Source organism: Lampetra fluviatilis, chromosome 3, assembly GCF_964198595.1.
Source record: "Lampetra fluviatilis chromosome 3, kcLamFluv1.1, whole genome shotgun sequence".
Taxonomy (NCBI): Eukaryota; Metazoa; Chordata; class Hyperoartia; order Petromyzontiformes; family Petromyzontidae; genus Lampetra; species Lampetra fluviatilis.
This window is the reverse complement of record NC_136277.1, coordinates 2,197,320-2,262,976: the sequence shown is the minus strand read 5'-3', so window position 1 is coordinate 2,262,976 and position 65,657 is coordinate 2,197,320. Positions and strand designations below refer to the sequence as shown.

Below are 65,657 nucleotides of genomic sequence, written 5' to 3'. Positions count from 1 at the left end.
GCACACAGAGCTGGCTCACTCAAAGCAGCCGCGTGCAGCAGCGTGATCTAGAAAGCTCAGCAAAAAACTCAATTGGGATGCCACTCACAAGAGCCACCATTGCCCCGTACTGCGAAAGCGTGGCAGGTTCCTCTTGAAAATCAGTCATGGGACTCAGTGAGGCTTTCCTGGGTTAAGCAGCGTGATGACGATCGTGCTGAACACGAGACAGCGGGCCTCGCCACAAGAGGGCTACACTTTCCGTGGCCAATTAATTATATTATTTAACACGAATATGAATTGATAATAATAGTTTTTTGAAAATATATAATCACCTAATACAAGTCACTGATTGATGTTACTGGAGTATAAGACGCACTGGAAAATAAGACGCACTCCGAACTTGTGCCCGGTTTAATTAAAGCACTACAGATTTGGTCACTCACACACACAGCTACCGGTTTATAAGACGCATCCTAAACTTCGTCTTAAAATACAGGGAGAAGGTGCGCGTCATATTATCCGGAGAATCCGCGTCCGTAGCCAGGGGATGGCAGGACAGCAAGCGGGTGGATATATTGACGTGTGCCGATGTTTACACACTGCTACCGGTACCCATTTCAGGTTGAGACGACTTAAGGGAGGTCCAGGGCCGGTTAAGAACATTCGTGACCTTTGTTGGTGGTGAGATGGAATCGAACTCGGGTCGCCGGGTTCTGGAGAGCAACACAGCGCTAACCACTGCGCCACCACTCTACCACACAACACAACAGCCGAAGTCCACCACTAAGTGGCGGTGAAGTCACCACGACGCTTGTGCCATGCTAGGTGCACTTTGAGGCCACGTGAAGTGTTGCTGGCTTGGCTGCTAGCAGGTCACGGAGTAGACCCGGGTGTCATGGGTTGACCGAGATGACTGGCACATGCACCAGGTGTGCTCCCCGCTGTGCCGACTTAACGCATTTTATCCGTCTGGTGTTTTGCTCGTTGTGAGCGCCGCTCATATGCCCTCTGTTGCTGCTGCAGGGCGACTGCCTCAAACTCCCACGTTGCGTCCTTCACGAACCTCTTTCACCGAGGTCGATTCTGACACTGCTGGTACCAGCCAATCAGCTCCATATCCTTCTGTACCACACCAATCCATCTCCTCTCCATCCCTTGCCGCGTCCATTTAGTCCCCTCAATCAGGCCAAACAGAAGCTGCTTGGGCATGCGGTGGCTGGACATGCGGGCTACATGGCCCAGCCAACCCAGCCTTGTTTGCCTGAGGAGCTCACCGATGGAACTGTGTCCAGATCTTTCAAAGATCTCTGAGCTCCTCACACAACCCAGCCTGGTAAACCCAGGATGGATCGTAGGCAGGCCAGGCTGAATGTTTTAAAACTGCGCAGATGTTCCTTGAGAGGTTATCCACGTTTCGCAAGCATAGATAAGGGAAGGCATGAATGTGGCCGAGAAGACGTGGAGCTTCGGATGGAGTGACAGGCAAGGTAGCTTCCACATAGCAGCGTTACGCAGGTGATGAAAAGATAATGCCGCTGGACGGATTCGGAGACCTCTGCTGCCAAACCGGAACTCGGTGCATAAGCACATTGCCCAGGTATGGGAACTCCTCCAACCTCCACAACTGCTTCATCATTCGTGATGAGTTGAGGGGGTGGAGTGTTCGATTACATAAAACACCCAGGCAGGTGCTTTATTTTTGTGGGGCTGATGGCGAGGCCCCACCTCGTAGTGGCACGTTCCAGGTTCAGCAGCAATCTCCAACGCCTCAGAGTGATCAGCAATTTACCAGATCATTTGCATGCATAACATGGCTGATCAACAGGAAGTCATACCCGAACATCAATCAGCCTTTCACTGCATCTGTACCAGATGTAAGTTCCACCGGTACAGCCATGGGAAGCCTCTCCAACTACGCAGTCAAAAGATGTGAATGTAGGATCCAGAGGACATCCCTGTCGCATCCCAAGTTGAACAAGGAATGCCGCTGATTCACACAGCTTTACCCGGGCCTGTTCACCATCATGAAGGTCTTTAATGGTTGTGAGCAGAGGGTCAGGAACCCCAAAAGCATGAAGAATAACCCAACGTTTGGTCTAATGATGGTATCATAGACCTTGACCAGGTCAATAAAGCAAAGATGTGGGTTCTGTGGAATAATTCTCAACACCTCTCTGTAGCAGACTTACAAGAGGATATGGCGTCTCTCCATGACCGACCCGGTCACAACACCCACACACACAACACCCACACACACAACACCCACACTCACAATACTTACAACACACACTCACAACACACACTCACTCACGACTCCCCCACACACACAACACTCACAACACACACTCACAACACACACGCACAACACCCACACTCACAACACACACTCACGACACCTACACACACACTCACGACACCCACACACTCACAACACACACTCACAACACCCACACACACACTCACAACACCCACACTCACGACACCCACACACAACACTCACACACAACACACACTCACAACACACACTCACTCACAACACACACTCACGACACCCACACACAACACTCACACACAACACACACTCACAACACACACTCACAACACACACTCACAACACACACTCACGACACTCACACACAACACACACTCACACAACACCCACACACAACACCCACACACACAACACCCACACACAACACCCACACACACACTCACAACACACACACTCACAATACCCACACACTCACAACACACACTCACCACACACACACTCACAACACACACTCACGACACCCACACACAACACACACAACACACACACACAACACACACACTCACGACACCCACTCACAACACTCACACACAACACCCACACACAACACTCACACACAACACACACTCACAACACACACTCACAACACACACACAACACACTCATACACACAACACTCACACACACACTCTTACACACAACACTCACAACACACACACACAACACCCACACACACAGCACACACACAACACCCACACACAACACACACTCACAATACTCACACACAACACACACTCACAACACCCACACACACACTCGGGACACACGCGACCCGCGCTAGTCGGGCGGTAATGCCAAGTGTCGTTGGACACCCAACGTAGCCACGCAACCGCGGAGACCACCCACAGCCCCCCAAGCCCCGCCCCTCACCCCCCTCACCCCTCCCCCGGTCATCTTCCCTCTCCTCGCAAGGCCCTCTCCCTATCCCCCCTCCCCTCCCCCCTATCTCCCCTCCCCTCGACTCCACCCCCCTCCCCTCGACATCCCTCTCCTCCTCAGCCCCTCCCCTCCCCCATCAACCCCTAACCCCCCCCATGTCCTCCTCCACGTGGGGAGGCCTTCACCCAGCAGTGGATCGAGCACGTCTGATGACGATGATGATGATGATGGTTCTCCTCTCAATCTCTCTCCGTTCACTTTCTCATTCCAGCGCTTCAACTCCATCCGCGCTCCGCACTCGAACATCCTCACAACGGTGTCCCGCAACGCGCGTGTCCGTGTGTGTGTGTCCGTATGTGTGTGTCCGTGTGTGTGTGGGTCCGTGTGTGTGTGGATCCGTGTGTGTGGGTCCGAGTGATGTGGTACAGGAGGACGTGGAGCTGAGTGGACTTGCCGATGACTGGTACCAGCGGTGTCAAGATCGGCCTCAGTGGAGGAGGCTCGTGAAGGACGCTACTGGGCAGTTGGAGGCAGTCGCCCTCCAACAACAACGGAGGGCGGAGGAGCGACGCTCACAACAACGAGCGGAGCGCTGGGTGGCTAAAGCACAGCAAGTTGGCACAGTAGGGGGCACAGGTGGTGCATCAGCCACTCGTCTCGGTCATCTCGGTCAGTCGACCCGTGGCACCTGGGTCTGCCCCGTGACCTCCTGCCAGCGGGCGTTCGACACTTCACGTGGCCTCAGGGTGCACATGGCCTGGCACAAGCGTCGTGGTGACGTCACCGCCACTTAGTGGCGAATGGCGGTTGTTGTGTGGGTCCGTGTGTGTGTGTCCGTGGGTGTGTGTGTCCGTGTGTGTGTGTCCGTGTGTGTGTGTCCGTGTGTGTGTCCGTGTGTGTGTGTCCGTGTGTGTGTGCGCTACGAACCCGGCGAGACGAATTCGATTCCCGCTCACGACCAAAAACTGGCTGATATCTGACCAGTCCTGGCCCTCCCCTAGGTCGACTCAGCCTCAAACGAGTACCCGGTGCGATGTGTAAACAGCTGGGCCTGTTCCGGAGATAAAGGCGGCCGGGCGTGGTCCTGGCCAGCCACCACCCCTCGTGTGCCGTGCCGGCCTGCACAGGTTCTGTTACTCCCATTGGCACGGTTGGCTACGTATGGTGCGAAAGAAGTTCAACATAATATTTCGTCGAACACTTGACCCAATAATCTGTTCAGGATGAATACATACACGGATGCAATTCCGCAGATACATACATGCACACACATTGTTTCATTCGTACACACACAGGCACGGTCACAGACGCACACCAGCAACACTAAGTGGTGGGTGACGGTCACCACGGCGCTTGTGCCAGGCTAGGTGCACCTTGAGGTCAACGTAAAAAGTGTGGAAGGCTCTCTGCTGCTGGCAGGAGGTCACGGGACAGACCCAGGTGCCATGGATTGACTGAGCGAGATGACTGACAGATGCACCACCTGCGCTCCCCGCTGTGCCATCACACACACAATCACACACACACATGCACAACATCCACGCACGAGTGCATGCACACAATCACCGACACACACGCACACACACACACTTCCACAGGCGAATGCGGGCACACGTGGGATGCGGGTATTTGAGGAATACCACTGCACACGTGTTCACACACGCGCACACACACACGTACTCGTGAACACACACACGCACACAAGCTCACTAAGATGGTCACACACGCTCTCACGCACACACTCCACGTGCACACATACACACAAAGACACATATCCCCCGTATGGCCTATAGAAGCTGTTGGGGCAAGTGCTGTTCACGAGAACCTCACACACAATCACACCGTCCCACGCGTGAACACACATACACACTCCCACCCGTGAACACACACACACACACACTGCTCTCACACACACACACTGGTCACACACACACACCACACACACACTGGTCACACACACACACCCGTGAACAGACACACTGGTCTCACACACACACACTCCCACCCGTGAACACACACACACACACTGGTCACACACACGTCACACACACACACTGGTCTCACACACTCCCACCCGTGAACACACACACACACTGGTCACACACACGTCACACACACACACTGGTCTCACACACACACTGGTCTCACACACACACACTGGTCACACACACACACCACACACACACTGGTCACACACACACACACACTGGTCTCACACACACACACACTGGTCACACACACACACACTGGTCACACACACACACACTGGTCACACACACACACACTGGTCTCACACACACACACACTGGTCTCACACACACACACACTGGTCACACACACACACCACACACACACTGGTCTCACACACACACTGGTCTCACACACACACACTGGTCACACACACACACACACTGGTCTCACACACACACACACTGGTCACACACACACACACTGGTCACACACACACACACTGGTCTCACACACACACACTGGTCTCACACACACACACACTGGTCTCACACACACACACACTGGTCACACACACACACCACACACACACTGGTCTCACACACACACTGGTCTCACACACACACACTGGTCACACACACACACCACACACACACTGGTCTCACACACACACACACTGGTCTCACACACACACACACTGGTCACACACACACACACTGGTCACACACACACACACTGGTCTCACACACACACACACTGGTCTCACACACACACACACTGGTCACACACACACACCACACACACACACACACTGGTCTCACACACACACACTGGTCTCACACACACACACACTGGTCTCACACACACACACACTGGTCACACACACACACCACACACACACTGGTCTCACACACACACTGGTCTCACACACACACACTGGTCACACACACACACCACACACACACTGGTCTCACACACACACACACTGGTCTCACACACACACACACTGGTCACACACACACACACTGGTCACACACACACACACTGGTCTCACACACACACACACTGGTCACACACACACACACTGGTCACACACACACACACTGGTCTCACACACACACACACTGGTCTCACACACACACACACTGGTCACACACACACACCACACACACACTGGTCTCACACACTCCCACCCGTGAACACTCAAGCCGGTTTGAATCTGCGCCGAACGCGACTTGGGTGGTCGGGACTGCACGAGGCATCTGCGATTCTGCTGAGTAACGTCTCTAGCATCCAGCAATCCTCTCTCGCAGACTCTCACAGTAACACACAGAGAGACACGCAGTCTCTGTCTCTATGCTAAAGTAACGTCCTCAGCATCCTGTCTCTCGCTCTCTCTCACTCACATACTCACTCAGTACACACACAGACACTCACAGACTCTCACAGTAACACACAGAGAGACACGCAGTCTCTGTCTCTATGCTAAAGTAACGTCCTCAGCATCCTGTCTCTCGCTCTCTCTCACTCACATACTCACTCAGTACACACACAGACACTCACAGACTCTCACAGTAACACACAGAGAGACACGCAGTCTCTGTCTCTATGCTAAAGTAACGTCCTCAGTATTCTGTCTCTCGCTCTCACTCACTCACATACTCACAGTACACACACAGTCACTCACAGTACACACAGACACTCACATACTCACTCACAGTACACACACAGACACTCACATACTCACAGTACACACACAGACACTCACATACTCACTCACAGTACACACAGACACTCACATACTCACAGTACACACACAGACACTCACATACTCACTCACAGTACACACAGACACTCACATACTCACAGTACACACACAGTCACTCACAGTACACACAGACACTCACATACTCACAGTACACACACAGACACTCACGGACTCACTCATACTCACTCACAGTACACACAGACACTCACATACTCACAGTACACACAGACACTCACATACTCACTCACAGTACACACACAGACACTCAGGGACTCACTCATACCCACTCACAGTACACACAGACACTCACATACTCACAGTACACACACAGACACTCACATACTCACTCACAGTACACACACAGACACTCACATACTCACAGTACACACACAGACACACACAGACACTCACATACTCACAGTACACACACATACACTCACATACTCACAGTACACACACAGTCACTCACAGTACACACAGACACTCACATACTCACAGTACACACACAGACACTCACGGACTCACTCATACCCACTCACAGTACACACAGACACTCACAGACTCTCACAGTACACACAGACACTCACAGACTCTCACAGTACACACAGACACTCACATACCCACTCACAGTACACACAGACACTCACAGACTCTCACAGTACACACAGACACTCACATACTCACTCACAGTACACACACAGACACTCACATACTCACAGTACACACACAGACTCTCACATACTCATACTCACTCACAGTACACACAGACACTCACATACTCACTCACAGTACACACACAGACACTCACGGACTCACTCACAGTACACACACAGACACTCACGGACTCACTCACAGTACACACACAGACACTCACGGACTCACTCACAGTACACACACAGACACTCACGGACTCACTCACAGTACACACAGTGACACGTCTGTGTATTCCTCCTCCTCTGTCACACACACACACAATGACGGACATACAGATTCTCAGCACAAAGACATCTACACACACGGCCACACACAAACACTCACAACACCGACTTACACACTCCGACATAAAGGCAAAGATCCCCCGTGTAGCCCACACAGACTGCTTGGGCAAAGAACGCCGGCGCGTCACACGAGGGGTGGGTGGTGACAGCACCACTCCCAGCCGCCTTTGTCTCCACGGTGCTCATGTTTTACGCACCACACGAGGTACACATGTCAAGGCCGAGTAGACCTAGGGGAGGCCAGTGACCGATTCAGACATCATCAATCGCCACTAATGTTGGCCGTGAGCGGGGCAATCAAACTTGGGTCGCCGGGTTCGTAGCGCATCGCGCTAACCACTGCGCCACCGCTCCCCACTGACTCTCTCTGCACCCCCACTTCGTTTCCACCGCCCCCCTCCCATTGAGACCCCGAACCCCCAACCCCTGTCTCAGCCAATGGGAGCAGAGCACGGAGCCCCCCCCCCACCTTCTTTCACCCCCCCCTCCTCCACCAGCGGAACGGGCCGAGAGGAGGGGTCGCACTTTAGCAAAAGGAGTCACCGCTCGACCACTCGATCTCCCGTCCAGCAGCCACCCTCACTCCTCCTCCCTCCCGTCAGTCACCCACCCCCCTCCCTCCCTCCTCACTCTCTCCCATTCATCAAGCTTTCATCCCTCCCTCACTCCCCTTTGTCACCCCCCCCCTCCATCACTCCCCTGCGTCGTCACTCCCTCCATCCCTCTCCGCCCCCATCCCTCCCTCTCTCCCATTCATCATCATCGTCCCTTCTTCCTATCCATCTATCCCTCCCTCCATCCCTTTCCTCCATCATTTCTCCCTAGCTTTTTTCATATATTGCTTGCATTGGTGGTTGGGTGCGTGACTTCGTTGTTGAGTGAGTGGTTAAGTGAGTGAGTTGCGTGGATGGATTTGTAGTTGGGTGCGTGGTTTCGTTATTGAGTGAGTGGTTAAGTGAGTGAGTTGCGTGGATGGGTGAGCGTCAGGATGAGTGGCTGGGTGAGTGGTTAAGTGAGTGAGTTGCGTGGATGGATGAGTGGCAAGGTGAGTGGCTGGGTGAGTGTTTGAGTGAGGTCGTGCGTGGATGGATTTGTGGTTGGGTGAGTGATTTCGTTATTGAGTGAGTGGTTAAGTGAGTGAGTTGCGTGGATGGATGAGCGGCAGGGTGAGTGTTTGAGTGAGGTAGTGCGTGGATGGATGTGGTTGAGTGAGTGATTTTGGTGAGCGCTTGAGCGAGTGAGTACGTGGGATGGAAGTCCATGGGCGTGTTTGTGAGTAACTGAGCGAGTGAGTAGAAGAGTGTGTGTGGTTGTTTGTGGATGTGCGATTGGATTTGCGAATCCGTGGGTGGGTGGGGGGAGAGAGGCGAGTGTGTGTGGTGGGTGGTAGCGAGCGGTGGGCGTGTGTGTAGATTGGAGGATGGATGGGTGGGATGGAGGGTTGGGTAGGTGGGTGGGTGGGTGTGTGAGTGGGGTGGGGGTGTGTGTGGGTATTATTGGTGAAACTTGCGTTGGGGGAAAAAATCTCGCAGGCAAAAAAAAAGAAATCCCCCACACATAACTTCAGCCGAGCGCTCAAGAGCAGACGGTGTGAGGCAGGGAGGAGCGAAGGGGGAGAGACGACACGCACACCACGCACACGTGGAGAGAGAGAGAGGGGATCGAAGGAGAAGTCGAAGGAGCAGAAGGGACTCGGCATTCGAGGATGGAGGAGAAAGGGAGGGCCAGGAGGGGCGATACAATGGGTTTATAGGAGTTGTGAAGCCAACACTTGCAGCCAAAGCGAATATTGACCGGCCGAGATGGTGGCATGGCGGCTGGCGGGGACAGCTAGGAGATCTACAATCTCATCAGCAGCACGGGGAGGTGGAGGAGGACACCGTGATCATCATCAACAGCAACAGCAGCACCATCAGCATCATCATCAGCAGGAGGAGGAGGAGGAGTGTCACCACGAGTGGAGGAAGCATGTCCGTGGAGGCGCGTCTGGGTGCGGGATGTGATGGGATGAGAGTTCGGGGTGGGTCTCGACCAGTGCCGGATCAGGATCGGAATCGGAGGATCAGGAATCCGGACCGGGATCAATGGATCAGGGACCGGGATCAATGGATCAGGGACCGGGATCTTCTGGAACGCCCGAGCTACTGTGATGCCGAGTTCGCGCTGGAACAGATAGCCAAGGTAGTGACGGTGGTGGTGATGGTGGTGGTGACGGTGGTGGTGGTGATGGTGTGACGGTGATGGTGACGGTGGTGGTGGTGACGGTGGTGGTGATGGCGGTGATGGTGGTGTCGGCGGTGATGGTGGTGACGGTGATGGTGGTGACGGTGGTGGTGATGATGGTGGTGACGGTGACGGTGGTGACGGTGGTGACGGTGATGGTGATAGTGGTGATGATGGTGGTGGTGATGGTGGTGGTGATGGTGGTGATGCTGGTGGTGATGCTGGTGGTGATGGTGGTGTTGATGGTGGTGGTGATGATGATGGTGGTGGTGATGGTGGTGATGATGGTGGTGATGGTGGTTAGCTGGGAGATAGACGCACAAACACACAGAGAGACGCACACGGACAGCTTGGACACTCTGCATCAGTAGATGGACGTGTGGATGATGAGTTGGACGTGTGGATGATGAGTCGAACGCGCACAGAGACGCACAGAGACACACGGGGGACGTAGAGAGACAGACGGACACGTGGACACGTGCTGGAGTGTGCACAGAACACCAACAACACACAGAACACCACCACACACACAGAACACCACCACACACACAGAACACCACCACAAACACAGAACACCACCACACACACAGAACACCACCACACACACAGAACACCACCACACACACAGAACACCACCACACACACAGAAAACCACCACACACACAGAACACCACCACACACACAGAACACCACCACACACACAGAACACCACCACACACACAGAACACCACCACACACACAGAACACCACCACACACACAGAACACCACCACACACACAGAACACCACCACAAACACAGAACACCACCACACACACAGAACACCACCACACACACAGAACACCACCACAAACACAGAACACCACCACACACACAGAACACCACCACACACACAGAACACCACCACCACACACAGAACACCACCACCACACACAGAACACCACCACACACAGAACACCACCACACACACAGAACACCACCAACACACACAGAACACCACCACACACACAGAACACCACCACACACACAGAACACCACCACACACACAGAACACCACCACACACACAACACCACCACACACACACAACACCACCACACACAGAATACCACCACACACACAGAACACCACACACACAGAACACCACCACCACACACACACAACACCACCACACACAGAATACCACCACACACACAGAACACCACCACACACACAGAACACCACCACAAACACAGAACACCACCACACACAGAACACCACCCACACACAGAACACCACCACACACACAGAACACCACCACACACACACAACACCACCCACACAGAACACCACCACACACACAGAACACCACCACACACACAGAACACCACCACCACACACACACAGAACACCACCACCACACACACACAGAACACCACCACACACACACAGAACACCACCACACACACACAGGGAAGAGGCGTCAAGGACGCACACACAGACACAACCACGCACGGGTCAACACTAAACTCACACATGGCACGGAGATAGAAACACAACACAGACACGCAGTTAAACCCACACAGGACACACACACGGAGTCACATTGCGTGTTGTTAGTGTGCACTGTACACGCACTGTCCTGTGTGGTCATTTGCACGTGTACAGTATTGTATGTGCTGTGTGTTAAGTGTGTCTGTGTGTTAAGTGTGTCTGTGTGTACAACTTGTACATGTGTGTACAGGATGTGATGTTGTGTGTGTGCATTGTATCTGTTGTTGTTGTGTGTAGAGCATATGTTAGTGTGTGTATCGTGTATGCTGTGTGTGTGTACAGCATGTGTTGTGTGTATCGTGTGTGTGTGTACAGCATGTATTGTGTGTATCGTGTATGCTGTGTGTGTATGTACAGCATGTGTTAGTGTGTGTATCGTGTATGCTGTGTGTGTGTACAGCATGTGTTGTGTGTATCGTGTATGCTGTGTGTGTGTACAGCATGTGTTGTGTGTATCGTGTATGCTGTGTGTGTGTGTACAGCACGTGTTGTGTGTATCGTGTATGCTGTGTGTGTTTGTACATCATGTGTTGTGTGTATCGTGTATGCTGTGTTTGTGTGTACAGCATGTGTTGTGTGTATCGTGTATGCTGTGTGTTGTGTGTACAGCATGTGTTGTGTGTATCGTGTATGCTGTGTGTTGTGTGTACAGCATGTGTTGTGTGTATCGTGTATGCTGTGTGTGTGTGTGTACAGCATGTGTTGTGTGTATCGTGTATGCTGTGTGTGTGTACAGCATGTGTTGTGTGTATCGTGTATGCTGTGTGTGTGTGTACAGCATGTGTTGTGTGTATCGTGTATGCTGTGTGTGTGTGTACAGCATGTGTTGTGTGTATCGTGTATGCTGTGTGTGTGTGTGTACAGCATGTGTTGTGTGTATCGTGTATGCTGTGTGTGTGTATGTACAGCATGTGTTGTGTGTATCGTGTATGCTGTGTGTGTGTGTGTGTACAGCATGTGTTGTGTGTATCGTGTATGCTGTGTGTGTGTGTACAGCATGTGTTGTGTGTATCGTGTATGATGTGTGTGTGTGTACAGCATGTGTTGTGTGTATCGTGTATGATGTGTGTGTGTGTACAGCATGTGTTGTGTGTATCGTGTATGCTGTGTGTGTGTACAGCATGTGTTGTGTGTATCGTGTATGCTGTGTGTGTGTGTACAGCATGTGTTGTGTGTATCGTGTATGCTGTGTGTGTGTGTACAGCATGTGTTGTGTGTATCGTGTATGCTGTGTGTGTGTGTACAGCATGTGTTGTGTGTATCGTGTATGCTGTGTGTGTGTAGAGCATGTGTTAGTGTGTGTCTCGTGTATGCTGTGTGTGTGTGTACAGCATGTGTTGTGTGTATCGTGTATGATGTGTGTGTGTGTACAGCATGTGTTGTGTGTATCGTGTATGATGTGTGTGTGTGTACAGCATGTGTTGTGTGTATCGTGTATGCTGTGTGTGTGTGTACAGCATGTGTTGTGTGTATCGTGTATGCTGTGTGTGTGTGTACAGCATGTGTTGTGTGTATCGTGTATGCTGTGTGTGTGTAGAGCATGTGTTAGTGTGTGTCTCGTGTATGCTGTGTGTGTGTGTACAGCATGTGTTGTGTGTATCGTGTATGCTGTGTGTGTGTAGAGCATGTGTTAGTGTGTGTCTCGTGTATGCTGTGTGTGTGTGTGTACAGCATGTGTTGTGTGTGCTGTTGCTAATGTGTACACTGTACTGTGCTGCTTAAGCGGTGTATGGAATGTAACGTTGTACAGTGCGTGTAATTGTGTGTATGTTTGTCGTCTTAGTGTGTAATGTTGTGTTGGCTGGCGTTGTATGTGTAGGAAGTTGTTGTTGTTGTGTTATGATCTGCCAGTGTGTGTATAGAGAGTCGTGTTGTGTTTATCGCAGTGTTTGTTATGGTGTGAGATGAGTACTGTATGTGTAGCGGTGCCAGTGTGTGTTGTGTGTCAAGTAGAGTGTGTGGTGTGTGTACACAATGGTGCATGTGTTGTCTTAAGTATGTGGACTGTGTTGTGTGTGTGTTGCTAAGAGTACAGGGAATACTGTGTGTGTATACATAGTGTGTTGTGTTTGTACTTATTAGGGATGTATTGTGTTGTGTATTGACAAGTATGCATGTGTTTTGTGTTGTGTATGTGTTGTGTTAAGTATGTTTAGTGTGATGTGTTTGTGCTGTTGTATACGTAAGGGATGTAGTGTGTCCTTGTGTTGCTGTGTGTTAATGTTAAGTATAGAAATACTGTTTTGTGTGTGTTTGGCAGTAGTGGAGATGGAAATTGAAAACACAATCACACATGCATGCACGCACACTTACATGCTTATCAATGCTCACAAACACATGGGCACACACGTGCAGAGATACACTCACATACACGTGCAGAGTTACACTCACACACGTGCAGAGATACACACACACACACGTGCAGAGACACACACACGTGCAGAGACACACACACACACGTGCAGAGTTACACTCACTCACACGTGCAGAGTTACACACACACACGTGCAGAGTTACTCACTCACACGTGCAGAGTTACACACACACACGTGCAGAGATACACTCACACACACGTGCAGAGTTACACTCACTCACACGTGCAGAGTTACACACACACGTGCAGAGTTACTTACTCACACGTGCAGAGTTACACACACACACACACGTGCAGAGATACACTCACACACGTGCAGAGATACACTCACTCACACGTGCAGAGTTACACACACACACGTGCAGAGTTACACACACACACGTGCAGAGTTACACTCACACACGTGCAGAGTTACACACACACACACGTGCAGAGTTACACTCACACACGTGCAGAGACACACTCACACACACGTGCAGAGTTACACTCACACACGTGCAGAGATACACTCACACACGCGTGTAGAGATACACCCACATATCCATTCATACTCCCACAACTCACACACCCATACATACAGACTCACACCCACGTTCATTCATACATTTACACACGTGCATAATACACTCACGTAAACATACTCACATCCATACACTCACACGTAGGGGAGACACTCCCACATATCTTTACCAATATTCACACGAGCACACACACACACGTCCCTTACGCTCACTCACAGTATACCCTGTTGCCTTGTATGGACGAGTGCTGTTAGCGAGCACCTATTAGCCCCGCACTCAGCTGTGACACACGTGCTTCCACGCTCTTGTAACATGGGGTTGGTAATGATGCTGGAGATGCTGCTGATAATGTTGTTGCTGATGCTGTTGATGGTGCAGCTGATGATGGTGATGTTGATCATGATTTTGTTTATTATCATGTGATGTATGTATATGTACGTAGAACTTATTTTGCACCGTACGTAGCCAATCGTGCTGATCGGAGGAGCTGCTGATAATATGAATGCTGCTACTGATGATAATTTGTATGCTAATGTTAGTTATGATGGTAATGATTATGGTCATGGCAGCTTGCAGGTGATGGTCATCCTCCCGTTGTGGTGGTGGTGATGCTAAAGCACAATGTGTATCTCCTGTAGTAGTATTTATTCTGCGTGTATCCCAGGAAAGCCTGAGTCTCAGGACTCTTTCCCAGGTGGGTCCTGCCCGCAGTCGTGGGCATTGATGAGCTGCATGTGCAAATCCCAATTCTAAATCTGGCAAATTTGGGCCGTGACGTCGGCACACCACGGCCGGTTCTTGCGAACGGCGTCACGGGAATCTTTAACGTCCACTGCGAGTGAAGCGGATGGCACTTCGCATTCTCACGGCTAATAGTATTCGTTTTCTCACGGCTAATAGTACCAAGGAATCCGCGAACCTCTTTTCCACAAGTGGCGAGCGCGCTGCCTCTGGTCCGTGGCGTCGCCACCGTGTGCGAGTGAGAGTGTCAGCGAGCAAGTCAGAGTGTGTCGATGTAGAATTAGGCATTCTAACATGTCCAGGCATTTGGGGTTTCTGTGTTAGGGGGTCCCTGTGTGGATTGAGAGAATATTGTGAGGGGGCTTGCAGGGGACTAAGGGGGTGAGTGGGGCCCCTCTCTTTGTCCCCACAGCCCCTGGCCCCCTTTCTCATTTCACACTAAAACCACTGGGCCCATTGTCCCATTTGTTTGGCCCTAAAAACAAGGCTCTATTTTACGGGTGGAAAAAAACCCAACCAGCTCTTTTTCTTCTCCGCTGCAGTTTTTGTTTTCTGTTTATTTATTTAATTCCCTTTTCTGGGGTACATTTTTTTAGTCGTCCCTTTGTCCGGCCCTATTTGTGTTTCTTGTGTGTGCCCGTGGGTCTGTGTCCGTGTGCGTTGTGTTTTTTTTGTGTGCAAAAATACAATTCTTGGGCTCCAGAGTTTCAAATTGTGGCTTCACTATCATTGTGAGGTCTCACGCAGGGCGCCCAAATGACCGAGAGTAACCCCATGCCCGCCCAGCACTTAAGCACCCTGCACAAATAAAGCTACCACAATCCACCCACCACAATCCATCCACCACGATCCACCCACTGTGATCCACTCGGAAGGTCACGGATTCAACTCCTGGTTGTGGGGGTTGACTCGGCCCATCATCCCTCGGAGGGCGATTAAGTAGGTATCGACTTTGTAGGGAAGATCCACAATGATTTATTTTCTGCATAGACTCACCCCCACCATAAGAATGAGGAATTCCCATCACTGGCTCTGCAGGGATATACACGGGAGATGAACACCAATGCCTCAATGCTCATTTGAGCAGAAAATCACTTTGTCACTTTGTCTGCTGAAATTTATTCCACTCGCTTTATTCCGTACGTAGTATCTAGCAACAAGACACCAGGCTGTGACATGATGATGTTTTTTTGATGGGGATGTTGATGACAATTCTGATGGTGGTGTTGATGATTTTGGAGGAGGAGGTGTCCTTGTTGATAATTATGAGAATGCTGCTTATAACAATTGAGATCGTCATCGCAATGATGGTGATCATCATGATTATGAACATGTAATTACACGTGATGTCATCTCTGAATTGCGCCACGTGTTGTGCATTTCTTTCCTCAAGTTTACACCACGCACTAACGAGTGCCCCACATTCATGGCAATAATTAAACATTCAAGGTTTTTTTCTCCAGTAAATAGCAATACAATTTCAATCTTTGGGGTCTCAAAGTGGGAAGCGGGCAGGAGTAGGGGGCGTGGTGGGGATCTGAACCCTATGGAATCCACGGCTGAAGCGAAGTGCGAGGGCACCGGGTGAACGCGTCGCGAGGTCTGGACACGAGCGTGATTTCTGTTTGTGGCGCGGTGGCAGGGCCGGGCGACTGGGCGGCACGCGCCGCTGTGGCTGCGCGCGCGCCTGCAGGCCGTGCTGTTCGAGCTCGGCTGCCGGATCCACGCACACTGCGGCAAGGTCCTCTTCCTGGGCCTCCTCGTCTTCGGGGCCTTCGCCGTGGGCCTCCGCGTGGCCTCCGTCGAGACCGATATCGAGGAGCTCTGGGTGGAAGGTGCGTGCGGTGCGGGCGGTGCTTGCAGTGTGGTGCGTGCGGTTAGCGTGGTGCGTGCGGAGCATGCGGTGCATCTGCCAATCTTCTCACGGCATCTGGGTCTGTTCCGTGACCTAGCAGCCAGCCGGTAATACTTCACGTGGCCTCGCAGTGCACCTAGCCTGGCACAAGCGCCGTGGTGACATCACCGCCACTTAGTGGTGAATGGTGACTGTTGTGTTTGCGTGTTTGTGGGGAGCGGTGGTGCAGTGGTTATCACACCGCGCTGCAAACTCGGCCACCCGAGTTCAAGGATGGCGATGATGATAATTTTGACAACCCAACTGTGCAGACAAACGTGGCCAGGCATGGGCGTAGTATGACGTGAACCCAAATATATCTTCACAAACCATGGTCGATCCACTGCTGGATGAAGGCCTCTCCAAGCTGTTGGTCACCTCTCATGATTATCCTGCTGATGAGACCCTGAATGTCACGAAACCGTTCCTGAGCTTCGCTTGTGGTGAGCCATTTCGGCTGAAATAATCGCTCCCAGAAGGAATGCCGTGTGGCTGATGGGATGTGTGGATTTAAATAAAAAATGTTAGGTGGAAGCCAGATATGGGAAGGAGGTGCATCGTCAGTTTATTGACATTCATCTTCTCCACGAGGCCCAGTGATTTCCTTGCGATGTAACGGTCTACCTCTGTCCTCCGAGTTTGAATTTGGTCAAGTCACCGTCGTTTCTGCAGGATTCCAATTGGGCTCGCAGGGTGTGACCCCCGCGAGGGACGGGGAGCGGGGATGTTTATCGGCCAAGAGAGGGGACGGTGCAGGGGAGAGCAGAGCGGAGTATGGGAGATAGGACAGTAGAGTGGGGGAGAAGGGGTGAGAGGAGGAGGAGGGTACGGGAGGGAGGAAGATAGCAGCGGAGTAGGGGATCGGAGGAGAGTAGCACGAGCTACTTAAGAGGATGGCATGGGGGTACAGGGTAGATCGAGGCATTGAGAGCACTGGGAGTTTCGATGAGGGAGAGTGGAAAGAGGAGTTGGGAGTGAGGAGTGGAGAGGGACGAGAAGGTGGTGAGGGGAGAGGAGTCAGAGGTGAGTGTGTGAATTGAGAGCGAGTGGAGGCCGGAGGGGGAGCAGTGAGAAGTAGTAAGCGAGAGGAGAGGCAGAAGAGAGGAGTGAGGGAGAGAGTGGGGTGAGGAGAGAGAGCTGAGTGGGGTGAGGGGTAAGGGAGAGAGAAGGTAGAGCTGAGTTGGATGAGGGGTGAGGGGGGGTAGAGCTGAGTGGGGTGAGGGGGAGGAGAGAAGACAGCAGCCAAAGCTGCCGCCATTTTGCCCCCTGTGCTCGCTGTGTGGTCTGACCGGTGGTGGCCGAGTTCCATCCCCGCGCCCCCCCCACCACTCTACCCCCCCACCACCACTCTCTCTCTCCCCACCTCCCCCTTCCTCTCTCTCTCCCTGTGCTCTCCCCTCCCCCAGCTGCCCCATTATCCCAGCGCCCATCCCCGGCAGCACGGCTGGGGTGGAAGCCAACACACACACAGAGACACACACACATAGAGACACACACACACACAACAACAACAGCAGTCGCCGTTCACCAATAAGTAGCGGGGGCGTCACCACGGCGCTTGTGCCATGCTAGGTGCACTTTGGAGGCCACGTGAAGTGTCGGAAGGCCCGCTGGCAGGTCACCGGACAGACCCGAGCGCCATGGGTTGACTGACTGTGTTGACAACCGCGCTCCCCACTACCAACTTGCTGCATTTTAGCCGCCAGACGCTCCCCTCGTTTTTGTGAGCGTCGCTCCTCCACCCATCGCTGTTGCTGGAGCGTGACTTCCTCTGACTTCCCAGTAACATCCTTAACAGCCTCCCCCACAGAGGCCGATCTTGACACCGCTGGTAGCAGTCAGCGGCGAGTCAAATCCGCTCCACATCTTTCCACAACACATCGGTCCATCTCTTCTCCAGACCGTGCTTTGCCCTTTTAGCACCCTCAGTCCGGCCAAATAGAAGCTGTTCGGGCATGTGTTGGCTGGGCATGTGGGCTACGTGACACAGCCAACGCAGCCTTGCCTGCCCGAGGAGTTCACCGATGGGAATGAGTTCAGATCTTTCAAGGATTTGTGAGCTCCTCACACAATCCAGCCTGGTTAAACCCAGGATGGATCCGTAGGCAGGCCAGCCTAAATGTTTCTAACCGGCACAGATGTTCCTTCAGAGGGGTCCACGTTTTGCAAGCCGAGAGAAAGGAGTGCATGACTGTGACCGAGAAAGACCCGGAGTTTCGTGTGGAGCCACAGACCAGATTGCTTCCACGTAGCATTATGCAGCTGATGAAAATGTGATGCCAGTCGACTGATTTGTAGTAAGACTTTTCTTGGCAAACCAGAACGAATCATAAGCACACTGCCCAGGTACGGAAACATCTCCATTCCCTCCACATCTGCCCCATCACCAATGGGGAGTTGAGGGGTGGAGTGTTTGATGGCATGAAATACCCAGTTAGGTACCTTTCGTGGGGCTAATGGTAAGGCCCCACCTCCGAGTCACATGAGCAGCAAAGCTCCTGACTCCTTCTCAGAGTGAGTAGCCACCATCAGATCATCAGCATCTGCAATAACGTGGTTGACCAAAAGGGAGCCATCCCTTGACCGCACCCGGGCATTGATCAGACTCCCATTGTATCTGTTCCAGATGGAAATTCCTCCGGTACAGCCATCGAAAGCTTATCGAACTACGTGGTCGAAAAGTATGTTAAGTAATGTCAGAACTAGAGGACATCCCTGTCTCTCCCTAAGGTGAAACGGGAATGGCTCTGGATTTACCCGGGCCTGCCTACCAACATGAAGGTCCTTACTGATTGTGAGCAGAGATTTAGGGACCCCAAAAGCATTAAAAATAACTCAGAGCCCTGGCATATTGATGGTATTATAGGCATGGACTAGGTGAATAAAGCAGAGATGTAGGTCCTGTTGGAATTTTCCTACACCTCTGCTGTAGCAGACGGACAGAAAATGTATAGGACTTCCCCGACCTGAATCTACATGTGGGCTCTGCAAGTTTTTCTTCAGCGTGCCTAGCAAGAGACACACAAAGACAATGGCACATACATACACAGATACATACACAGACACACAGAGAATGACACGAAGACACACATGCAATCAAAACAGTGTTGGAAGAACTTGCTCTGGGTACATTCTCGTGGGTGCAAATTCCACATTCATTTAGCAGGAACAAGTCTGTCGACGTATAAGCCCTCATTGTAATAGCTAAACGTGTACCGTAATGGCTCTATTTGGGCCTGCTTAGGAGACTCGGTGTAGGGTGGGCGTAAAGTTCATACACCCCTGTCTTGAAAGCTGCTGTGGACACAAAATGATGAATGGGTAAAGGAAATTTCCATCCACCCTATACACAACACGTGTATGTGAGCACTTCAGGTATGCGTATGTGTGTAGTAATGTTGAGGGGAGCGGTGGCGCAGTGATTAGTGCATTGTGCTCCGAACCCGGCGAGTTCGATTTGTGCTCGCGGCCAACATCGGTGATGATTAATTATCTGAACTGGTGCTGGGCCTGCCCTAGGTCAACTCCGCCTTAAATGAGTGCCTGATGCATTGAGGATACAATGGTGGCTGGATATAGCTTTGGCCACACCACCCTTTCATGCCAAATGCCAACCTTAATAGGTGCTCGCTAACAGCACTTGCCCAAACCGTCTACGTAGGCTACACAGGGGATCTTTGTCTTTGTGTTCGGTATGTAATAGGGGTCCATGACCCCTTCAGTAACTAAAGGCCGCTTCGTTCACCACATGAATCGAATTAGGACAAACGAATCGGTAAAAAATAAAACCCTCCACCACCCAACATAGGCCAACAAATGAAATTGTCCCACGGCGTACGAGCGGTGAACGCGCCACCATTTGTGATTGTTTCGGCTCGCCCACCGGTGAATGAAAGAACAATTCTCATAACCAAATATCGGGATTAAATTCGCGACCTTTTGCTGGAAATTGCGCCGAGCACCTTCAGGACAAGAGCCAGGAGGTCGGAGATAAATCCTGGAAGTCAGAAATGTGGCGTGCCCCCGCTCACCATTGGCTGGGGGCGGTCACAGGATTCCGAACCAATCGGCATCGGCGCTTACACTTGTGTGGCAGTTACAAAAAAAATCCACATTTCCTGCCCAGTGCGGCTGTCGGGGTGGGGGCGGGGGGAAACTCTTAATTTGCAGGGCAGGTGCAGTTGGGTGGCCCAAGGGGACTTTTAATTTGTAAGTGGCCACTCATTGCCCTTGTGCTTAACGAATGCAGAACACGTGTAGGATTCCGCAGTTAATTGACTTCCCTTGGTTTAACCCAAGTGGCGCTGGTCATATCACGTGCGTTCATCGCAGCGTGGCTGATATTACGATCGGTCCTAAAATGTATTTCTTAATGTTACGTTCACCATTCACTGTTAATCATCGTCATCAACTTGGCAATTAGCGTTTTACGCCAACAATAACTATGCTGTTCTGTCCCATGGAGTCAATTCCCAACCCTTTCTGTGCGGAATTTGTACGTTCTCCCCCTGTTCTGCAGAGTGTGAGCGAGTGCGTGTGTGGAGCTCACTCAGTGAGTGAATCGAACTTCTTGATCTGACTCAAGAGGCACGCTGCCACCACCCTGCCCGTGGACATCATTAAAGAGGCGGGACCAGTTGTTGGAACAAAAAAAACGAATTAGTCGAACAGTTCCCTAAACGTTTACACATACATAAGAATGCAATAATGGGATACAGCCTCAATACAGGCCACCATTCGCTCCAGAGGAGCTCCCTGGAGCTGTCTTTAGTGCAGACCCTTCTACCAGCAGTGGCGAGGGGAAGGCATTGCATGACTGTGCCTCTCCCCTCCCCACCCTTCCCCCCCTGGCTTGTGCCTTCATTCCAGCTGAGGACGTTCATTCCGTCCGTCCCTTTTTTGGGAAACTCTGGGGGTGAAAGGTCGAGTCACCGTGTGACCCTGGGTAAAGACAGCTGTCGCGCGTGTGTGTGTGTGAGTGTGAGACAGTGTGTGTGTGTTTAGGTGGGGGAGTGGTACCATAGTGGTTAGCGCATTGCGCTACGAACGGCTTTGATTCCCGCTCACAACCAACACCTCCAATTTGCACGGTTGGCTACGTACGGTGCGAAAGAAGTTCAACATACTTGTATTCAGTGACGATTATCTGAACCTGTCCTGGGCCTCCTCTAGGTGGACTCAACCTGAAAATGATTGCCTAGTGCGGTGTGTAAACATTTCCACTTGGGAGACAAAGGCGACCGGGCGTAGTGCTGGCCACCCATTTCTTCGTGTGCCGTGCCGGCCTTCATAGGTGCTCGCTAACAGCACTTGCCCCGCCAGTCTGTCAAGGCCACACGGGGGATCTTTGTCACAGAGCGAGGCTGTGTGCCACCGTGCTCGTTTCTTCGCCAACACGCGGCATTCTCGGTTCTCTCGCCGGTGCAACAATCGCCCAAACTCGATTGTCATCTTTCTTCGACTTTACTATGAACAGTGTTCGAGCCAACTTGCGTTACCAGGAATTTAATTTAAGTAACTTCGATTATGTTTCAGCACTGTTTATGATGCATTCTCTAACGCAGTTCTTTTTTCCCCTGTTTCTATTTTGGCTTTTGCTCAGATTTTTTTTTACGTTTGCTACATTGCCATAACATTATTTGTTTTGCTTTTCTCGTGACGGTCGGTGACCCCAGGGCGCTCTGTGCAGACCAGGCTCCTCTGCCGCTCTCTTTCGCGTGCGCTCGCCTGGTCACACAGAAGTGACGCTTGAAGCGAAAACCCGTCTCTCGCTCGTTGTCGCACGACCCACGGAGCCGCGCTCGCGTACCGCGTTTAAAACGATCGTGCGCCGCCACCGCCGTGTGGAAATCATCCATCACTCAATTACCCGCGTTGGGCACGGCTAGCCCGCAATGGTGGGGGGAGCAGCAGAGTGAGCAGGAGAGGGGAAAGGAGGCGGAGGGAAGTGGGCAGGGTGAGCGCTGGGGAAAATCCAGTCCGGATCAATTTTCCCGTGTGTTGTGGAACGCGGATGGAGCCCAATCCAACTCTTTGTTGCCGCGCTACGAATCCGGCGAGCTGGGTTCAGATCCCTGACACGGCTCGCATCGGTGTCGAGTCGTTTTTGAACATGCAGCTCTCCGGCGTGAGTTGGCGGTCTTGCCGCATGATGTTTGGTGCGAAGTCCGACGTTTCGCTGCACGCACTCGGGGGGAGCTTCAGGGATTGAAACGTTGGACGTGGTGCTGAACGATGGACGATGCAACCCGACAGCACGTCGTGACGGTGGTGATGATGGTGTTCCCACATGTTTAAAGTATTTGAAATGTATGTCCATGAGTGTGTGCGTGCGTATGTGCGTGCACATAGCCCAGCACAAGCGCCGTGGTGACGTCACCACCACTTGGTGGCGAATGGCGGTTGTTGTTGTTGTGTATCTTTGTTTTTGCGGGAGAGCGATGGCGCAGCGGTTCGCGCGCTTGTCATCAACCCGGCGACCCGAGTTCGATTCGCACTCGTGGTCAAAACCAGTGATGAAAACCTAAACCGGTGCTGGGCCTCCCCTAGGTCGACTCAGCCATAAACGAGTACCTGGTGCGGTGTATATAAATCAGCACTGAGGAGACTAAAGCGTCCAGGTGTGGTGCTGGCCACCCACCCCCTCGCGTGTGCTGCTCGCTAACAGCACTTGTCCCACCGGTCTGTTAATGGGGGGGGGGATCTTTGTCTGTGCAGTGGACGGACGAGTGAGCCGAGAGCTCGCCTACACACGGCTCAAGATCGGCGAAGACGCCGGAACGAGTCCACAGATGCTCATTCAGACGGGGCGTTCAGGTGGCGGTGGCATCGGAGCTGAGAAGGCCAGGCAGCAGTTGACCCCCGAGGGGTTGAGGCAGCACCTGGTGTCGGCTCAGGCGGCCAGTCGCACGCAGGTCACCCTCTACGGGAAGTGAGTGTCGCCATCGTCTTTGTCATCATCATCATCAATGTCGTGATCATAACCCAAACCGTCACCGTCGTGATTATTGTAATCGCCATCATGGTCGCCATCGTCATCGTCGCCATCATTGTCACCGTCATCGCTGTCTTTGTAATGTCAGTGTTATCGTCATCATCATCATCATCAGCTATTGGCTGTTGTTGTTGATTGTTGTTGTTGATTGTGGTTGGTGGTGGTTGATGTTGGTTGTTGTCGGCAGGAGTTTCCGTTATTGTTGATGGTGGTGGAGTTGTTGTTGAACGTTGTTGTTGGTCGTTGATATTTGTAGTTGGTAGGTGTTGTCGGCTGTTATATATGATTGTTGACTCCTCCCCACGCCACTCCATCTCCCCGTGGTGCGTCCCAGGGAGTGGACTCTAGACAAGCTCTGCTTCAAGAGCGGCATACCCATTTTCGAGATATCCCTCGTGGACCAGGTGAGTCCATGCGTGACGTCCCATTCCCCGTTGCTCCCAGGCTCCTTCTCCACCCTCCCACAATCACGTTTCACCCTTTTCTCCCAGCATCCACAGCCCTTTTAGACTCTGCCCGAGCCGATACCACCGAGGTGTCTGGGTTCAAATCCGAGTCGGGGCTGCCCCCATGTCCCATAGACGCCATTGGTGACCCATAGACTCACGGGGAACTGGGATCTCCAGTCTAGTGGTGGAGTGGGGAGGTGGGTGACGTGGCCGGTGGTGGCACGTTTGCTGCTCCTTACAGATATTCGCGGTTGATTTGAACCCGGGGACCATCCTGGTTAATACCGCGGTGCATTACCCATTAATAGTACCATACATAATCTGCTTTGCTTCACAGTAGGTGTTACGAATCTCATTCGATAGTCACAAAAAAAGTAGGGCATCTCGTGCTGGCTTCAATGTCTGGGTGCTACAGTCCGGATGTGACAGCAGCGGATATAGAGGTACGAGGCCTTGTGGAGTTTGTAATCGTTTCTGTGTTGTCGTCTTTTTCTCCGTGTGTCCACGTGTCCATTGCCCGCTCGTCTGCCCGCCTGCCCATCTGCCCGTTCTGGAGCTGGTGGAACGTCTGTTCCCGTGCGTGGTCATAACGCCACTCGACTGCTTCTGGGACGGAGCTAAACTACAAGAAGGCTTCATATATCTGCCGTAAGTCTTTACCACTACTGTTTTTTTTATTTTAAGTGTTCAGTGTTGGTCGAGACGTGTGGATCAGAAGGATTGACAGTGAGGATGGAGATGATGGAAGGGGAAGAGGAGGACGTAGGTGGGCGGGTGACTCAGAGGTCAGAGACGCTGAGAGGTCGGAGTCGGCACCGCTGAGTTCCTGTGCAGCGAGTTTGTGGTCTCGTCAACTCGCCAGCCCACACTGAGCGGCGTGGTGAAGTACGGTCGAACAGCCCCCACGGCCAACGTGGTGTGGGGAGGCCCTCATCGAGCAGTGGAGGGACACGGGGGGCCGTGTGTGTCAAGATTTATTTTTAAATCCTTTATATTAAGTTCACTTGCTTGCGTGCTTACGACCGTGCAAATCTTTCGGTCGTTTTTTAACCCACTTCCCGTGATCCAATCGAGCTGACATTTTGCACACAGACTCGTTGTGCGTGACAATTTATTTTCGTGAAAAAAAATCCAAAATTTTACACTTTTTAGGAAAAAAAAAATTATATTTAATTACTAATTGCTTAATGTTGGCAGGCAATCATCTGACCCATAGGTGGCAGCCATCTCAAGCCAGAGGACGAGAGGACTCCAGCCGCCACGCATATAAAGGATTTATAGTGAAAAACTTTGTTTTTACGGGTTAATTTTTTACATTGCGGTTGCCGAGCACAGGGTCCAAGGGCCCGAAACGTCGAGCGGCCAGCAACAAGTAGCACCATTGGGGTTGTAATGGCTAAGAGAGGAACACGTTCCTTGTGTTGAGCAAGGTGCTGTTATTATTGTAAGAGCTTGGGGGGAAGAGATGACGATGGGAGAGAGCTCTTCCAGAGTGGAACAGTGCGAGAGAAGAAGCAGAGAGAGAGGTGGGGTGACCTGCAGTGTGGTGAGTGGGTGGGTGGGTGGGTGAGCGAGTGTGTGAGTTAGTGAGTGTGTTATTCTGACCTGCAGTGTGGTGAGTGGGTGGGTGGGTGAGCGAGTGGGTTAATTGGTGAGTGAGTGAGTTGGTGAGTGTTGCTGTGACCTGCAGCGTGGTGGTTGAACGCGGCGTGTGACGGAATCGACGAGTGAAGTTCGTGGGAGCGGTAACCACGGTGGTAGCGGTAGAAGGGTGACAGGGAGGTGAGTGACGGCTAGTGGCAGTGCTCCCCCCCTCCACGTGTGCAGGTCCCGCCTTCGGTGCGTGCAAGTGGCCACGACCCCAGGTGTCGCCGACACACAGTCCGGCGACTCTGCCGATATCAAGACGTCAGCGTGCGGCCGGTTGGACACCGAAACAAAACCGTGGTGGGGGGTGGACGGAGGGGTGGCACGGAGTGAGGGGGGGGGAGAGCGGCAGGATTTTAACGAGCGAGCAAACTCAGTGCTCCTATGTGGGTGGCGGCGGTCTGCAAACTCCGGGGTGGACTAAGCTTCGGGGGATAGCGCGCGGGGTGGGATGGGCAGAGAGAGAGAGAGGAGAGAGAGCGAGCGGGAGGATGAGAGAGGCAGGGAGAGCGGGAGAGAGGCAGGGAGTGCGGCGGAGCGAGATGGAGCGGAGGAGGAGGAGGAGGACGCCGGGAGAGAGAGAGAGAGCGAGAAGAAGGGGCTGTGAGATTTACAAGCAGCGCTGCCCGTGAGAAACTTGGACACCAGCGCTGGCTTTGTCACCCGGATCTGCAGCTGGGACCGCCGGGACAATGGGTGGCCAAATTTGGTAGCGGCTGGGCCGTAAATACACTTACCCCAGCGCTCATTCTTGTGCTAATGGGGGCGGCTTGCTATGGGGGGGCGGTTTGTGACTCCGTGTCCGTGCAGAGCGCTCGACGAGACGGGAGAGAATGAAGACCGCCGTGTTTGGGGGGGCGGCGGTGGGGGAGGGGCGGGGGGGGTTGAGTGTTGAGGGCGGAGGAGAGTCGATGGCGAGAGTGGCGGTGGTGGTGGGGGGGCGATCTGGAAATTGCGGAACAGCTGTCTCACCCAGCGCTCGGCACCACCACCGCCGCCAAACCATCATCACCGCCACCAAACCACCATCATCCCCACCATCATCACCGCCACTGCCACAACCGCCATAACCGGCCACCAGCACCACCGTGAGTGTGTGAGAGGGAGTGAGAGAGAAAGGGAGCTGTCAGGGCATTCTGGGTAAGTTGCTGTGGGCCAAGGGATGAGATGGCTGAAAGAGTCTGTCTGGTTTGGTGGATCATACGAACGGTGAGGTACCCAGGTGGTGGCAGTACAGCAAGTCGGTCTGCGAAACAGCAGCAGCAGCAGGGCCGTGCTGTGTGTTCTCCGGGCTCTCCGGTTCCCTCCCAGGCTCTCGCGGCCAGCGGGGATTCATGGCCAAACATCCCAGCGTAGTAGTAGCACCCTCGTGAAATACACGTCTTGAGGCTCTCTGCAGCGCAGCTTCCCCGTGTACACAGATAAACACACCTGTTTCACAAGAATACATCCAACATCAAAATGAACAAGTGCATTTCCTCGCTTAGAGCCCATTGTCACTCTGCTGCTGGATGAAGGCCTCCACAGGACGTGCCCATTATGTGGGGGGTTGCTTGACCATACTTCACCACGCTGGACAGTCAATTCCATCCTCTTCCTCTCCTAGGTTGGCTCGGCCTTAAATTAGTGCCTGACGCCGTGTTTAAATTCAGAAGCGGGGAGACAGGCGGTCGGGCACACATGGGTGTGGTGTGATTAGCACCACGCCATCGTGTGCCGTACCGGCTTTAACAGCTGCTCGCTAACAGCACTTGCTCCGACAGCATGTACGGCTTAATGGGGTCTTTGTGCATGTGTGTGCGTGTGTGTGCATGCGTGTGTGAGTGTGCGCGTGCGTGCGTGTGTTCACCACATGTGCATTCACATTAAGCCCCAAACACAAAAAACCAGGGTTTCTTAACTGAAGTACAATTAAGCAAAGACACAAACAAGACAAATATCACCCGTGTATTATTTTACAGACTGTTGGGCCAAATGCGGTTAGCGAGCATCTATGAAGGCCGACACGGCACATGAGGGGGTGGGTGGTCAGCACCATGCCCGGCCACCTTTGCCTCCCCAGTGCTGCTGTTTTCACATTGCACCAGGTACTCATTTAATACTGAGTCAACCTAGGGGAGGCCCACGCAAGTATTGGTCATGTCTGAGAATCGAACTCGGGTCGCCAAGTTCGTGGTGCGGTGCGCTAACCACTACGCTACGGTTCCCCACTACACACATGTATTATGTGCACAGAATGACAAACACATGCACGCACACACGCACATTCACGTACACACACAGACGCACTCCCACAACAACAACAACCGCTATTTGCCAATAAGTGACGGCGACGCCACGGAAATTCCTGTGCCAGGCTAGGAGCACGCACGCACATGCAGAGCAACTGACACGCACACACGCACTCCACACACACAAGACACGTGCGCACACCGTACGCACATGCGCGCGTACACCAAACACACACATTACACACACGCCAAAACAGACACACACACAGCCCACTCACACTTCCTCTCCTCTCTTCCTACTCCTCATCTCCTCCTCCACTGCTCTCCTCCTCCTCTCCTCCCCGCTCGACACACGCAGCCTTTGAAATGGTTTTTGGTAACCCAGGCCACCCCCTGAGGGGGATTTGGAATGTGGACTGCCACGAGAGAGACCCCTACCCTACCCCGCATGCACAAGGCACACACGGGTGTGTTCGCACACCCGTACGCACACGTGCACACACTTGCATGCCCGCACTCGCACGCGTATACACACGTGCGAGTACGGACACACACACGCACGCAGCATAAACCGCGTAAACAAAGATCCCCCATGTGGCCTGAACGAGACTGTTGGGGCACACACACTCACATACGCACTCGCGCGCACACAATTACGTACACACATGCGTGCACACATTTACTCACACACACACACGCTCACGGCTCTCTAGCCCCTGTGCACGGAAGCCGGCTGTGCGTGCGTCCGTGCGTGTGTTTGTGAGTCTGTGAGTATGTTGGGAGTGGTGGTGCAGTGGTTAGCACACTGCACTACAAACCCCTTCAGCCTAAAGTGAACATGTATAGTTTGTGAGTTGGTGTGTGTGTGTGTGTTTAGTGACGAGCGATAGCGTAGTGGTTAGCACCCTGCGCTATGAACCCGATTCGCGGTGGGGAGACAAAGGTGGCCGGGCGTGGTGCTGGCCACCCAGCCACCGTGTGCCGTGTCGGCCTTCATCGGTGCTACTTGCCAACGGCACTTGCCCCAACAGTCGTTAAAGGCTACACGGGGAATATTTGTATTTTTGCGTGAAGCGGTGACAGCGATTGGCACGATGCACTACGGACCCGACAAACCTGAGTTCGCACATGCCCGGTTTTGTCTGGAGCGGCGGTGCAGTGGTTGGCACAGTGCACTACGAACCCGGCGATCTGAGTTCAACTCCGAGCCACGGGCAACACAAAGCGGCGAGTGACATCGTAATTCATCCTGGGTCCTCCCTCACGAGTTCACTCCACGTGTCAACCTCGCCTGAGGGTACAGAGGAAGGGGGCGGGTGAGGAGGAGGGTGAGGAGGGTGAGGAGGAGGGAGGAGATAGGACAGGAGGGAGACAGGTGGCTGGGCATTTCTCCGGTCAACACGGTACTCCGTGTCTGCGCCGTGGTGGCTTCGCTGCTGCTGCTGCACATGACTGCTGCCTGTAATCCGGCGCTGTGGAGGCAGCAGCAGCAGCAGCAGGGGTTGGTGGATCACCAAACAGATGTTGCTGTGAAACCCCCTTCCCATGGGCGTCAGGGAGGTGCCCTACCCCTGGCTCGCCACGAGAAGGCAGCGTAGCAAGTGGACTGATCGCCATCTGTTTCTATCTGTACGGGGATAGAGTGTTGCCCCCTCGCGAAGGCGTGGGTTTTCTCCGGGTGCTCCGGTTTCCTCCGACATGAATGATAAATGCGACTCATCATTAATTATCTGAAAACATGTTACAAATGAAAACCCAGTGCGATAGCAGCAGCAGCAGCGAGACCCTCCTGAAAACAAAGAGTGCATCGACTCAGCGTGGCTCTCTTGTATCTGCAGCGGTCAACCGGTGATCCGGTGGACGAACCTGGACCCCGAGCGGCTGCTGGAGACGCTGGGCCGCGTGCTCGACGTGAGCCAGCTGGAGCGGCTGCTGCAGCGCGCCGGCGTCGGCCGGGCCTACATGGACAGGCCTTGCCTGGAGCCCTCGGACCCCGACTGCCCTGACACGGCGCCCAACAAACACTCGGGACAGGTGAGGAGGGTGAGGAGGGTGAGGAGGAGGATGAATAGGAGGTTGGTAATGAGGTTGACGAGGAAGAAGAGGCAGTGTCTGTATACGAGTCTCGCTCATGTAGGAGGCAGGAGAAATATTGACATAATGCGTGCGTCTCTGTGTGCGTGCATCTCTGCGCGTGTGTCCCAGGCGCCCGACGTGGCGGGCGAGCTCTCGGGCGGCTGCTACGGCTTCTCGCGGCGCTACATGCACTGGCAGGAGGAGCTCATCGTCGGCGGCGCCGCACGCAACGGCTCGCGCCTTCTCACGTGAGTCGTGCGCCGCCCGGCGGGCCGCCCAGATTCGTCCTGCGGTGCCACCGTGCTCGCCGTAGAGACGCCATTCGTCGGCCGCCTCGCTCACGATGAACGTTGGGGCTGCTGTGACCTCATCGGCGTCGCGGTCCGAGTTTGCAGATCACTGAATTGGGATTACACATCAGCAACAGTCGTTGTCCCTACCTTGTACCACACAGGGACAGCTGCTCCTGGGGGTGCCCTTTCAAAATGCATTGAGATGCGATGTACCATTGCAGCTCGGCGTGACCTCTGCCCTCTGTGACCTGCCCTCTTCCCACAGCGCCCAGGCCCTGCAAACGGTGTTCCACCTGATGAGCGCCGATCAGCTGTTCCGCACGTTCAAAGGCGACTACGAGATGCACGACGTCAACTGGAACCGGGAGAAAGCGGCCGCCGTGCTCGACGCCTGGCAGCGCAAGTTTGTGCAGGTGAGGGAAAGTTGCCCACTCGCCCGCTTGCTCGCCCACACGCTCGACCGCCAGCTACTCGATCACCCACCTGCTAGCTCTGTCGCTCGCTTCATCACGCACCCGCTCACTCACACTGCCACTCGCTTCATCACGCACCCGCTCACTCACACTGCCACTCGCTTCATCACGCACCTGCTCACTCACACTGCCACTCGCTTCATCACGCACCCGCTCACTCACACTGCCACTCGCTTCATCACGCACCCGCTCACTCACACTGCCACTCGCTTCATCACGCACCCGCTCACTCACACTGCCACTCGCTTCATCACGCACCTGCTCACTCACACTGCCACTCGCTTCATCACGCACCCGCTCACTCACACTGCCACTTGCTTCATCACGCACCCGCTCACTCACACTGCCGCTCGCTTGATCATGCACCCACCTGCTCACTCAAACTGCCGCTCGCTCGATCACCCACCTGCTCGCTCGCTGTGTGGCTCACTCGATTGCCCACTCACCCGCTCACTTAGGCACTCACCTGCGTGCTGGTTCTATCACGCGCTATTTCACTAGCCCGCTCGCTCCCTCATTCGCTAACTCGTCCACCTGCCCAGCCTCCTCCTGCTGCCCTCTCCACCACGTGTGGCCAGCTCGTGTTGTTATTTTGGCGGATGCCCAAATTGTCGTCCGCATGCGCTCCATCATTACGATCGTCACGGGACTGTGACCACGCCGGGGCCCAGCAATTGTGCACTCGCCGATCGTTGCAGAGTTTTGTGGTTAACATCCGGCAGGCCACCCTGGTTAATACTGCGGTGGCGTGGTATTAACTGTAAAAATACTATCACGCGCTGTCTGCTTCCAGATTTGAAAAATAATAAAAATTTCGATCCATGGGGATCACACGCAGCAGCAGCAGCAGCAGCACGAGCAGCAATCATCAGCCCCTGCAGCAAAAAAATGGCATGACCCTCCTGAAAAAGAATCATGAGGCTTTCCTTGGGTAAACAAGCATCATCCTACTCATGGTATTGATCGTCGTCGTGTGCGTCCGTCGTTATAACCGCCGTCTTTCTGCGGTGATGGTTGTGGTTGTGGTGGTGGCGTGCGGTTGGGGGGGGGCCGTGCGGTGCAGGTGGTGCAACAGAGCGTGCCCCCCAACTCGAGCCACGTCGTCAGCTCCTTCACACAGACGACGCTCAAAGACATCCTCCGCTCCTTCTCCAGCGTGAGCGCCGTGCGCATCGCCGGGGGCTACCTGCTCATGGTGAGAGGCCTGGGGTCGTGCGGGGGTCACTGAGGCGGGGGTCACGGGGTGGGGGGGAGTCTGCGGAGAGGTCACCGAGGGGTCGCGCGGAAGTCACCGGGCGGGACACACACTGAGCAGTCACGGAGATGAGGGGGAATGGTCACAGAGGGGTCACCGAGTGGGTCACAGAGGGGGTCATGGAGACGGGGCAAGGTCACGAGGGGTCTCGACCCCAAGATTTCCCGTCGCAGTGGGAGCTCCTCTGCTCCCTAACCCCTGACCCCTGACCCGTCACCGTGGGACATTGGACACCCCCCAATGAGAACACCTGTTCCTCGTGTGTGTACGTGTCTGTGTGTCTGTGTGACCGTGTCGTCATGTGCACGTGTGTGTGTGTAGATGGAGTGCTTGTTCACGATGATGCTGTGCAGTGGTTAGCGCGCGCCGCACTACAAACCCGGCAACCCGAGTTCGATGCGCGCTTACGGCCAAACATTGGCGATGAATATCTGAACCCGTCCCGGGCCTCCCCTAGGTCAACTCGGCCTGAAATGTGTACCCGTGTGCCATGCCGGCCTTCGTAGATTCTGCTCGCCAACGGCGCTTGCGCCCAACATTCGGTGAAGGCTATTGAGGGGGGATTGTTGTTGTCTGTGTAGATGGTGTACTCGTGCATGACGATGCTGCGCTGGGAGTGCGGCCGCTCCCAGGGCGCCGTGGGCCTCGCCGGTGTTCTGCTCGTCGCTCTGTCCGTAGCCTCCGGCCTCGGGCTCTGCTCGCTCATCGGCATCTCCTTCAACGCCGCCACCACGCAGGTGGGGACGGGGGGGGGGGGCCGCGGGGGATTCCACGGGGGTGCCACGGGGGTACCAAGCGGGGTATCAGAGGGTATAGCCCCACTGCTGAAGGGCTGTTGCCCGAAACGTCGCCTTAATTTTTTGTTCCCGTTAAGGCCACAGTGGTATTGGCACGGAGTGTGCCGAGTTGTTTTGTTATTTGTGCTTTTGCACCACTGCCAACCACAGCAGCAGCAGGTCATTGTCACATTGGGACGGATCGTTACGTGGCCTAACCCACAACTCTGCTGGGCAGTGGTGGTGGTGGCGGCTAAACACTTGGCTGCCTGTGATCCGGCGCTGCGCAGGCAGCAGCGAGGATTGGTGCATCGCACATTGCTGTCAAACGCCCTTGCCGTGGGCGTCGGGGAGGAGCCGTACCCTGGCTCGCTCGGAGAGGGCAGTGTAGGAAAGTGGACGAATCGCCATCTGTTTCCATCTGTACGTGGGAGGTAGAGCGTTGCCCCCTCGCCCTTGGCGTGGGTTTTCTCTGAGTGCTCCGCTTTCCTCCCACACGTGTACAGCATAATAAACACAACTCGTCATCATGAATTGGCTAGAAGCATCTTACAAAAACAAAAGGAGGAGCAGCAGGACCTTCATGAAAAAGTGTGGTTCTCCTGGATAAATTAGCTAATCAATTAATGAATTTACGATGTATCTCTATTGACTCATAATATCGTCTGCGAATACTGTCCATGGTTCTGATCGGGGTCGCGTGTCCCTCCACCCCCGCCCCACCCCCCCCGCCCCACCCCAACCTCCCGACCCACACCAACCTCCCGACCCCCCCTCCCCCCCCGTGCCCCCTCCCCCCCCGCCGCCTGCAGGTGCTGCCCTTCCTGGCGCTGGGGATCGGGGTAGATGACGTCTTCTTGCTGGCGCACTGCTTCACTGAGATGGGACAGCAAACGAACATTCCGCTCGAGGTGCCAGCCGCGCACACACAAAGACAAAGGTCCCCCCTACAGCCCCAAGAGGCTGTCGGGGCAGGGGCTGTTCGCGAGCACCTATGCATGGCCAGCACCGTGTCGGGCCTGCCGTCTTTGTTTCCCCACTGGTGATGGTTTACGCACCGCACCGGGTAATCATTTGAGGCCGAGTCAACCTAGGGCGGTCCCAGGACCTATGCTGGCTGTGAGCGGAGATCGAAATCGGGTCCGCCGGGTTTCGTAGCGCGGTGCCCTAAGCAGTGCGCCACCGCTCCACACAGAGATCAACCATAACGCCTTGAACAGACTGTCGGGCCCATCGCTCCCCGCAACACTCTCGCGCACACACACGCACGCACACGCACGCACACACGCGCAGAGACACACACAGCCTTGTTGTTGACGTTGTTGCTGGTGGTTGCAGCGGAGGACGGGTGAGTGCTTGAAGCGCACGGGCACCGGCGTGGCGCTCACCTCCATCAACAACATGGCCGCCTTCTTCATGGCAGCGCTCATCCCCATCCCGGCTCTGCGCGCCTTCTCCCTGCAGGTATGGCCAGCACCATCAGCACCATCAGCACCATCGTCACCATCGGCACCATCAGCACCATTAGCACCATCAACACCATCAACACCATCATCACCATCAGCACCATCAGCACCATCATCACCATCGGCACCATCATCACCATCAACACCATCGGCACCATCATCACCATCAACACCATCGGCACCATCATCACCATCGGCACCATCATCACCATCGGTACCATCAGCACCATCATCACCATCAGCACCATCAACACCATCAACACCATCAGCACCATCGGCACCATCGTCACCATCGGCACCATCGGCACCATCGGCACCATCGGCACCATCGGCACCATCAACACCATCGGCACCATTACCACCATCGGCACCATCGGCAGCATCGGCACCATCGGCACCATCGGCACCATTAGTACCAACAGCACCATTAGCACCATCGGCACCATCGGCACCATCGGCACCATCAGCACCATTACCACCATCGGCACCATCGGCACCATTAGTACCAACAGCACCATCGGCACCATCGGCACCATCGGCACCATCAGCAGTAGCACCATTAGCACCAACAACACCATCAGCACCGTCATCACCATCAGCACCATCATCACCATCAGCACCATCAGCACCATTGCACCATCAGCACCATTAGCACCATCGGTACCAGCAGCAGAAGCAGCATCGACACCATGAAGCCCCTACGGCACCATCGGCACCTTCAGCACCAGCAGCAGCAACATCGGTGTCATCAGCAGTGTCGTCATTCACAGCAGCATCAATGTCATTGGGAGCATACTCTTTGGTTCTTACGGTAAAGTCACGTAGGTAGAAATCAAATCAAACAAATCACGACGTTCCGATCGCAACACAAGCGATCCTACGTGACTTTACCGAAAGAACCAAAGGGCATGGATTCCTGCAGTCACGAAAGCTTCAAATCTAGATTCATTGGGAGCAGCTGAGGCGTCATGAGCAGCATCTCATCAGCATTGTCATCTTCATCCTAGCTCTGAATTTCCGAGCCGGTCCGGGGCCTCTCATGGGTGGATTCAATCTCAAAAGAGTACCTGCTGCGGTGTGTAAACATCGCCACTCGGGAGACAAAGGCGGCTGGGCGTGGTGCTGGCCACGCCAGCCCCTCGTGTGCCATGCCGGCCTTCATAGGTGCAGCAATAGCACTTGCCCTAACAAGTCTGTTCAGGCTATACGGGGGATCTTTGCCCTGTGAGCGAGTGAGAGGTGTATGGGTTAGTGGATGACTTCATCATGCTATAAAACAAAAACCGTTGTACGTTAAACTTTTTTTCATGCTAACCAACTCTTACAACGGGACTACAGTTTGAAAGTTTACTTGGGGTTTATAATCTTCAACGATGGGATGTGAGCGACAGGAAAAGGAATACGCCCTTCGAATGAACGGTGCTTATGATGGCACACACACAGATCCACGCTCGCACACACACAGATACACACAGATCCACACTCAGACGCACTCACCCTCTCTAGCAATGGTTTAGGAAAACGGAAGACACTGAAGGGAGAAGAGAGGAACAGAAGAAGGTTCATGAGAGGGGAATTAAAAGTGAGGAAAGTCTGTAGCTTTCCGTGATAGCATCTGATGCCCAAATCCACCCGTCGATGGGAGCCGTGGCCCAACTTCCTGATGGGGCAGGACCCTCCCGGAAATGCACCTTGAGGCTCAGCGAGGGTCTTCTGGGAATGTGAACGAGTTTCTTATTCATGGGATTTCCCCGGCTCGGGCTGATGCGGCACTTCCTGCTCCATTTCACCTGGGCCAACACCTCCACGGTCCACTCCACGATCCACTCCACAGATCTGCTCTATGATCTGCTCCATAATCCACTCCACGGTCTGCTCCACGATCCGTTCCGCAATCCTTCCTTGCAATGCTGTTTGTTGTTGGCCGCTTGGCGTTTTTGGCAACCGTGAAAAAAAAAACCGATATAGAAAACGATTTGCGAATCCTTTGCAATTACCCATCAGTCGTCAGTGCCGTCGCGTGTTCTGCTGCGCCGTTCTGTATCAAACAAACAAACAACCTCTTCGCTTCAGAAACCACCCGGAAATTCCACATTCCCATGGCCAGGCGGGCTGTGTTGTCGAAAGACGTGCAAGTCGTGCGAGAACCGTACCACGTCCCGATGTCCAGAGCCGCGGCCTCGCGAGCCAAATTGTTTATAAAAGCGGTTGTCCCTCCAGAGCCCACCTACATTCCCTGGGCCCCCACCGCCCTCCTGTCAGCCCCCCCCCCTCCTGTCAGCCACCCATGTGGCTCCGTGGGTGGCCCTGAATGTGGGGGAGTGGAGGGGGGTAAGGGAGGGGAGGAAGGGGCCGTGGGGGATTCTGTGAGTGGACCTAGCCCAGCCGGTCTGGCATGTAGCGTGTCTCCCACTCACCTCTCGCCGCACACAGATCCACACACCGCTCACTGCTCACCACAGGCGGATATCCACACATAGCGGAAAGTGCCCGCTCCCTCGCTCGACTGCTCATTGGCCCGCTCGCTTGCTCACCCAAATGCTCACTCACTCACTCGCTCACCCACCCCTCCCTCTCTCGCTCACTCACTCACCCACCCCCTCCCTCGCTCACCCACCCACCCCCTCCCTCTCTAGCTCACTCACCCACCCCCTCCCTCGCTCACCCACCCACCCCCTCCCTCTCTAGCTCACTCACTCGCTCACCCACCCCCTCCCTCGCTCGCTCACCCACCCACCCCCTCCCTCTCTAGCTCACCCACCCACTCACCCACCCCCTCCCTCCCTCTCTCTCTCTCTCGCTCACTCACCCACCCCCTCCCTCGCTCCCTCGCTCGCTCGCTCGCTCGCTCACCCACCCCCTCCCTCTCTCGCTCACTCACCCACCCCCTCTCTCCCTCGCTCACTCACCCACCCCCTCCCTCCCTCGCTCGCTCACCCACCCCCTCCCTCTCTCGCTCACTCACCCACCCCCTCTCTCCCTCCCTCTCTCGCTCACTCACTCACTCACCCCCTCCCTCCCTCTCTCACTCACTCACCCACCCCCTCCCTCCCTCCCTCTCTCGCTCACTCACTCACTCACTCTCCCCCTCCCTCTATTGCTTGCTCACTCACTCACTCACCCACCCCCTCCCTCTCTCGCTCGCTCACCCCCTCCCTCTCTCGCTCGCTCACTCACCCACCCCCTCCCTCGCTCGTTCACCCACCCACCCCCTCCCTCTCTAGCTCACTCACTCACTCACTCGCTCACCCACCCCTCCCTCTCTCGCTCACCCACCCCTCTCTCTCTCGCTCACTCACTCCTCCCTTTCTCGCTCACTCACTCACCCACCCCCTCCCTCGCTCGCTCACCCACCCACCCCCTCCCTCTCTAGCCACCCACCCACCCACTCACCCACCCACCCACTCACCCACCCCCTCCCTCCCTCTCTCGCTCACTCACCCACCCCCTCCCTCGCTCGCTCACCCACCCCCTCCCTCGCTCGCTCACCCACCCCCTCCCTCTCTCACTCACTCACCCACCCACCCACCCCCTCCCTCGCTCGCTCAAAGCCGGTTTGTTATTTCTTTGCAGCAGATCGTTTTTGTTTTGTGGAAACGGAGGCACAGATGGGAAGGAGGGAGGGAGGAACTCACAGAGTAGACTGCTGCGTGTGTGTGTGTGCTGTGCCTCTACCGTGTGTGTGCTGCTGTGTGTGTGTGCTGTGCCTCTACGGTGTGGGTGTGTGCTGCTGTGTGTGTGCTGTGCCTCACGGTGTGGGTGTGTGCTGCTGTGTGTGTGTGTGCTGTGCCTCACAGTGTGTGTGTGTGCTGCTGTGTGTTGTGTGCTGTGCCTCTACGGTGTGGGTGTGTGCTGCTGTGTGTGTGTGTGCTGTGCCTCACGGTGTGTGTGTGTGTGCTGCTGTGTGTGTGTGTGCTGTGCCTCTACGGTGTGTGTGTGTGTGCTGTGCCTCTACGGTGTGTGTGTGTGCTGTGCCCTCACGGTGTGTGTGCTGCTGTGCCACCACGGTGTGTGTGTGCTGCTGTGTCTCTACGGTATGTGTGTGTGCTGCTGTGTGTGTATGCTGTGTGTGTGCTGTGTGTGCTGTGTGTGTGTGTGCTGTGTGTGTGTGTGCTGTGTGTGTGTGCTGTGTGTGTGTGTGCTGTGCCCTCACGGTGTGTGTGTGCTGCTGTGCCTCTACCGTGTGTGTGTGTGTGTGCTGTGCCTCTACGGTGTGGGTGTGTGTGCTGCTGTGCCCTCATGGTGTGTGTGTGTGTGTGTGCCCTCATGGTGTGTGTGGGTGACTTCCCGTGTGCGATGTTCGGGTTGCCACCAGGCATGTTGGGTCAGGGGTAAATAAAACAAATAAAAATGTCCACGTGGTTGCGTGTTGCCTTGTGCTGTGGTGCGGAATGGTGCGGTGCTGTGTGGTGGTGCGGTTGTGTGGTTGGTGCGGCGTGGTGCGGTATGGTGCGGTTGTGTGGTGGTGCTGTGTGGTGGTGTGGTATGGTGCGGTGCTGTGTGGTGGTGCTGTGTGGTGATGCGATGTGGTGCGGTATGGTGCGGTGCTGTGTGGTGGTGCGGCGTGGTGCGGTGATGGGGTTGTGTGGTGGTACGGTGCTGTGTGGTGATGGGGTTGTGCGATGGTGCGGTTTGGCCGTCTGGTGGCGCAGGCTGCTGTGGTGGTGGTCTTCAACTTCGCCATGGTTCTGCTCATCTTCCCGTCCATCCTGAGCCTGGACCTGCAGCGCCGCGAGGAGGGGCGACTCGACCTGCTGTGCTGCTTCTACAGGTGGACTGCCACGCCACACTACCACACAGCGCTACCACGCAGTGCCCACACTACCACACACTACCACACAGCGCTACCACACAGCGCTAGCACGCAGCACTACCACGCAGTGCCCACACTACCACACAGCGCTAGCACGCACCCTGTGGTGTCAGTGCGGTGTGTGTGCACACGAGGGTGGAGCAGTTGTGACGCTCGCGCCTCACATCAGGAAGCACCTGGGTCTAACAGCACTTGCCTCAACCGTCGTCTAGAGACTATACGGGAGGCCTTTGTCTATATTCTCCTCTGCACGGGTTTCCTCCAGGTTCTACGATTTGCTCCCATGGCTAAAACAAAGTGACACGCAATGTCAGCGGCATTGACCACAACAACATCCCCAATGCTGGAACATCGCCTACACACGACCCAACTGGGATCGCACAGCGCAGTATCAGCAGCAGCGGCCCCCGTACTGCTACGACAAGCATGGCAGGACCCTCCTGGGTAAACAAGCAGAGCGATGATAATGACAATTATAATAACGACTATTGTGCGCTGCGTGTGTGCGCTGTGTGTGTGCGCTGCGTGTATTGCGTGTGTGTTGCGTGTGCTGTGTGTGCCGCGTGTGCGCTGCGTGTGACCGCAGTCCGAGCGCGATGCGGCCCTCGCGGCCGCAGGCGCCGGCGTTCCGCGAGTTGGCCGCCGCCGCGGCTGCCGTGGCCGCAGGGGGCGACGTGTCCCCCCCGCCGCCCTACAGCAGCCCCACCGGCTTCCCCGAAACCCACATCACCATGCACTCCACCGTGGAGGTGAGCGCACACTCCCGCGCCGCCACGTCGCCCACCCGCCCTGCCAGGGGGTCCGCACCACGGGCGGACTGCGTCGAGTCGTTTGGGGATCTTTTGGGACCGTGTGGAATCGTTAAGAACCGTTCGGTGCGGCGACGCACCGCGAAGCGACGCCCTGACCCTCGCCCCGACCGTCACCCTCGCCGCGACCCAGGTGCAGTACGACCCCGCGAGCCAGCAGTGCGTGACCACCGTGCGCCCGTGCACCGAGGTCACGTTCCGGCCGCGCTCGCTCGGCCCGGAGCCGTCCGTCGCTCTGGCGTCAACGTCGTCGCCGCCGTCGTCGTCCGGCACGGTCGTCGTGCCGGAGTCGGCGAGCTCCACGCGCGACCTCCTCGCCGACCACGGCGCGACCACGGCGTACGGGACGGACGAGGGCGACGACGGCGGCGACGACGGCGGCGGCGACGGCGGTGGCGACGGCGGGGGCGGGGGCAGGCCGTGGGAAGGGTGGCCAGCCGGCTGGGGGGCGAGCGAGCGGCCTCCCCCTGCGTGGACGCGGTGGAGCCTGCAGGAGTTTGCCCGGACGCGGTACGCGCCCTGGCTGCTGCTACGCAGGACGAAGGTGAGAGCGGTGCGTGAGCGGCGAGTGAGCGGCGAGTGAGCGGCGAGTGAGCGGCGAGTGAGCGCTGCGTGAGCGCTGCGTGAGCGCTGCGTGAGCGCTGCGTGAGCGCTGAGTGAGCGCTGAGTGAGCGCTGAGTGAGCGCTGAGTGAGCGCTGAGTGAGCGCTGAGTGAGCGGTGCGTGAGCGGTGCGTGAGCGCTGAGTGAGCGCTGAGTGAGCGCTGAGTGAGCGCTGAGTGAGCGCTGAGTGAGCGCTGAGTGAGCGCTGAGTGAGCGGTGCGTGAGCGCTGAGTGAGCGCTGAGTGAGCGGTGCGTGAGCGGTGAGTGAGCGCTGAGTGAGCGGTGCGTGAGCGGTGCGTGAGCGCTGAGTGAGCGCTGAGTGAGCGGTGCGTGAGCGCTGAGCGAGCGCTGAGCGAGCGCTGAGCGAGCGCTGAGTGAGCGCTGCCACTACCCCCCGCCCCCCCCAGGTGGCCGTGCTGAGCGCGTTCATGTGCCTGCTCGCGCTGTGCCTGTATGGCACGACGCGCGTGCGCGACGGCCTCGGCCTGGCCGACGTGGTCCCGCGCGGCACGCGCGAGCACGCCTTCCTCACGGCGCAGGCGGCCTACTTTTCGGTGTACGGGGCCTACCTGGTCACCACCGAGGGCGTGGACTACCCCCGTGCCCAGGAGAGCCTCTACCGGCTGCACGACGCCCTGCACGGCCTCCCCTACACGCTGCGGGGCCCCGACGGCGCCCTGCCCCGCACCTGGCTTCACCACTTCCGCGACTGGCTGCAGGGTGAGTGCGCCGCTCGCCACCGTCGCGCGGCTCGCCTCAGCAAATAGCCAGCGTGGTGCCGGCGAGCGTCCGGGGTTCGTAAGGGTGACCGTACCGCCCTGTCCCCCGTATAGACTTAAACACACCGTTGGGGTAAGTGCTGTTAGCGAGTAGCACCTATGAAAGCCGGCACGGCGCACGAGAGGGTGGATGGCCGGCACCACGCCCACCCCAGTGGCGATGTTTACAAACGGCACCAGGTAATCATTTGAGGCCGGGGGGAGGCCCAGGACTGGTTCAGATAATCATCGGTGTTTACCCTGAGCGGGAATCAAACCCGTGTCGCCGGGTTCTTAGTGCGGCGCGCTAACCGCTGCACCACCGCTCCCCACCCCCTCCACCCACTTCCCATCCCCCCCCGCCCGCCACGCCGCACCCCCCAGGGCTGCAGGTGGCATTCGACGAGGACTGGCGATCCGGCCGCATCCGCCGGGAAGAGTTCCGTAACGGCTCCGACGACGGCGTGCTGGCGTACATGCTGCTCATCCAGACGGGCGACGCCAGTGCGCCCTTCAACTACGCCCAGGTATGGCCACGACGGCCATGGCCACAACCACGGCGCCGATGCCAACGCCGAGAACCAAAATCCGAAACCGCGTCTCTGGGGAGAGAACCGCGTGGGTCGCGCCACACGTCGCGTCGACGACGGCGTTTGTCCCTCCGGGGGTCGTTCATTTTGCGGCGCGCAAGCGGTCGGGGCAAAACGCGGACGGGGCATTCTGCACGCGGTCCTTTTCGTGGCGGACTTCCGCGTGTGCGAGTTTTCCTGTCCGGGACGTTACGCCCGGAGAGAACCGTCCACATTGATCAGCGACAAGCCCGTGGTAAAAGGGCTCCCCGCTCTCACCGCCGCCCCCGTGACGTCGCTACGCGCGACGCGTGCTCTTTCTCTCCTGTGACGCCGCTTGTCACGCTCGGCCCATCGTGGGAAACTGTCCGGGGAGGGCGCCTACCGGGGAGACGGAGCGGGAATATTAGTCCGGGCGGACTCGCGAAATCGTGGGAGGTCGCACGCGAGCGTCGCGCGATTCGTCTCCCTTGGCTCGGCAGTTGCAGAGCCGGCGGCTGGTGAACGACCGGGGCCTGGTGGACGTTGACGGCTTCTACACCTTCCTCACGGCCTGGGTGACCAACGACCCGCTGGCCTACGCCGCCTCGCAGGCCAACCTGCGGCCCGAGCCCCCCGAGTGGCTCTTCAGCCGCTTCAACACCGCGCCCGACGTCATGCGCAGTGAGTCCCGTCGTCGTCGTCACCGTCGGTCACACAACAACAACAGTCGGCGTCACCGCTCGCGCCAGGCTAGGTGCACCTCGAGGCTGTCACGCGACGTGTGTCGCTGGCAGGACAGACCCAGGTTCCATGGGTTGACTGGCTGAGATGACTGGCAGACGCACCGCACACTCGCTGGCAACCTCTCGCCAACCGAAGCCAGTGTGCCGCTCTGTCAATGTCACGGTGTGCTGGTGTGGCGGGGGCAGTTTGCCAGTGTCCCGCCGTGCCGGTGTGCCACTGTGCTGGCGTGCCGCTCAATCGGTGTGCCGGTGTGCCAGTGTGTCGGCATGTCCCTGTGTCCCTGTGCCCCGGTGTCGGTGTGTCGGTGTGTCGCTCCGTCGGTCTGTCGTTGTGCCGCTGTGCCGCCGTGCCGGCGGGTTGCTGACTGAGTGGCGTGTGGCTGCTCCTCATTAGAGGCGGTGAAACCGCAACGCGTAAACGCCGGCACCTTGAGGAAGCGAGCGCCGTGCGGCCGCACACCGGCCCAAACGGGATTACTCCGGGGGGGGCGCGGCGGGAGGGAGGGAGTGGATGGTGGGGGTGGAGGTGGGGGCGGAGAGAGAGGGAGCCAGGGAGAAAACGGTTTAGGGGGCAGGGAAGAGCGTGGTGGTTAGGGAGATGGGGGGGTGTGTGGTGTGCTTTGTGTGCCTGTGTGTGTGTGTGCGTGCGTGCATGTCAGTGTGTGTGGGGAGCCGTGGTGCAGCCCTTAGTGCATTGTGTTGCGAACCTGGCGACCAAAGTTCGATTTTCCGCTCACGGTCAATGCTGGCGAAGAATATCAAACCCGGTCCTGGGCCTCCTCTAGGTCGACTCAGCCTTAATTGAGCGCCTAGTATGATGCGTAAAATATCAGCATTGGGGAGACAAAGGCGGCCGGATGTGGAGCTGGCCACACCACCCCGCTTATAGGTGTGCCGTGCTGGCCTACGTGGGTCCACGCCAACAGCACTTTCCCCGACGGCCAGTTAAAGGCTACACGGGGGATCTTTGTTTTTGTCTGTGTGGGGTAGCTGGCTGGTTCTGGTGGGGGTTCACCGTCTCCGAGAGAGGGAGTGGGGAGGGAGTGTGGGGGTAGTGGGGAGGGAGTAGTGGGGTGGGGTGGCGAGAGTGTGTGCGTGCGTGGCACCGGGCCAGCCACCATGCGAAATTTACTGCACAAATTACAAACAGGTTTCGCCGGTGGTGCCGTTGAGGGCGCTGGCGATGTGGGAAAGGCCACCGGCTGAGAGGGTGCCAGCCCCCCCCCTACCCCCACTGATGCCCCCCCCCCACCACCTATCCCCCCCACCCAGTCAGCCAGAGAACCACCGTGTGGTTTTACCTTTCCGAGGGCACTGCGATCGTAGAGAAAGTTCATCGTCTGTCGCTCAATATTTCACGCCGGATTATTGGGTAGAGTGGCCGTATTGATATCCATCCAGCAGTGTATGGTTCGTGATCCATAATAAAACCAGCCAAGGTTGCGAATTCAAGTCCTGGGATCGATAGAATGAGCATCATTCTGTGGAGAAGTAATAAAAGTGACTGTCCTCTGGATAGACTTGCCTCGGCCATATGACTGTGGAATTCCCACCACTGGCTCTGCCATGAGCACCGAGGCCACGATGCTCGTTTGAGTAGCAGCGGGAACTCGTTGAATTGCTGAGCTGCGTTACTCAAACGATGTCTATTCACGTTTATTCAGCTCCGTTTACTCAAGTGGCGTTCATCGAGGTCTGTGAGCTAAACTCCAAGCGTCTCTTTGTAAAGCCTTCGGGTTTCTTTTGCGAGTTTGTGGGTCTCGATGAGAGTTGCTGGTGACTGGCTCAGACACATTAACTCGCTACACTTGAGACCCTGGTTCAATCACAGGCAGTGGCTGTAACCGGATTGGAACCCTGGATCTCAGCTGTGCCAGCTCAGCGCCCTGACCTCTCAGCCACTTCCTTCCCTCATTCTTTTTTCCCTCCACGTAGAAATATAAATTTTTGTTTACACATCCCAGCAGCCACCACGACCTTCTGCGAGCGCATCCGATCGGCCGCATCTGTACAACACAAGCGGACCGGCCTCGACTTTCACCCTCTCACCAGCAGAGTCGGGCTCGCTTGACCCAACGCTCCTCACGGCCGCCCCCCCCCCCCACCGTCTTCTCTCCTCCGCTCCTCGTCTCTCCCCCCCGACCCTCCTCCCCCAGTCAAGCCGGCGGAGCGGATCGAGTTTGCTCAGCTGCCCTTCTACCTGGCGGGGCTGTCGGAGTCGGCGGACCATGTGCGCGCCATCGAGCGCGTGCGCGCCGTCTGCGAGAGCTTCGCCGCCGGCGGGCTGCCCAGCTACCCGGCCGGGTACCCCTTCCTCTTCTGGGAGCAGTACGTGGGCCTGCGCCACTGGCTGCTGCTGGCGCTCAGCGTGGGGCTGGCCTGCACCTTCCTCGTGTGTGCCCTCCTGCTGCTCAACCCCTGGACCGCTGGGCTGCTGGTGAGAGGGCGATGGCGGTGGTGGTGATGGTGGTGGCGGTGATGGTGGCGGTGATGGTGGCGGTGATGGTGGTGGTGGCGGTGGTGATGGTGGCGGTGGTGGTGATGGTGGTGGCGGTGATGGTGGCGGTGATGGTGGTGGCGGCGGTGGAGATGGTGGCGGTGGTGGTGATGGTGGTGGTGATGGTGGTGGTGATGGTGGTGGTGGCGGTGGTGTTGATGGTGGTGGCGGTGGTGTTGATGGTGGTGGCGGTGATGGTGGCGGTGATGGTGGCGGTGGTGGTGATGGTGGTGGTGATGGTGGTGGTGATGGTGGTGGTGATGGTGGTGGTGGCGGTGGTGTTGATGGTGGTGGCGGTGGCGGTGATGGTGGTGGTGATGGTGGCGGTGGTGGTGATGGTGTTGGTGGCGGCGGCGGTAGTGGTGGCGGTGGTGGTGGTGGTGGTGGTGATGGTGGCGGTGGTGGTGATGGTGGCGGTGGGGAGCGGTGGTGTAGCGGTTAGCGCGCTGCGCTACGAAGCTGGTGAACCGGGTTCGGTTCCTGCTCACGACCAACACCGGTGATGATTATCTGAACCGGTACTGGGCCTCCTCTAGGTCGACTCAGCCTCAAATGAGTACCTGGTGCGATGTGTAAACATCGCCACTAGGGAGACAAAGGCGGTCGGGCGTGGTGTTGGCCACCCACCTCCTCGTGTGCCGTGCCGGCCTTTATAGGTGCTCACTAACAGCACTTGCCCCTACAGTCTGTTAAGGCTGTACGGGGGATCTTTGTCTTTGATGGTGGCGGTGATGGTGTTGGTTGATGCTGGCGGCGGTTGCGGCGGTGCCTTTACCTTAAGGGTAGAACATCTTCATCTTATTCTCCGTGTCTCTTTCTGATCGTCGGCCTGTCCGTGCGTCTTTGACTCCATGTCTCTGTCCGTCAGTCTTTCTGTGCGTCTCTCTCCGTCCGTGTGTATTCTCTTCCTCGTGCCTCACAGCTTGAAGGGGTCTGTCTTTGGTTCCTCACCTCGCCGCCTTGCTGCGTAGAGTTTGTATTTTCCTCCAGATTGGAATCGTGATCCTGCATTGCAATTCGTTACTCAGTTAAAACGAAGCGCTCACCCAATTGTTCCAGGTTTTCGGACAGCCTCAGTGCCTACAAAGACAAAGATCCCCCATATAGGCTTTAGCTGTTGGGGCAAGTGCTGTGAGCAAGAACCCATAAGGGCTGGCACGGCACGCTTATGAGGAGGTTGGTGGCCAGCACCACGCCCGGCCGCCTCCCAAGTGCTGACGTTTAATTCACTTAAAACCAGGTACTCGGTTAAAGGCTGAGTCGACCTAGGGGAGACCCAAGACCGATGCAGATATCCGCCGTCACCGATGTTGGCTGTGAGCGGTCATGGAACTCCGTTGCTGGGTTCATAGCACAGTGCACTAACCACTTTGCCACCGCTCCTCGCACACATACACACGCGTACGGACACGCGCACATCGAGCGGGTAATGTGTGTGTGCCACACTGGGGGGGGGGGGGGTGGTTGGACGAGGTGGGGAGGGGTTGGTGTGGGGAGGCATGCCACATGCATGTGCTCACACTTCACGCGTCGCACTAATGCTCGCACGCACGCACGTGCGCACGCATACCACGCACACGCACGCTAGTTAACCTGCTCACACACCAACAACAGCCGTCATTCACGTCACAACAGCACTTGTGCCAGGCTAGGTGCGCTTGTTGCACACGCGCACGTGCACACACACATACACACCTACCATGTCCTCCTCCTCCACACGTTTGTTTCCTGTCCGTACAGCTCTGTCACACGAATGCATTCTTGAGATTCTTGCGTGAAAAGCACACACACGCACGCACGTGTGCGTGCGTGCATGTGCGTGCGTGTGTGTGTGCGTGTCTCTGTGGGTGAGTGGTGGCATGGCGGTTAGCGCACCGCATTACCTACGAAACCGGGCGACCTGAGTTCGATTCCCGTTTTCAGCCAACGTTGACCTCGGGGAAGGCCCATGACCGTTTCAGATAATCGTCACCGGCGTTGGCCGTGAGCGGGATTCGAACTCGGGTCGCCGGGTTCGTAGCGCAGCGCGCTAACCAGTGCCACTGATGCCCAGAAGCACCTACACACGCGCACCTACAAACGTGCACCTACACACGCCGGATTATGAGATCCACCCCAAGCGTGTGCTAGGGGGAGAGCGTCTTCCCATGCCGACTCTTCCCACTGTTTTGGCTGGCGATCTTTACGTGTCCATCGACAACCGTTCGTACCATAGGTGACCTCTGGGAGGTCAATTAATACATTTTTCCTGCGCCAATTAATTTATACGCGCATGGATGGAAGAGTGGAATGGTAACGCTTCGCGTGAAAACATCCGAATAGTTCTGAGCGCAAATGTCGCCCGTTTCACATTTTGTGCATTCCGATGGCTGGCGTGCGTGAGTGCGTGCGTGCGTGTGTGCGTGTGTGTGCGCGTGTGTGTGCGTGTGTGCGTGTTGTGAACGACAGACACGTACTTAGGCTCTCGTGGCTCCGCGATCGCAGGGAGTCGAGTAACGTTCGTAACTCCGCGGGGCTTCCCTCCTCGCCCAACCCCCCCCCCGCCTACCCCTTCCGCTGAACGAGGAACTTCTTCTTCGTTCTCGCGAGCACCACTCCACGCTTTCCCTGCGGGTCCCTCGTGGCGGTGGCACGGCGGGGGGGGGGGGGTTCAGTGGCTCACGTGGGAGAGAGTGCACGTGTGTGGGTGTACGCGTGCGTGTGTGCATGTGTGCGCACGCGTATAAACGTGTGAGGGTGCGCACGCGTATAAACGTGTGAGGGTGCGCACGCGTATAAACGTGTGAGGGTGCGCACGCGTATAAACGTGTGAGCGTGCGCGTGTGTACGTGTGAGCGTGCGCGTGCATGCGTGTGTGTGCACGTGCGTATGTGTGAGTGCGTGTGTGTGAGCTTGTGCGCATGCGTGTGCGTGCGTGTGTGTTGGGAAAACTCCCTTATGGAATGTGTTAGAACACAGAGGCGTGAAATTGGATTGTGACGGGACTGTGTGGGGAGAAGACGAAGAGGGATGGAATGGCGTGGGTGCGTGCGTGCGTGTGTGCGTGTGTGTGTGTGTGCGTGTGTGCGTGCGTGTGTGTGTGTCTGTATGACTGGGCAAAGTTCTGTTCGCGAGCACCCATCACAAAACACGAGGTGGTGCTGTAACCAGCAACACCCACAGCCACCTTTGTCTCTCCCCAATGCTGATTTCTTTTTCTTTCCGCACTGCGCCACGTGCTCATTAACTGTTGAACCGACCTGGAGAAGGCCCCGGACCGGTTGCGATAATCTTGGCCGGTGTTGGCTGGTGAACGTGAATTGAACTCAGATCGCCGGGGTCGAAGCGCAGTGCGCTAGCCACCACTCCCCTATTAGGGCTGATCTCAGTCTTTGTGAATGTATATTTATGTCTGTGCTCTGTGTGTGATGTTATGCTGTCTCTTCTGCGCGCACGTTGAACTCTCGCCCTCTCCCAACCAATACCAATACCCGCGTCATTCGCCACTAAGTGACGGTGACGTCACCACGGCGACTGTGCCAGGCCAGGTGCACGTGAAGTGTCGAAGGCTCGCTGACAGGAGGTGTTTGTTGTTGTTGTTTGTCCTCTCCCAAAACACGCCCAACACACACGCACACCCAACCACACACCCAACCACACCCAACCACACACACACCCAACCACACACACCCAACCACACACACACACCCAACCACACACACCCAACCACAAACCTATACACGAACGCACACACCCACAATGACACGACCACGCGCGCACACAGGTGGCTGTGCTGGCGACGATGACGGTGGAGCTCTTTGGGATGATGGGCCTCATGGGCATTCAGCTGAGCGCCGTTCCCGTCATCAACCTCGTCGCCTTCGTTGGCATGGGCGTGGAGTTCACGATGCACGTCACGCTGGTGAGGTGGGGGGGGCGGCGGAGGCTCATCAGGTGACGTGACATCGTGTAAACGTAGCGATGCGTTGTCGATGATAACATTGACGACGATGGTGATGATGACGGTGACGACGACGATGTTGACAATGATGATAATGATGATGTTGACAATGATGGTGACGATGTTGACAATGATGATGACAATGTTGACTGATGATGATGATAATGATGATGACAATGATGATAATGATGATGACTATGACGATGTTGACAATGATGATAATGACGATGACGGTGACGACAATGATGATGACGATGCTGACAATGATGATGACGATGTTGACAATGATGATATTGACGATGACGACAATGATGATGACGATGTTGACAATGATGATAATGACGATGACGACAATGATGACGACGATGTTGATAATGATGATGACGGTGACGACGACGATGATGGCTATGATGACAATGGTGATGACATTGATGACGACGATGATGACGACGACGATGGCGTCGTACGGTCGACGGAGAGCCGCCGCCGCTCACCCGTACCATCTCCGTCACTCCGTTGTGCCGCCCCCGCCACCGCCCAGGGCTTCCTGACGGCGACGGGCGACCGCGACAGCCGGGCGGTGCGCTCGCTGCAGCACATGCTGGCGCCCGTGCTGGACGGCGCCGTCTCCACGCTCTTGGGACTCGTCATGCTCGTCGGCTCCGAGTTCGACTTCATCGTCTGGTGAGCGAGCGTTGCGTAGTGACTGTGCCGACTGTAGTGACTGTGCCGACTGTAGTGACTGTGCTGTGAGTCGCAATCTGAAGTTGGTGAGTTCAGATTCCGGGTGATCGTGGCGGAGGTGACGGTTGCGGTGATGGCGATTGTGGCGGTGGTGACGGTATTGGTGGCGGTAGTTCTGGTGATGAGTTCACTTGCTGTACCGCCTTCTCCTGGCTAGCCGGGGCATGGCTCCCCCTTGGCACCGATGGGATGGGAGTTTCACAGCGTTCGTGCGAAGATCCGACAATCCTCGCTGCTGCTGCCTCCACAGCGCTGGGTTACAGCTGCCACGTGCGTGGCCGCCACCAGCGGTGGTGGTGATGTTCCGGTGGTGTTGGTATCGAGCTGTAGTGGCGGCGATGATGGCCGCCGGTTGTTTGGCCTGACCCTGAGACGGGGGGGGGGGTTGGTGAGATGGGAGACTGAGCAGAGAATCGCCATAAACAGTGAGGCTGTGTAAACACTGCCCCAGCGTGTTTATAGACACGTGCTCGTGCACATACACACACGCGAGTGTAATGTATACACACACACACACACGTGCGTCGTTCGCCTGTGTGTGTGTGTGCGGCTGCGCCGGGTGCTGCGTCTGCGTATTTTTTTCAAAAAATAGTTGCTGAGCAGAGGCTCTAAACGTCAAGCAGCCGGCAACAAACAGCACTCTCAAGAGTTTGAATAGCTAACAGTGGAACACGTCTGTTGAATGGAGCAAGGTTACTATTGGTCGAAGAGCTTGGGGGGGGGGGAAAGAGACGATGATGACGACGATGACAACAATGGGGGGAGGGAATTCCAGAGTGGAGCCGTGCGAGGGAAGAAGCCGAGAGAGAGGAGTGTGTGTGTGTAGGGGGAGCGGTGGCGCAGCGGTTAGGGCGCTACACTCCAAACCAAGTTAGCAGAGTTCGATTCCCGCTCACAAACAACACCGCTGGCGATTACCTGAACGGGTCCTGGGCCCTACCCCGAGTGGACACGGCCTCAAACGAAGACCCAGCGCGATGCGCAAACGTCGCCCCTGCGGAGACAAAGGCGGCCGAGCGTGGTGCTGGCCACCCATCCCTCTCGTGCGCCGTTAAGTCCTTCGTCGGTGGCTGCTGCTCGCTGACGGCGGCACTAGCCCCGACAGCCTGTGGAGGCTACCGGGGGGATCTTTGTCCGTTTGCGTGCGACCGCACGCACACGGGGGGACGCGTCTCCCCCCACGGTGTTTGTGTAAATTCAACGAAAATAAACACGTGGCCCCGGCAGCGGCGCTCGCCACGGACCCCCCCCTCGTTCCCTCTCTCGCCCGAGCCCAGACTCCCTGGGATAATAAACAACGCGGCCTCGCGGCCCGCACAGACAAATAAACACACAGCGGCTCTGCGCCGGAGGAGGAGGAGGACAAGGCACGGCCGCCACGGCTGCCGTGGTGGTGGAGGCGGTGGTGGCGGTAACGGTGCAGCTGCACGTTGCACCGGCAACACGGAGTTCTCCCGCTCTCTTTTTGTGCCGGCAGTGGGCACGAGCGAGCAGTTGCGGGGCTGCGCCTTTGCCCCGCGAGAGAGGGGCTGTCGGTGAGAGAGGGGCCCTAATAGTGCGGTGAGACTTGGCCTTTGTTGGGTGGGAGAGCCGGGAGGGGGGGGCGGGAGAGACCCCCTCCTCACCCCCTCCCTCCATTGGATGTTTATGTGACCCCCCCGGGGCAGCCTGCATTGGGCAGGTCAAAGGGCAGAGGGCGCATTTGGGTGGTGGGAAGAGGGAGAGAGAGGGCGGGGGTGGAGAGACGGAGGTGGGGGAAGGGGAGTGATTGAGAGAGGGGGGGGCAGGGGGAGGGGAAAGAGGAGGGGGTGGAAAGCGAGTGATTGAGAGAGAAGAGGAGAGAGAAGATAATTCACTTGTTTATCCAGGAGAGCGAAGCTGAGTCATAGGACTCTTTTTCAGGAGGGTCCTGCTGCTGCTGTTGCATTGGGTTATTTATTTTCAGCCAGTGAATAACGAGTTGTGTTTATTATTGTACACGTGTGGAAGGAAACCGGAGCACCTGGAGAAAACCCCACGCCTTGCGCAAGGGGGCAACGCTCTATCCCCAGCGGACAGATGGAAACAGATTGACATTAGTCCACTTGCTATACTGCCTTCTGGCGAGCCAGGGGTACGGCCCTTCTTCGATGCTCACGGGAAGAGATATTTCACAGCCCATCTGTGAGTGATCTACCAACCCTCGCTGCTGCCTCCACAGCGCTGGATCGCAGCGGCCATGTGCACAAGCATGGCCACCGCTGCTTGGCGGAGGAGGCAGGGTGAGGAGAGAAAGAGGAAGAGGCAGGGGTTATGAGGGATGAGAGGGTGAGAGAGAGAAATGGTGAGGAGTGAGGAGTGGGGAGGCAGAGGGAGAGAGGAAGAGAGAAGGAGTGAGGAGGCCGGATCGCGTTACTCTGCACACAAACATCCCGCTGGTGCTGGAGAGAAGGCCCTGCCGGCAGCCCTGCCGGCAGGCCGTGCCGCCAGGCTGTGCCGCCAGGCCGTGCCACCAGGCCGGCCGGTTGTCAGCTCCCCGTATTTACCGAGACCTCGGGCCCGGTCGTTAACGGCGACCACGACGATGAATTCGTATCTCGCGACGTCCGTGCGAAGTGCAGTGTTGCACATGGGGGGACGCGGGTGGAGGCCACAGACGAGGGAAGGCAGCCAGAACCGATTGCCCAAGTTCTGTGGTCCTCTACTGGGTTACGGTCCCAAAAAAATTTCCCGCTGGCCGGCAACAAGCAGCACGATTTTGGAGCATCACGGAGCAGAGTTTCTCACACGTTGGTTGAATGGAGCCATTCAACCAACGTGTGAGAAACTCTGAATGGAGCCAAGGTGATAGCGGCCACGCGGGTCCAGTGGCCGTGCGTCCGATCTCCCGCAGCAGTAGAGTGAACGCGTTCACCACGGTCAAGTCGATCGGTCGGTCGCGTGCGTCGTGGTAAAGTGTGGGTACTCCCAGCTCTGGCAAGATGACTTGCCAACGTGGCGAGAGTCAGCCAGATATCCTCTAATCCTACCACTGACTCAACCTAACTCTTCACTGCTATCCCGTCATCCTACTCCTGACCCCTGACCCTTACCTCTAACCCCAAACAAAAGCACTTGCGCGGAGCCACTCCGTCAATAACCCTCTTCCTCTCCACGTGTCTCCATCTCCTCCTTGTGTCTCTCTCTGTCTCTCTGTCTCTCTCTTTGTCTCCGTCGCGCTCATCTCTGGACAGACGGCCTGCAAGGACAGGTAATTGGCACTCGCCGTGGGTTTGTGTCAGCAAATGCTCTCACGTCTGTGGCTCTCGTGTCCCTGGGTCTCGTGTGCCTGACCTTCGTGTCCCTGGGTCTCGTGTCCGTGACTCTTTCTCCTCGCTGCTCCATTTTGTTGTTTTTATTTTCCCCTGCAGCTTCCATTAAACACGGAACCTGCCTGTTTGCTGTGTGCTCCCTGTTTGCGACCTTCCTGTGTGCAGTCTGAGCGCACGTGCGAATGTGCCAGCCGCGTGTGGCAAGGTGGGCACAATCCCGCCCTCACAGCAACAAGGCCTCGGTTCGATTCCCAACTTGGGTGCCTTTCTGTCTGTAGTTTGTTTTCTCTCCCCCCGTTCCGCGTGGGTTGCCTCCGGATTCTCTGGTTCCCTCCCATATCTAAAAAAAAACCACACGCACAGTGGCATTGGCGTTGACCAACGCATCGAGCCAATGCTGATAAATAACCTACAAATTCCTGAGTTGGTATCATACATTGCAATATCACCCCCTACTGTGAATACCGGTCGGAAGCCTCCTTGAGACTCGGTGAGGCCTTCCCGGATGAAGAGGCATTATCGTCATCATAATGACTCTCTGCGTGCCTCGGAGCAGTAATGTTTTGGGGAGCGGTGGCACGGAGGTTAGCACACCACGCCACGAACCCGGCGAGTCCGGTTCTGCACGCTGCCAACATCGGTGACGATTTTCTGTGCCGGTCCTGGGCCTCGCCTAAGTCGACTCAGCCGTAAATGATTATGCCATATGCAAAAAAAACTTCGACACCGGGGAGACAAAGGCAGCCGGGCGTGGTGCTGGCCACACCGCCTATCCACAGGCGAGCCGTGCCGGCCTTAATAGGTGCTCGCCAACAGCACTTGCCCCTCGAGCCCGCGTGGGCCACACGGGGGACCTTTGTCTCACGGAGGCTCTCTCCTGCAGGTACTTCTTCGCGGTGCTCACCATCATGACGGTGCTCGGTCTGCTCAACGGCATCGTGCTGCTCCCCGTGCTCCTGTCCATCGTGGGGCCTCCGCCGGAGGTGAGGCCACGCACGCCGGCTTGGGCCGCACTGAGGGCCCAGCCCGCTGGGGGGGACTGCCAGTCACTCACACAGAGTCCACCAATCACCCGTTCTCACACAGTTCTGCCTGTGTGTGCGCGTTCGTGCGCTTGTATGCATGTTGTGGCAAGTGGTAGTGTAGTGGTTGGCGTCGTGCGCTACGAACCAACAGCCTGTTGAGGCTACATGTGTGTGCACACACATGAACACGTGTGCACACACACATGAACACGTGTGCACACACATGACCACGTGCGTGTACATGTGCGCACGCGATCGCGTCCCCAGGTGACCCCCGCCGGCGGCGGCAGCCGTCTCCCGACGCCATCGCCGCAGCCGCCCCCCTACCCGGCGAGACGCGGGCGCGGCGGCGGCGGCGACGCCGGCGGCGGCGGGGGGAACTCCGGGCGGCGCCCGCCGTTCCCTCCGTCGTACCCGGGGCTCGGCGCGCGGCACGCCCGCCCCGGCGAGTCGTCCGCCGCCACCACCACCGGCACCACCCCCTCCTCCTCCTCCATTACCGAGTCCTCCGACTCGGAGTGCTGCTCCGAGAGCGCCGCGTCGCTATCGACGTCGCCCGGCGACGGCGCCTCCTGCGCCGCGGGCAACGCTTGCCGGCACGGACACCGCGACCACAATCACCGCCACCACCGCCACCACCAGCAGCAGCAGCAACAACAGCAGCAGCAACAACATCGGTTGCATCAAGTGCGAGAGCACGATTATCACCAGCAGCAGCAGCAGCAGCAGAGGCCGCACGCGGGGAGCGGTGGTGGACGCCGGGCGGGACACCCGCGCGTCACGGTGAGCCGCCCCGGGGCAACGCGCCGCGCCGCGCTCCACTGATTCGGTGCTGCTGTTTCCGTTTCGTGCGCGTTGGGTTCCGCTCGAGAGCCCCAGAGGGCGGGATGGGGTGGCACCGATCCGGGGTGAGATCACGACACAAACAGCCGCAGAAACATCACAGCTCTGAGCACCAATTCCACGTTCCTATGGCAGCGGCTGACCTCACCTCTTGACCACTCCGCATCTAAAGTTTCTCCAACCCCATGCACGTTCCACATGTGCGCGTATTTCTGTGCGTGCATATGTGTACGTATTTACGTATGTACGTGCTTGTGTGTGTGAGGTAGTGTGTGCGCTACTAACCTGCCGACCCGGGTTCGATTCCCGCTCACGGCCAACACTGGTGACGATTATCTGAACCGGTTCTGGGCCTTCCCTAGGTCGAATCAGCCTCAAATGAGTACCTGGTGCGATGTGTAAACATCGCCACTAGGGAGATAAAGGCGGCCGGGCGTGGTGTTGGCCACCCACCCCCTCGTGTGCTGTGCTGGCCTTTATAGGTGCTCGTAAACAGCACTTGCCCCTACAGTCTGTTAAGGCTACACGGGGAATCTTTGTCTTTTGAGGTAGTGTGCACCTAGCATGGTACAAGTGCCGTGGTGACGTCACTGCTACTTGGTGAACGGCGGTTGTTGTGAGGTAGTGTAGCAATTAGTGTGCTGTAGCAACTATCGAATTCGATTCCCCCCTTATTATCTGAACCAGTCCTCGGGCCTACACTGTATGTATGAATCTTTGTCTTTTCTTTGTAGTTCGTGCAGCCTGCGGGACAGTGCCTGGAGATGGGCGCCATGCAGTACAGGGCCCGGCCTAGGCCAAGGCCTCAGCAGGAGCAGCAGCAGCAGCACGGCGGAGTGGCATCGGCGGACTGCACAACATCACTGCAGCAGCAGCAGCAGCAGCAGCAGCAGTGGGCGTCACAGCCGGCGCGCCTCCACGGCCGCTCGGGCGCGGACAGCACCGATTCGCCGCACGCCGGGCCCGGCCGCGGCAGGACTAGCGGCCACCAGGCCTGGGGTGAAGGCCGCGGCCGGCGAGCCGGGGCGACGGCGCCGGCCGGGCCGTTTGCCACCGTGACGGCCACCACGTCGGTGACGGTGGCGCTCTTGAGGCCGGGCGCGGGGCCGGCGGCGCCGGTGGCGCCAGTCGCGCCGGCCGCACGAGCGCCGGCGCCTTTTGCGGGAGACCCCCACGTGCCCGCGTACGACGCCGGCGAGTGCGACTCGGACTGCGGGCGCCGCTGCCGCCACCACCACAAGTAGCGAGGAGGGGCCCCACGCTCAAGTGACGCCGACCGTAGCAATAATTGTAACGTTGTGAATGAGAGTAAATATTATATCGGGGGCAGTGGGGGGGCTGTTTGTATATATTTTTATTTCACGCGAAATGTACAAATGTTGAAGTGGAGGGTTGGAGACGTGAGAGAGCGAGCCTCCGAGTAAATCACTGCCACTGAAGTCGACCGCCGCCGTGCCCGTAGCGCGTTGGAACGGTCGCTCGCTGAGCGACTCGTCGCCTGTCGCGCGCGCACTGGGTGAGCGCTCGGTGACAAGAAATGTCGCTCGCTCGCCACGTGACGTCCGACGGATCATTTGCGACCGGTGGACACATTGGCGCGACGAATATTAAGTCGACAACTGCGTTTAAATGTATTTGCGTGTGTGTTGTTAATGTTTCACTGGCATGCTGCTACACAATATCAGCGCTGTAAAAAAAAAACGTATTTTTTAGGTAAAAAAAAGGAAAAAAAATTTGGAGAAAAAAAAACCCGTAAACGATTTGATGCGACGCGTGTCGCAGTGGAAATGAAGGAATGTAAGCGGCGGTGGCGGCAGGGCAGTACAGACGTCGTACAGACGCTGTGTTCGGTCTCTGGCAGCTTGTTCAGTGTCGTGCGGTTCGGAGCCACGCGACGTTTATTTATCATTTTATAACTTTACAAGAACAGAATGTCGGCGTATTACCGCGATGATGATGATGATGATTATTACGAACGCTCGGACGCTCCACGGAGCGACGGCGAGGCCTCCGCTCGCGTCCGACGCTCGCCGAGCGTGGAGCGTTTTTATTTTACATTTTTATCCCAGTGGATACGTCCCGTGTCGTAATTACGTGTCTCTATTTATACGCGGTCTCGTTATACGAAGGCAAAGATGCAGTATTGTGTTGGCATTTTCCGTTCGTTGGCCATTATTTTGTATTTCCGTCTCTGTCTGCGTCTCCCGGCGTGGTGCTGCGTCCATCCGGCCACCGCACGCAGCCTCCCCTGCGGTCCCGTTCCCCTCTCGGCGCTATTTCCTGTTTACAGTTCCTCGCCCCATGGGGACCAGCGCCAGGTGGCGAGGCCCGTTCGCAACTCCTCGGACGGAATTGCATTTTGACCGAAAATCAAGCGGCGGCGGCGAGTCGTTAATCCCGTTCACGAGCATCCGGCCCCCCCCCCTAAAAGACTGAACTGGGGGTTGTCACGAAAGCCCCCCCCCCTCCCACCCACCCCTCCCACCCCCGGCACTTGCGTCCCTCAAGTGGCACACTCCGGTTTTGCGAGGTTTCCGGGAAATCATTGATTTTGACGAGGGACCAGCGCTGGTTACAACAAAACGGGTCACCTGCACACGCCACCACTGCATTCTGGAAACCCCACGGTGAATTAATTCTTTAAAGAAATTCCTTGAATCATGAGCCGCAAGCTGCGACCGAGTCCGTCGGTAACTTGCGCCTCTTTTCCACCGTGCGACCGAGGCATGCCGGGGCCCTGCCAAACCGCCTTGCTCACTAGAGGCGCCGGCGGGCGCTCGCCCCAACGGAAATGATTGACTCTGCTCCCGGCCCTGCTTGGCCCCGAGCAGTATTCACAGACATCTGGTAAAGCCAGCGTCTAGGGGTCTGGATCCCCGCTCCGCTTGGCAGATTTGCTCCCGGGAATTCCTCCCGTGCCGTGAGGGCCCCAACAACGCTGGCTCGGCTCAGATTTGGCAATGGAAAAATCAGTCGGTAAAAGTTTGGCCTCCCTTTTCCTTAATGTTTGTGTTTCCACACCCCTCGCCCCCGCCCCCCACCCGGGTCTCCGTCTCCCTGATTGGAATTTATAAAAACTATTGTCATGTGTTTGTAACGACGGGCATCGAGAATTGAACCGCTTCACGCGGCAGCTTCGTCCGTGCACGGCGCGTCGCTGCCAGGAGCGAGAGCGCCGCCAAAGGGCTTCCGTTCGGTGTCGTAACGACTCGCTGGGGGGGCCTGTTGACCGCTTGCGGTCTCCTCACGGAGTTTACGTCGTCCGCGATCATCGACGTGCGCATCGGGAAATCCCAGCGTGCCGTGCGTGTCAAGATTGCCGCGCCGTCCAAATTGAGCAACGCCACGATCGCCGCCCGAGGAGGAGGTGGCGGCCGCTTGCGAGGCTGCTTGCGGAACACGTAGCATTGGTGATGATGTCACTTCGACACGCCAAGCATTCTGGGAATTCCTGATGTGTTTTGCCATTGCAGCAAAATTAAATGTGCGTACGGCCAGCGCACACCCATCAAGACCACGGCAGCGACCAAAACTGCAACGTGAGTTGTGGTCACTTTAAGAGATGGCGGTGGGAGCGGCCCACGTTCTAATTAGAGAGCGAACCGCTAACCCGTCATCAAGCTATTGGGCCACGTCCGTCTGCCTTGGCTGCACTGCGCTGGTGGCAGAAATTCCACATTCCTATGACGGGGGCGGGGGATGGGACAGACTTGAAAGTAAACGGGGGGTGAGTTTGGTGAATTGGTGAAACCAAACGGAACCTCCGTTGTCGCGGTGTGAATTCTGTCACGGAGTGGGGGATAGTGGGGGGGGTAGCGTGCGGGTCAGGGGTCATACTCCCCCCCCCCCACCACCACTGCATCAGAGGTCATGAACAATCCGGACTTGACACTAACCGAGATGCTACGGTAACATTATATATAATATAAATTATTTATAACGGAAGTCTTTATTTTTGTAGTGTACAGAGTAGTTCCTTTGTGACAGAAGTATATTTAAAAAAGATGTCTTATATAAACAATAGTCGACTTTTATTCCTATTGTTACTGACTTGCTTGATCGTAATTGTTCATTTCTGTAACGACTAAACCCCTTCGCTACGATAGCTACTGTCTGTATGCAGGCGCGCGCACGGCTGCGTCATCACACCACTACATCGTCACACTCCTGCGTCACAGCGCTGCGTCGTCACACTCCTGCGTCACACCGATGCATCGTCACACTCCTGCGTCACACCAATGCATCATCACACTCCTGCATCGTCACATTCCTGCGTCACACCGATGCATCGTCACACTCCTGCATCGTCACACTCCTGCGTCACAGCGCTGCATCGTCACACTCCTGCATCGTCACATTCCTGCGTCACACCGATGCATCGTCACACTCCTGCATCATCACATTCCTGCGTCACACCGATGCATCGTCACACTCCTGCATCGTCACACTCCTGCGTCACAGCGCTGCATCGTCACACTCCTGCATCGTCACACTCCTGCGTCACAGCGCTGCATCGTCACACTCCTGCATCGTCACACTCCTGCGTCACAGCGCTGCATCGTCACACTCCTGCGTCACAGCGCTGCATCGTCACACCGTCGTGTCGTTGTGTCATCGAACCGCCGTGCAGCTTGATACTCCGCGTCAAATCCCAGTCCACCGCCCCTGCAAGCGGGGGGGGGGGGGGTCACTGTGCAAACAGAGGGGAGGTATGGCCCGGCTGCCTCGTGCCACGTGACCGGTCTAAACGTGCTCACGTCTTCTGATGAACCTCGAGCGCTCATCGGCAGTCCGTGGCGACCGCTCAGGTCGACGATCTCCTGCCTCCTAGTGAGTCCGTGGGACGAGAGCACGTGTGCTTCCCTTGTCAGTACCACGTGATAATAATAACAACAACCACAATATTCGCCGTCGATCCCTCTACGTTTAACCTGGGGAGAGCCTCAAGACTGCAGGAGGTGTCCTGCCACATTGGGATGTCGGGAGTGTGCCCAGCGAGAACGATCGCCGAGTCTCGAGATTCTCCTGTCTGGGAGCGGCATCGTCGTCGACAAGAAACGAAATAAATTCCCAATGTTTTGGCCCAGAGACGCGGCCTGCGTCTCTGGGCCAACCCTGGCGGTGTGTGCCCGGTGCCCTCGGGTTTCGCGAGGGCAAAGCCTCCGTCGTGCGGGCACAGGCGATGCCACCACCTTCCCGCAGCGCGCAATCTGTTAAACTGCCAGGATCGCTCGAGAGTGCGGCCTCCCGCTGCCATGGTGCTCATCTCCTGTTTACAGCCCTTGCAGAGCCAGCGGTGGAAATCCCACATTCCTATGGCGGGGGATGGGGCGTGGGGCGAGTCCGTTGTTGCCTTTTTATTTTGTTCTACGAGGTGGTGCTTATTTTATCGACCCCAGAGGGTGGGAGGGAGGGGGATGGGTCGAGTCGGCCCTCTCACGACGAGGATGCGAACTCGCGTCGCTCCGCTCGCTCCGCCACCACCGCTGGGCCCGCAGGCCGGACGGTGCCGCTGTGCGACGGGGGCAGCGTGCGACGAGCGTCGCCACGGTGCTACAAGGGGTTGGGTTCGACTCCCGACTCGGGCGCCTTTGTGGAGTCGTCTGTGTGGAGTGTGTGTGTGGAGTCTGTGTGGAGTGTGTGTGGAGTCTGTCTGGAGTCTGTGTGTTCTCTCTCCCCCGGCTCTCCATCGGTCTCCTCCGACTTCTCCGGTTTCCTCCTCCCGGAGCTAAAATAAAACCGTACAATGTCACCGGCATTGGCCAAACATCATCTCGTCTTCTGATGAACCAGAGTTTCCATCTGTTGCTCGGTTGATGCCTGTCCATACACGGCTCATAGAGTGACGCTATTACCCCCCCCTGCCCCCCCCCCCCCCCCCCCAGTGTAGTGAATGCAGCGTCCTGCGACCCGGTAGTTGCGTGCGGGACCAGTTGTGTAACGTCGCTGCTGCGCGCGATGCTCGCGGGACGTCACGGCGGGAGGTCGCGTCTTCATGTCGGCGAGCGGCCGAGAGCTCGGCCATCCCATCGCCCCCCCCCACCTCGCTCGAATAGCCCGGCACCGACCCACGAGCGCGCGTCCCCCCCCCGTCCCCCCCGTCCCCCACGGTCCTCACGGTCCTCACGGTCCTTACGGTCGCCCCACCTGGCGGCTCGGTGAGCGACAATTGCGGCCACGCTTATTCGGCTCTCTTGAGTTTGGTGGTCTGGGCAAGGCTGTGGGCATAAAAGCCGTGTGGATGGCGGGGGGGTGGGCAGGTTCGTGTGTCGACTCGCGGCTGATCTTGGCGTTCGGCCACCCCGTAACGATCTGACCCGAATGCGCGCCGTTAAAAGCCCTACGCCACCCGACGCAGCCAAACTTTTTAAATTGTCACGTGGCGGACGAGCAACGCTGCGGTTGCTGCTCTCGGCTCGCTCGCCGGTGACCCGGAGAAGAATCCTCGCAGAGTCGAGCGGCGATCGGACGCGACCGCCGAGCCATGCGGCTTTGCACGAACGTGACCCGTGACGATTCGTTCCGTGGCTTTTCCCTCGCGCCGGTGGCGAGCCGAGACGATCGCGCCCACGTGACGAGCCGCGTTGTGGCCGCGTCGGGTGGCGGCGGGGGGTTTCTCGACGACACAAATGCTTTGCCGCGCGTCGTTGCGCGGTGGTGGCCTCGGAACTCGATGACGGCATCGTAGATAACAGCGGCTGCGATGGCCAACTCACTCTGCGGACGGGGGGGGGGGTCACCATTTGCCGCGTCCTTACCGGGGAGGAAGGAGATGGCCGCAGGGGTGGGGGGGGGGAGAGGTCAGTGCGGGTCCCCCCCTCGCTCTCTCGGAGACCTCGCCCCCACGGCCACGCTTCCAACCGAATGCAATTCTCCCTCGAACATACTTGAAGGTCTGGGAAATGAAATAGATGAAAGGGCAGGTAATGGGTGTTGTGTTTTGTTTATAGAGTGGTGGCACTTGGTGCTGCTCTGCCATGGCGCTACTGAAAGAATACGAGTGGCCTCCTGTGAAAGTGTATTATTATTATTGTTAATGATAATATTCAAAAAAGTCGATGTTTTAACTAATAAATGTTTATTATTCTCACTGCGTTGAGTGGGATGTTCAGCGCCGCGCCCGTGTTGTGTGTGGGTGCGAGTTGGCACAGTGGTGGCACAGTGGTGCATCCCCCAATCATCTCAGTCAGTCAACCCATAGCACCTGGGTCTGTCCCGTGGGCCTCCTACACCTAGCCTGGCACAAGACTTAACCTGAGTCGGTCCAGTCCGCAGCGATAACCTTCTACACTTCACGTGGCCTCAAAGTGCACCAAGCCTGGCACAGACTCCGTGATGGCGAGCGGCGGTTCGTGTGAGTGTTGCTTCTGTGTGATGGTGGTGGTGGTTGATGGTGGTGGTTGATGGTGGTGGATGTCCCGATTGATGCTGTGAGATTTAACTGTGACACGAATTTTGTTCCTGGGTAGTGTTATTTTCTCATTGCTTATGCCTCAAAAGTATAGAAAATGTCTATTATTCACCACATACTTTGCTTTTGTGACCAGCACTTTATGTGAACAAAATACACACATGAACACCACGTTTTCTCATTGAAAATAGGTGAATTCAAACAGATCACTGTCCTGGTCACAAAAGCAACATTTGTGGGGAATAATAGTCATTTTCTGTACTTTTGAGGCATAAGCAATTGGCAAATAACGCTTACTACCCAGGGACAACTTTTTTAGAAAATTTGTTACACTGTTTTTCAATGGAACTTTTGAGGTCTTGACGATGGTACCGGCACCGCTTGATTGTGATTCACTGCACCACGCTACGAAGCCGAGTGAGCCGAGTTCCATTCCAACTCACGGCAAACAGCGGTGACAAACGTCTCACCCGGTCCTGCACTGGGCCTCCCCTAGGTCGGCTCGGTATAAACTGAATGGCTGGTGCAGTGTGTATTGTGATGGTGTTGGCAGCAGCACCGCACCTCATCGCGCTCTCCACCCTCCACCAGAATCCCGCAGCTGCTGCAGAGGAGACCTTCGCTCTTAACAGCGGTCACAGGTTCAATTCCGGGACATGTTGACCATTATGTTTCAGGAATGCTGCTGGGATCTTTGGGACATTTGAATGTTTGAAATCAAAATTAAATATCTGAACCTGGCCTGGGCCACCCCTAGGTAGACTCTTAAAATGAAATCACTCTCGCTGGTGCGCAGGTGTGGTCGTGAACATCAGCCAATAGACACTTTGCGGACAGGCGTTTGTGTCGAACAGGCCTCACCGTCCCCTTGCAAACTGCGCCGGCCTTAACAGGCCAACTGCAGCAGCGCTCGGGCACCAAGAAGCCGTTCGGTGAGTGGTGGTGGTACTGCTGCTGGTGTTAGTTCGCTGATAGCGGCGAGGCAGGCAGGCGGGTGAGTGGGTGAGTGAGCGAACGAGTGGGGCGAGTGAGCGAGGAGGCGGGCAGTCCCGCAGGCGAGTGAGCAGGTGGGTAGGCGGGTGAGTGAGCGAGTGATCAGGCAGGTGAGTGAGCGGGTGAGTAGGCGGGTGAGCGAGTGATCAGGCAGGTGAGTGCGTGAGTCAACCGGTGGGTAGGCAGGTGAGTTAGTGGGTGAGTGAGCGGATGAGCGAGTGATCAAGCAGGTGAGTAGGCGGGTGAGCGAGTGATCAGGCAGGTGAGTGGGTGAGTGAACTGGTGGGTAGGCAGGCGAGTGAGCGGGGTGAGCAGGCATGTGAGCGGGTGAGTGAGCGGGGTGAGCAGGCAGGTGAGCGGGTGAGTGAGCGGGCGGTGCCGTGGGTTTCCCAAGGGCCGCGGTGTCGCGTTACGCACGCGACGCCTAATGGGGCCGCGTTGACAGACGCCGGTTTGTTTTGAGTTCGAGACGTTCTCACCACCGTACCACCACCGCCACCACCACCATCAAAGCCGCCACGGGCTGCTATACGTCAAAAGCGGCAGTTGTCGCAGCGGCGGTGGTTGTGGTGGTGGCGGTGGTACGGTGGTGGCGGTGGTTGTGGTGGTGGCGGTGGTTGTGGTGGCGGTGGTAGCGGCAACACGTGTGGCAGAGTTGATTGTTTATATTTTTAATTTTTGGTGGCCGAGGCTCGAGCGAGTTTTCCCTCGAGTTGCCACCTGTTCCGGCTTGACCCGCACAGGTGGCAAGCCCAAGGAGCAGCTTGACGCTCCCCATTCGCTTGCCGGCGCTGTGCTGTTTGACGTTATCATCCCGGTCCTGTGACTCGCGAATATGGAGACCTCCCTCCCTCTCGCGCCCCCTTTGAGCTTCTCCCCCTGGTGAAACAACAGCGAGACCGAGCGAGACAGACCGAGCGAGCGTCCACACGGAGCTGACCGTGGCAGCATCCGAGCCCTCTCCTTCACCAGCTGGCCAACGTGGTAAAGTATGGTCAAAACAGCCCCCCCCCCCCCACCTGACCGACATAGCACCGGGAGGCCTTCAGCTGTGTATTGACAGAGCCGTACAAATTGGACGTCGGCCTTCCCGCTGCCCGTTTGACCCACGGGGCTACCTGGGCCCTGGCACCATCATCTGCCGATTGCATCTCGACCCTCTGGAGACGTTTTGTGATCTGGCTTCGCTCGCCGCAGGCGGCGGTAACACTCTCGCCCCACGGTGTGTGCCGCCTCCCTCTCGAGGGGCTCCCCTCTGGGTTGTCTTGCTTTCCTTCCTTCGTGAACTAAACAAAATGAGCTGCACATCACGCACATTGGGATCACGCAACAGCAGCAGCAGCAACATCGCCCCCCGACTACGAGAACCTGGCAGGACCCTCCTGAAAGAGAGAGTTGAGACTCTGTGGGGCTTTCCAGCGTAGCGAGCGTCACCGCAGAAACAACCACAACAACAACAGCAACCACCACAACAACGCGTAGCCCTGCTTGGGGGTTGTGGATTCTGAGTCACCACGTGCGCCGCGAGCTGCCCGCTCCGTGGTCACGTGCAGCTCCGACGGAGGAGGTCGCGACCGTTTCGCTCTTTGCTTGAAGAGAAAAAAAAAGGCGGAATCGAGTTACAACAATATCCCTCCTCCAAATCAAGCTCCCAAATGGGCAAATCGCCATCTACGTGGGGGCCAAGCGGGCACGGGGGTGGGGTGGGGGGGGTCGCGTGGCGGTGGGGCGAGAGCGGAAGGTTGCGAGTGGTGGGTGGTTAGGTGGGTG

At 56.5% G+C, this 65,657-nt stretch overlaps 1 protein-coding gene across 2 annotated transcripts; it reads left to right on the top strand.

Annotated features, from left to right (window-relative positions):
- Window positions 1-9,467: 9,467 nt before the first annotated feature.
- On the top strand, window positions 9,468-60,874 carry LOC144951202 (protein patched homolog 1-like). 2 transcript variants are annotated; one of them, XM_078881351.1, is made up of 24 exons: window positions 9,468-10,108; window positions 16,958-17,150; window positions 23,927-24,140; window positions 24,538-24,607; window positions 25,209-25,300; window positions 30,369-30,564; window positions 30,736-30,854; window positions 31,165-31,312; window positions 32,436-32,567; window positions 33,209-33,364; window positions 34,216-34,314; window positions 34,742-34,867; window positions 39,522-39,640; window positions 40,269-40,431; window positions 40,625-41,035; window positions 41,500-41,812; window positions 42,235-42,377; window positions 42,902-43,082; window positions 45,301-45,581; window positions 49,405-49,542; window positions 50,123-50,265; window positions 54,499-54,598; window positions 54,908-55,423; window positions 56,218-60,874. In XM_078881351.1, the coding sequence occupies exons 1-24, from the start codon at window positions 9,896-9,898 to the stop codon at window positions 56,725-56,727; spliced, it is 4,776 nt and encodes a 1,591-aa protein (XP_078737477.1). In that variant the 5' UTR covers window positions 9,468-9,895; the 3' UTR covers window positions 56,728-60,874. The 2 variants fall into 2 exon arrangements, with proteins under 2 accessions (XP_078737477.1, XP_078737483.1); XM_078881357.1 differs by lacking the exons at window positions 54,908-55,423; window positions 56,218-60,874 and adding an exon at window positions 53,538-53,554 and having other exon boundaries at window positions 54,499-54,557.
- The last annotated feature ends 4,783 nt before the right edge of the window (window positions 60,875-65,657 follow it).

Bases quoted from the DNA above. Each gene is read 5' to 3' on its own strand.
- LOC144951202 (XM_078881351.1), top strand. From the start codon at position 9,896: ATGTCCGTGGAGGCGCGTCTGGGTGCGGGATGTGATGGGATGAGAGTT. The intron at 24,141-24,537 runs GTGAGTGTCGCC...GGTGCGTCCCAG, and splicing joins CAGGTCACCCTCTACGGGAA to GGAGTGGACTCTAGACAAGC. The intron at 54,599-54,907 runs GTGAGGCCACGC...TCGCGTCCCCAG, and splicing joins TCGTGGGGCCTCCGCCGGAG to GTGACCCCCGCCGGCGGCGG.